Genomic DNA, 72,089 nt, shown 5'->3' with positions numbered 1-72,089 from the left:
ATATAAATATTTTGGAATAGCTCAACACTGTATCGAGTGAAATAATGGAATAAGTTGATACTGAGACGAAGGTCAACCAGCAAGACGTTTAGTGTGGGGACATACGAGCAACAGTATAACATTGCACGTAGAAAATGTCGCACCTTAGGTAAACAGACTCTTCCTATTGTATTAGTCCTATTATAATGCTTTCGGTGGCTGCCGAAAAACGTAAAGGAAAATGGAGCTTCCGCGAATAAGTGATGATGATGATGATGATGATAATGAGCTCTATTAAGTGCTGTTTGATGACCCTCATATAATACAATGCGGCGGATTTTCAGGACCAAGTATAAATGTCGACAATTGTCGCTGGAACTATGGGACGAAACATCTGTTCAATATTATACGTTAAGATGTAGAAGAACAAAGCGCTGTAGAAATAATAGCGAAAATCGTTGATGGTGTGCTCTCCACGTAAATAAAGTCAAACTACATACCTTTGATGTTATCAGAACTACCTTGTTGTGTTACTACCTCAAAACTTCCAAATGGTATACTGAATATTGTATAATCTGGCCAACTACTCTTAGAAAAAAAGAGACGACGCTGCAATAAGGAATTATCCGAATTTGATTGGAGGGGGTAGATATGATGCACGTGTACACACAAAGAAATAATTACAATTTCAGAAAGAGTTGATCAGAAAGGGGTTTACAAGTTGAGAAAATAACGCGCTGGTCCACCTCCTGTCCTAATGCAAGCAGTTGTTCGGTTTGGCACTGACACAGTTGTTCGATGTCCTGCTGAGAGATTTCGTGCCAGATTCTATCCAACTGGTGCGTTGGACCGTAAAAATCCCGAGATGGTTGTAGAGCCCTGACCATAATGCTCCAGACGTTCTCGATTGAGGAGGAATCCGACGGCCTTGCTGCCCAAGGTAGGGTTCGGTAAGTATGAAGAGAAGCAGTAGAACTTTCAACTATTGCGGGCGGACGCTACCTTGCTGAAATGTATGCCCAGGATGGCTTGCCATGAAGTGGTCACAAAACGGGGAGTATAATATCGTCGACGTACCTAATCGTTGTAAGTGTGCCGTGAATGACAGCCAAAGGGCCCTGCTATCAAAAAATTGTCACTCTTGGTTGACGGTCCGTATGGCGGGCAACAGTCACGTTGGTATCCCACCGCTTTCCAGGACATCTCCAGACACATCTTCGCTGGTGAGTCAGATTCCAGGCTAAAGATATGTCTGGAGACGCTCCAGATAGCGATCAGGTAGCAACGTGACTGTCGCCCACCATGTGATCCAACCAGGAGCGATGGTCTGGGGTCCCATTTTTTTCATACCAAGATCCCTTTAGTTGTTATCCGCGGCACTTCACAACGCACCGGTACGTCGACGTTATTCTACCTCCCACCATGTGATCCGACCAGGAGCGATGGTCTGGGGTCCCATTTTTTTCATACCAAGATCCCTTTAGTTGTTATCAGCGGCACTTCACAACACACGGGTACGTCGACGATATTCTACCTCCTTTTTTGTCGCCCTTCACGGCAAGGCATCCTGGGCTTACATTTCAGCAAGATAACGTCCGTCCGCACTCGGCGAGAGTTTCTACTGCTTGTTTTCGTGCTTTTCAGACCCTACCTCAGCCAGAAGTTTCGGCCGGTCTGTCCCTAACTAAGAACGTCTGGAGCATCATGAAGAGGTCCCTCCAACCAACTCGGGATTTTGACGATCTAACGCGATAGTTGGACAGTATACAATAGCCATCCAAAGGAGATCCAACAACTATACAATTCAATGCCAAGCCGAATAATTGCTTGCATAAGGGCCGAAGGCGGACCAACGGGTTATTGCCTAGTTAAATTTGTCAAACTCTTTCTCTTGAACGTACCGTCCAATTTTTCTGAAGTTGTAGTTAGGTGTTTGTATTTGTATATCGTGTCTACGGGTTTCCGTCCCATCGGAATATTCCTTCGCGATGCATAGCCCGCTTTCTTTTTCTTTTTTTTTTAGAGTGTACGTCTGTTTGATGCTGAAAAGTTATGCATAATATAACTTCACGGGCATTTAACAAGTAGAAGTAAGAGTAACTGGCGAAAGGTACGAGTCCGAGGATTTTCTGGAAGGCTATGCTTGTACGATATAAGGCGTTGGCACGTCCTATTATAATATAAAGTTCTCACACTGTGTGATCAAAAGTATCCTGACAAGCCAAAAAACATACGTTTTTTATATTTCGTGCATTGTGCTGCCACCTACTGCCAGGTACTCCATATCAGTGATCTCAGTAGTTATTAGACATCGTGATAGAGCAGAATGGGACGTTCCGCAGAACTAACGAACCTCGAACGCGATCAGGTGACAGGGTGTCACTTGTGTCATACGTCTGTATACGAGATTTCAACACTCCTGAATATCCCTAGATCCACTCTTTCCGATGTGATAGTGAAGTCAAAACGAAGGGACACGTACACCACAAAAGCCTACAGGCCGAACACGTCTGTTGACTGACAGAGACCGCCGACAGTTGAAGAGGGTCGTAATGTGTAACAAGCAGACCATCACACAGGAATTCCAAACTGCATCAGGATCAACTGCAGGTACTATGACAGTTAGGCGGGAGGTGAAAAAACTTGGGTTTCATGGTCGAGCCGTTGTTCATAAGACACACAACACGCCAGTAAATGCCAAAGGCATCGCTTGGTGTAAAGAGCGTACACATTGGACGACTGAACAGTGGAAAAACGTTGTGTGGAGTGACGAATCACGGTACACAATATGTCGATCCAATGGCAGGGTGTGGGTATGGCGAATGCCCGGTGAACGTCATCTGCCAGTGTGTTTAGTGCCAACAGTAAAATTCGGAGGCGGTGGTGTTATGTTGCGGTCGTGTATTTCGTGGAGGGTGTTTGCACCCCTTGTTGCTTTGCGTGGCACTATTACTGCACAGGCCTGCATTGATGTTTCAAGAACCTTCTTGCTTCCCACTGTTGAAGAGAAATTCGGGGATGGCGATTTTATCTTTCAACACGATCGGACACCTGTTCATAAAGCACGACCTGTGGCTGAGTGGTTACACGACAATAATATCCCTGAAATGGAGTGGCCTGCACAGAGTTCTGACCTGAATAATACAAAACACCTCTGGGATATTTTGGAACCGACGGCGATGCCTCTCCTCAGTGCAGCATTCTGTGAGGAATGGGCTGCCATTCCCCAAGAAACCTTCCAGCCCCTGATTGAACGTATGCCTGCGAGAGAGGAAGCTGTCATCAATTGAATTCCAGCATTATCGATGGAGGGCGCCACGAACTTGTAAGCCATTTTCAGCCAGGTGTCTGGATACTTTTGATCACATAGTATGTAATGTAATACAATATAATATAATATTACTCCTTTAACATGATAAACCTGGGAAAAAGTAAGTAGTTCTATGATCAGGTCATGAAGAGCACGCGATGTCATCCAGCCGCCGTATCGTCCTTTGCCACTTGCCATCAGGATGTGGTATGGTGAGGCTTGGGGTCAGCATACCGCACTCCCGGCCGTTGTCGGGTTTACCTTGGAACACTACTTCTCATTCAAGCATCTCCTCAGTCGGCCTTACAAGGCTAAATGCAGCCCTTACAAGTCCTCCTGTGAAGGGAAAATCACTGACAGTCAGCCACGCTGTTTACTCAGGTGCATTACAGATAGCTGAACTTTTCGGTGCCATTACCATTCAATTATGGTAGTACTTAGTCGGTAGCCTATCGTACTCGGACAAAGTATACTGCAATGCACAGATAAGGAGTGATCCCTAGCTATGGGAACGACTTTTTGAAACTATCTATTTGGTGATGTAAGTTAAGATACCAGGAATCACACGCTGCAGCCATTCACCCTGGCAGGCCCTCGTTTAGGAGTAATCGAAGAAAAACAATTTGGAATTTTACGAGATGCTCAATACCATTACACAAATTTTTACGTTACAGGCTGGTCGTGTGGTGTAATGAAGAGGAGCTGCACGTTCAAATTTCATTGGGTGGTTTTACACACTTATTTTGAGATCTTCAACGAAATGACTTTCATCATTGTTTTTATTCAATTAATTGGTTTAAACGTAATTTTTATTTCTCTCCTTTTGACATATCATTTTAATCATCGAATCAGTTTCTTCCTTGATACTCATTTTTTTCTTTATATTACGCTATTTACACTGGGAATTTTTGTCAATGTGATTTTAAATATATTTACCAATTATAATATTTAAATATTTGGAATTTCCGCCCTGTTGATTAAAAAACAAAAGACGAAATAATCTATTTATAATGACAGTATAAATGTGGCAAAGTATTTTTCGTTACAAGATGTGCAAATATTTTTACGGTAATAGTCATACAAACATTTAAAACGTAGCCTAAATTCCTGTAGCGCTATGGGCCAAATAATGCCGATGAAGATTTAAACGAAACAACGGATTATAAGTAAAACGAAAGTCAAACAAAATCAGGAACAGAAATAATGAGTGCAATAACATGGACGGAAAAGTAAGATGATAAAAACGAAAGAAATTAAATCGAAATTAACACATAAATTTAATTAGAATCCCATGAACAAAAATTTCAAGTGGAAAGGGAATGACACAGTAGGAAGAAAAACGATAGCAAGTGAAAAGGTAAGTATAGTGAGTAAAATGATGTGATAATGGAATAAAAAAAATGCCTTTAAACCAATTAATTGAATAGAAATAATGATTGAAATCATTTCTACAGAAAGTTACGAATAGAAGAATTACAACAGCTGTCTAATCCGAGCCCATGAGCTTATGTACGTGAAGGCTTTACCCTATATCTATATATACACTGAAGAACCAAATAAACTGATACACCTGTCTAATATCGAGTAGGTCCCCCGCGAGCACGCAGAAGTGCGCAACACGACGTGACATGGACTCGACTAATGTCTGAAGTAGTGTTGGAGGGAATTGACACCATGAATCCTGCAGGGTTGTCCACAAATCCGAAAGAGTACGAGGGGTTTCTCTTCTGAACAGAACGTTGCAAGGCATCCCAGATATGCCCAATAATGTTGATGTCTGGGGAGTTTGGTGGCCGGTGGAAGTGCTTAAGCTTAGAAGAGTGTTCCTGGAGCCACTCTGTAGCAGTTGTGTACTTGAGGGGTGTCGCATTGTCCTGTTGGTATTACTCAAGTCCGTCGGAATGCACAATGGACGTGAAAGGATGCAGATGATCAGACATGATGCGTATGCACGTGTCACCTGTCAGAGTCTATCTACACGTATCAGGGGTCCCATATCACTCCAGCTGCACACACCACACACCGTTAAAGAGTCTCCACCAGCTTGAACAATCCCCTGCCGACACTCAGGGTCCGTGGATTCATGAGGTTGTCTCCATACCCGTACATGTCCATCACCCCGATAGAATTTGAAACGAGAGTCGTCCTACCAGGCAACATGTTTCCAGTCATCAACTGTCCAAAATCGGTGTTGACGGTCCCAGGCGAGGCTAAAGCTTCGTGTCGTGCAGTGACCAAGGGTACACGAGTAGGCCTTCGGCTCCGAAAGCCCATATCGATGATGTTTCGTTGAATGGGTGCACGGTGACACTTGTTGATGACCCAGCGTTGAAGTCTGCTGCAATTTCTGGAAGGGTTGCACTTCTGTCACGTTGAACGATTCTCTTCAGTCGTCGTTGGTCCCGTTCTTGCAGAATCATTTTCCGGCCCAGCGATGTCGGAGACTTGATGCTTTACCGGATTCCTGATATTCACGGTACACTCGCGAAATGACCGTACCGGAAAATCCCTACAGCATCGCTCGTGCGCCGACTGTAACACCACGACCAAACTCACTTAAATCTTGATAACGTGTCATTGTAGCAGCAGAAACCGATCTAACAACTGCGCCAGACACTTGTTTTCTTATATAGACGATGCAGACCTCAACGCCGTATTCTGCATGTTTGCACATCTGAATACGGATGACTATACCAGTTTCTTTGGCGCTTCATTGTATGTTATTACTATTCCACAAAAACAGTAACGAAAATGACGAGCATACAATGAAATGACGTAAATACGTTGACAGCTAGTTGCATCAACAACACCACGCAACCTTTTAATATTATACAGTTATTTTAAGACTATTGAACGTCACGCACAATTCTGAAACATTTGCTGTAAATTGCTCGCAAATAAGGGCCCACCAAGGTGAACGGATGCAGAGTGTGATACCTGAGGTCTTAACCTACTTCATTATACAGATGGTATCAAAATGTTGATTCCGCTGCTGGGGATCTCTCCTTGTGAGAAACAGTAAAGCTTATAATACTAGTAACTGAGTTCTTCTATGTATTTCTCCTTAAGAGCGTATCAGTGTGGTGATATATGCTGACATTGGAAGCTAGAAGGATCTAAAGAACACTCCGTGTCAACAACAATGACAACAAGGGTTACGTAAGCTACGGAGGTAACGTCTCCGTTACCATGACTTTATTGCTCTAGTGAGGGTCCACTTCGAAATACTGCAGGCAACAGCGTTTAGTGTTTAAAACGGAGCCCCAGGGATGAGTAATTCCTTCGTAGATGGCGCGGCGCTGGCGAAACTGCGCCTCGGGCCCGACATTCTTGAACGGCTAGACAAAGGACGGTAGGGAGCAGCGGCCAAGCGTTTTGGCGGGCGGCCATTGGCGCTCGGGGCGGCCTAGATACTCAGGAGCTGCCCCACGACCGCGGACTCTTGCTTTCTGCCGCCAGCAGCCGCAGTCAGCAGGCGCCGCCTGAGGGGGCGCTTGTGCCGTGACACAGCAGCAGGACTACCCTCACAAGACGGAGAGCTGCTTCCCTTTGTCGAGTACGTTGCTTACAGGGATGAAACTTTTGCATTCATTGTCGCGGGTTTATTATTTAGTTCCAGAACTATTACTCATAGCTGAAAAAAAAGCAGGACAGGCGAGAATTACAACAAAATCAAGGGATGCATAAGACTGACAGATTTCCACATTCGTAGGTTTTCCATAACCTACGAATTAATTATTTAATGTCCTCTATAAAATTCAAGAAAATAAGAGAAACTGCAATGAACATTTTGAAAGAATGAGTGAAGAATCATTACTTCTCCAGATAAGAAAATTTAATCCAACTGGGAGAAGACAAAAATGGTTCAAATGCCTCTGAGCACAATGGGACTTAACAACTGACGTCATCAGGCCCCTAGAACTTAGAACTGCTTAAACCTAATTGACCTAAGGACATCACACACATCCATCCGAACCCGCGACCGTAGCAGTCGTGCGGTTCCAGACTGAAGCGCCTAGAACCGCTCGGCCACACCGGCCGGCGAGAAGACAAGGAATACCTACAAAGCGATGGTTACCGCAATATTAAAAATAGAAAAAAAGGCCTAATTCTAGTTGTCATTTAAATTCAGTATTATGATTTACTTATTCTCACTTTCTCTGCATTTATTCGCATTGTACTATTAATAAATCCCCGCCCCCTTCTAAATGACTTCTATTGCTATAATAAACATGTATTTCATTTCTTATTTGATATCTAATATAGTAAACAAGTTTCATCATCAGGCTCCAAGTCAAGTTGTGATTCATGAAAACTGAACCGTTTTCTCGGGGTTAATACCGGGTAGTTATAATTAAAGTGCAGCTACTCACAGACGTTCGGAGTGCGGTGTAATTATAGTATGACAATGAAAGTTGATAGATGTTCTGACGTGTTAATGCGGAGCGATTTACGATGGTAAAAAATTAGTTCCAACTATGGACACCAGGTGCGTCTATGGCGCTGTGAATGCAACAAAGGTTTATAGAAATGTTTTTATTTGTAATGGATTAAAAACGGGATGTGGGCAAAAAAGTTGCTCGTAGTAGTTCCGGTGTAATCTGAACAACGTGTTCATGTATGCTGGCCTTCAGATCAGATAGAGACCGAACATTCCCTGCTAAATGCGTACTTTTCGATATATCCAGGGCCAAAAGTCACATGGACTCAGATCAAGTGTATGAAGATGGTATTTGTTCTTTAGGACATGTCCGAAAGAACAGATACTATTTTCCTATAGCTAAGGCTAACCGGATATTGACCTTCATCTGTGCACACGTATTGCCCGAACTCTTACGGGACTTGGTAAGATTGACAGCCGCGAGTAATCAGTGTAATGGGCAGGGCACTACAAATGTAGTGTGTGGACATTAAGTTGGGAATGTGGGTCTCACGGGGAGCATGCAAGGGATAAATCCCTACAGTCGCACTGTCTTCTGTGCCATCGGTGACTCAGATGGATAGAGCGCCTGCCAGGTAAGCAGGAGATCCCGGATTCGAGTCCCGGTCGGGGCACACATTTTCAACTGTCCCCGTTGATGTATAGCAACTCCTGTCGACAGCGTAGGGTCTTGATTTAATTATTATTTCAGATCAGGTGATCTTGCAGGCCATAAATCTGGAAAATCTCAGAAGAAAACGGTTTCGTGGACGGTTGCATTAAGCAGATCTTTTACTGGGTGAGCAACGTGAGGTGTTGGCCCATCTCTCATGAAAACAGTGGTTTTCCCACAGCTTCCAAAGCGGGAATGAAATGTTGTACAAGGAGGTCTCGACAACGTGCAGACGACATGTTACACTGTGTGTGCATTTTTCAGTGGAGAAGGGATCGAGGATAAAGGGGTTTTGAATCCATACCTCAGACTCACCTATGGCGAATGCAATGGCTATTCGAGCACAGCACGCTACTTAACAGTTCTGCAATTTCGGCACTTCTGTGTATTCGCTGCACCCTTGTGGTGTAAAATTTGCTTCGTCACTCCACAGAATACTGTCCACCCACATGTCATAACCTCCCTCCTTGCCAGAAACTGAAGAACAAATTCAGAACATTACTGCGGATGATGAGGTTTCAATAGCTGCACCGTCGTAATATTGTACGGGTACCAGTGTAAAAATAGACAGCAAAACTTTCCGTAGCCTATCATCTTCTTTAAACCATTTAATGACACCGGACCTCTCCTCGCACCTTTCAGTCTGCGATATTTCCTCAGTGCAGCACCGTAATTGGAGACGTTCACATAAAACAGATTCTCTTCTCGATAGCCATACTGTTGATTCACATTACGGTTGCCAGATGACAGCGTGGATGTCATACCGTCATATGTACTGTGCACAGCGCCATATTTGCAGCTGCTTGCCAAATTTAGAACTAGTCCTTTTCCACCATAAATCTGTCCCGCAGTAGCGCATTGAAATATCTATCAAGTTTCGCTGTCAGACGGTAATTACAGCCCGCACTGGACCTGAGCGAGTAGCTGCATTGTATTTATAACCTCAGAGTATTTTATCATGTCTCTCATATTCCCACCAGACAGTATAACAGCCACACTTGTAAAGAGCACGTGGGTTCTTTTTGGAGCGCAGTAGGTAGTGTAGAACTGCTAGCAGGTTGTCGTGTTGTCAGTTAACTTGCATTGCGCTCTCATCTAAGTATATGGCCGAAAGAGTCAGCCTTCAGGAATTGTGAAACGAATCCTGTCTTCCAGGACCGGATGCCAACCCGTTAGAGGGCTTTTGTGTATGTTAAATATGGCGGACCTAAGATCTGCCATAAAGGGAAACATTTATAAATACTATTTAATACTTTAGTAATGCAGGGAATCAAGCCACAGTAATTTTAATCTGCATCCTCCACAAACTTTCGTGGTCATCCCAATAAAACTTGAATATTGATCATATCTATAATAGTTCAGGATTTACTGTTAAAGTGAAATTAACAAGTTTTGTAATAAAGACCTGAATGCTAAAATCTGAACGCTTTGGTCGATCTTAACGATCGACATTTCATGTAGAAGCGAATCATTAAAATAACTAATGTTGTAGATATCAACTCCGTAACTTTATTTGTTGAACGATGACAGCACGACACCTTGTTGAATCACTAGGTGATAGAATATTTCTTCTAAAGTTTAGTGCTGTTCGGCTGGAGACACCAAACCGTACAGTGGGATGTTACCTCGCAGTGTTACAGTCCACCACTGACGTTGCTCGTAGCTGAGAGGTGGTGTACATGTGGCGGTCCGCAGTACCAAACTGGCACAGTAAGATGATTTGACAGAAAGAGAATATCGTGTTTGATGTGCCCATGACTTCTCCGTGTATGAAGCTGCCCAATTTTTCAGAGTATCAATACGGGCTGTCCAACCTGTCTGCAATAAATGAACCACTTGCAGCCCTGCGACGTGGCGCAAAAAAGAAAGCGTTAAAAATCCGAATTTCGGGAACTGCAGACGACTTTCGCACTTCGTAAATAACAATCAATTTGAAACACAACAGGAACTGCTGCTGTCGATGAATGCAGGTCCATCCCAATCAGTTTTCAGTGAACTTAATCACTTGGGTTCTCGATGGCTGGGGAATGACCCCAAGAAAGTCATCGTGATCTGCGGCCAATAGTGTACGTCTCTCACCTCATCAGTTACCGAAAGGTGGTGTTTCAGGTGAAAGAAGGTTTACAGGGAGAAGCTGTAGAGTCTGGTGACTTGAGAGGTTAGTCTTGACAAACCAGTGCACGATATGCTGAAGCGTTGAGTACTGTGTTGTAGCACCGGCTATCCCTATCGTTCTTATGGATCAGTTTTGCACAGCATCAGGGGCAGACGAGTTTATTTGGAAGCAGACCTCTGCCCTACTGACAAACACTGGGTTGCGACTCACAGGCAGGTGTGAGAACTCGTTGGCGTTAAAATGTTTCACTGATAACTTGTAGTGAATATTTTAGTAGTAGCTACCAAGTAGCAAGGCTCAACCTTACAGATGCTGCGCTGCACACTCTGGTAGCCTACTGTGCAGCCCTAATATTGCCACAAACGGCTTATGATCAATTATTCAGTGGAAGAATGCTCCTTAGAGATAGGGTGTGGACTTCCATGACGCAATACATAATCCTTAACACCTCTTATTCTACCTCTGTTAATTACTCTGGATAAGGGTGAGCGATTTTGAAGCACATGCAGTCGGTTGTTCAACTCCTTCAGTATTCATTCCAGGCAGGTACACCCCTGAGCCAAAGTGCGAAGCACTGGCTGACAAGATCAAAGAACGACGATTAAAAAATGTGTGTTCAGTTTTTTGTAGACGCTCTCGCAGGCTGTTGTCCACTTGAACTGTACCCCTTTCCTCCACGGCTGATGGGAGAGGTGGGCAGTGGTAGCTGCATCTGGAATAAATTTTACCTAATACTCTATTTTTCCCTTGAAAGTCTGTTGGCAGCTAGTCATTGGGTTCTAAATGGTGCTCTGTAGGACAGTATGTGACCCAGATATTCCGTTTCTGCCTGGAAGAATTTGCTTTTGCTCAAATTGCAGTGTATCTACCCGCCTGTATTATCTTGAAGAAGACGCGTACATTTCATTAGTTCCCATGATTATGATGTAATCAAAATGGTGTGTGCATGATGGTATGTCTCTCGTCAATTCTTTTAAATATAGTTGTAATAGTACTGGTGCAGTAGTTATCCCGAAAAGCAGGTTCTGCTGTGTTAACTACAGTCATGTTTTGAGAGACTTCATCCAGGAGGATTGCAAGTGTGCATCTGCCAAGTCACCCTTGGCCGCTGGAGAGTTTGGCTAAGAGTTCTTCGGAGTGTGGAATTTGATACACGTAAATAATGACCTGCAAGTTGACTGTTGCTATGAATTCGCCGCAAAGGCATAGTTTCTCATTTGGCTCGACGATTACTAGTTGTGTTACCTACTGACTGAAAGGGATTTGTTTGAAAACGCCCTGCTGCTCTAATCTATCCAGCTCTGCCTTAACTGCCTCTTTTAATGCGAACGAAATGCGTCGAGGCAGAAGGAAATGGAGACAGCCGATGGCTTCAAAGTTATACGGTCCTCGTCGTCAATTGCACAAAACAATCAAAGGAAAATATGGTAGACAATGTTTTACACTGTACATATAGCAACTGAAATGAAATCGTGACTGAAACTAGGTTTCCTGTATTTGTGACTGTAAACTCAGTAGCTGAAGAGGTATCTCACACAAATACACTCGCAAAAAAAGACGCAATGCGAAGGATTAACCATCCGAATGGAACCGAGATCGGAACGATATGGTGTACATGTACCGACAAACAAATGATTACAGTTTCAGAGAAATTGTGCTATTTATGTAAGAGAAAGAGCTTCATAAATAGTGTAAGTCAGTAACGTATTTGTTCGCATCTGGCCCTTCTGCAAACAGTTATTCAGCTTGGCGCTGATTGACAGAGTTATTAGATGTCTTCTGGGAGCTACGGAGATCTTCCTGGCCACCAACTCTAACAGTGCCAAGCCGAATAACTGTTTGCAAAAGGGCAGGAGGTGGACCAACACATTGCCGACTTTCTCAATTTGTCAACCTCTTTCTCTAGAATAAATCATACAGTCTTTCGGAAATTGTAATTATTTGTTTGTCGGTACATGTACATAACGTCTACCCCCTAGCAGTACAACTGGATAATTCCTTCGGGGTGTGTCCTTTTTTTATTTTTTGTTCCATTATAATGTATGTTCGAAGCAAAGGAGCAGAAGACGATCGAAGCAAGGAGCACATGAAAAGCAAACCAACACAGTAAAGAAAGCATTCCTCACGAAATGAAGGCTGCTAGCGTCAATAATCGACCCTAATTTTAGAAAGAAATTTCTGAGAATCTACATTATTATTATTATTATTATTATTATTACCGTTATTAATCACAAGGCAATTACACATCACTTTATGAATACACACACATCAAAAACGTTTTGCACCACCTCGGTTCCCAGAACTCCTGAAGATAGACCTTGACTGTGGATATTCTATTGCAGACTGTAATACGATATGGTGTACATGTACAGACAAACAAGTGATTACAGTTTTAGAGAAATTGTATTATTTGTGTAAGAGAAAGAGTTTCACAAATTGAGCACGTTAGTAACGCGTTTGTTCACCTGTGGCCCTTCTGCAAACAGTTATTCGGCTTGGCGCTGATTGACAGAGTTATTAGATGTCTTCTGGGGGCTACGGCGATCTTGCTGGACGAGGTAGTGTTCGACAGAGATGTCACTAAATCCGCCCAAAGATGTAAATAACCACGCATGAGCAGCGCCTATTAGACGGAGGGGTTCCAACAGCCGATCAGTTCCAGTCATTTCACCAGGAATCTACATCTACATCTACATTTATACTCCGCAAGCCACCCAACGGTGTGTGGCGGAGGGCACTTTACGTGCCACTGTCATTACCTCCCTTTTCTGTTCCAGTCGCGTATGGTTCGCGGGAAGAACGACTGTCTGAAAGACTCCGTGCGCACTCGAATCTCTAATTTTACATTCGTGATCTCCTCGGGAGGTATAAGTAGGGAGAAGCAATATATTCGATACCTCATCCAGAAACGCACGCTCTCGAAACCTGGCGAGCAAGCTACACCGCGATGCAGAGCGCCTCTCTTGCAGAGTATGCCACTTGAGTTTGCTAAACATCTCCGTAACGCTATCACGGTTACCAAATAACCCTGTGACTAAACGCGCCGCTCTTCTTTGGATCTTCACTATCTCCTCAGTCAACCCGATCTGGTACGGATCCCACACTGATGAGCAATACTCAAGTATAGGTCGAACGAGTGTTTTGTAAACCACCTCCTTTGTTGATGGACTACATTTTCTAAGGACTCTCCCAATGAATCTCAACCTGGTACCCGCCTTACCAACAATTAATTTTATATGATCATTCCACTTCAAATCGTTCTGCACGCATACTCCCAGATATTTCACAGAAGTAACTGCTACCAGTGTTTGTTCCGCTATCATATAATAATACAATAAAGGATCCTGCTTTCTATGTATTCGCAATACATTACATTTGTCTATGTTAAGGGTCAGTTGCCACTCCCTGCACCAAGTGCCTATCCGCTGCAGATCTTCCTGCATTTCACTACAATTTTCTAATGCTGCAACTTCTCTGTATACTACAGCATCATCCGCGAAAAGCTGCATGGAACTTCCGACTCTATCTACTAGGTCGTTTATATATATTGTGAAAAGCAGTGGTCCCATAACACTCCCCTGTGGGACGCCAGAGGTTACTTACTCTCCATTGATAACAACATGCTGTGTTCTGTTTGCTAAAAACTCTTCAATCCAGCCACACAGCTGGTCTGATATTCCGTAGGCTCTTACTTTGTTTATCTAGGCGACAGTGCGGAACTGTATTGAACGCCTTCCGGAAGTCAAGGAAAATAGCATCTACCTGGGAGCCTGTATCTAATATTTTCTGGGTCTCATGAACAAATAAAGCGAGTTGGGTCTCACACGATCGCTGTTTCCGGAATCCATGTTGATTCTACAGAGTAGATTCTGGGTTTCCAAAAACGACATGATACTCGAGCAAAAAACATGTTCTAAAATTCTACGACAGATCGACGTCAGAGATATAGGTCTATAGCTATGCGCATCTGCTCGACGACTCTTCTTGAAGACTGAGACTACCTGTGCTCTTTTCCAATCATTTGGAATCTTCCGTTCCTCTAGAGAGTTGCGGTACACGGCTGTTAGAAGGGGGGCAAGTTCTTTCGCGTACTCTGTTTAGAAACGAATTGGTATCCCGTCAGGTCCAGTGGGCTTTCCTCTGTTGAGTGATTCCAGTTGCTTTTCTATTCGTTGGACACTTATTTCGATGTCAGCCATTTTTTCGTTTGTGCGAGGATTTAGAGAAGGAACTGCAGTGCGGTCTTCCTCTGCGATACAGCTTTGGAAAAAGGTGTTTAGTATTTCAGCTTTACGCGTGTCATCCTCTGTTTCAATGCCATCATCATTCCGGAGTGTCTGGATATGCTGTTTCGAGCCACTTACTGATTTAAGGTAAGACCACAACTTCCTAGGATTTTCTGTCAAGTCGGTACATAGAATTTTACTTTCGAATTCACTGAACGCTTCACACATAGCCCTCCTTACGCTAACTTTGACATCGTTTAGCTTCTGTGTGTCTGAGAGGTTTTGGCTGCGTTTAAACGTGCAGTGAAGCTCTCTTTGCTTTCGCAGTAGTTTCCTAACTTTGTTGTTGAACCACGGAGGGTTTTTCCCGTCCCTCACAGTTTTACTCGGCACGTACCTGTCTAAAACGCATTTTACGATTGCCTTGAACTTTTTCCATAAACACTCAACATTATCAGTGCCGGAACAGAAATTTTCGTTTTGATCTGTTAGGTAGTCTGCCTTCTATTACTCTTGCTAAACAGATTAACCTTCCTCCCTTTTTTTATATTCCTATTAACTTCCATATTCAGGGATGCTGCAACGGCCATATGATCACTGATTCCCTGTTCTGCACTTACAGGGTCGAAAAGTTCGGGTCTGTTATTAGTAGGCCTAATAGGTTATTTCCACGAGTTGGTTCTCTGTCTAATTGCTGGAGGTAATTTTCGGATAGTGCACTCAGTATAATGTCACTCGATGCTCTGTCCCTACCACCCGTCCTAAACATCTGAGTGTCCCAGTCTATGTCTGGTAAATTGAAATCTCCACCTAAGACTAAAACATGCTGAGAAAATTTATGTGTAATGTATTCCAAATTTTCTCTCAGTTTTTCTGCCACTAATGCTGCTGAGTCGGGAGGTCGGTAAAAGGAGCCAATTATTAACCTAGGTCGGTTGTTAAGTGTAACCTCCACCCATAATAATTCACAGGAACTATCCACTTCTACTTCACTACAGGATAAACTACTACTAACAGCGACAAACACGCCACCACCGGTTGCATGCAATCTATCCTTTCTAAACACCGTCTGTGCCTTTGTAAAAATTTCGGCAGAATTTATCTCTGGATTCAGCCAGCTTTCTGTACCTGTAACGATTTCAGCTTCGGTGCTTTCTATCAGCGCTTGAAGTTCCGGTACTTTACCAATGCAGCTTCGACAGTTTACAATTACAATACCGATTGCTGCTTGGTCCCCACATGTCCTGACTTTGCCCCGCACCCTTTGAGGCTGTTGTCCTTTCTGTACTTGCCTAAGGCCATATAACCTAAAAACCCCCCAGTCCACGCCACACAACCCCTGCTACCCGTGTAGCCGCTTGTTGCGTGTAGTGGACTCTTGACCTATCCAGCGGAACCCGAAATCCCACCAACCTATGGCGCAAGTCGAGGAATATGCAGCCCACACGGTCGCAGAACCGTCTCAGCCTCTGATTCAGACCCTCCACTCGGCTCTGTACCAAAGGTCCGCAGTCAGTCCTGTCGACGATGCTGCAGATGGTGAGCTCTGCTTTCATCCCGCTAGAGAGACTGGCAGTCTTCACCAAATCAGATAGCCGCCGGAAGCCAGAGAGGATTTCCTCCGATCCATAGCGACACACATCATTAGTGTCGACATGAGCGACAACCTGCAGATGGGTGCACCCTGTACCCTTCATGGCATCCGGAAGGACCCTTTCCACATCTGGAATGACTCCCCCCGGTATGCACACGGAGTGCACATTGGTTTTCTTCCCCTCTCTTGCTGCCATATCCCTAAGGGGCCCCATTACGCGCCTGACGTTGGAGCTCCAAACTACCAGTAAGCCCACCCTCTGCGACCGCCCGGATCTTGCAGACTGAGGGGCAACGTCTGGAACAGGACAAGCAGCCATGTCCGGCCGAAGATCAGTATCAGCCTGAGACAGAGCCTGAAACCGGTTCGTCAGACAAACTGGAGAGGCCTTCCGTTCAGCCCTCCGGAATGTCTTTCGCCCCCTGCCACACCTCGAGACGACCTCCCACTCTACCACAGGTGAGGGATCAGCCTCAATGTGGGCAGTATCCCGGGCAGCCACAGCCGTAGTCCGATTGGGGGATGCGTGGGACGAGCTGGCCTTCCCCGACAAACCCCCATCCGGACCCCCACAGTGATGCCCATTGGCAACAGCCTCAAGCTGTGTGACCGAAGCCAACACTGCCTGAAGCTGGGAGTGAAGGGATGCCAACTCAGCCTGCATCCGAACACAGCAGTTGCAGTCCCTATCCATACTAAAAACTGTTGTGCAAAGAACGTCTGAACTAATCTACAGAGAGAACAATCAATTCGACACAAAATTTAAACCGTTATTAAAATACAAGATTGCCTAGTAAATGCAGTAATGCTGCTACTTGCGCACAGCTGACACACTGCTCGGCGGCGGAAGGAGACTACGCGATTTTACACTATTCAGGTACTAAAACGCGATGCTACAACTCTCAAATACTATAATACGCCCGAAATTTATGAATTAAACGATGCAAGTACCAAAAAGACGCAAAGAAATTAAGAATTGAACTATGTAACAAATGAGTTAGCTAGGAGTATACGACTTTCTGCTGGCAGCTGCTTATCCAATGGCGGCAGGAATGAGGTACACGGCTCGTGTTGTCAGTAGTTCAACCATGCCTAGACAGTCATCACCGCGGCTCGATCACGTCCGCATTGTTACTTTGTGCCAGGAAGGACTCTCAACAAGGGAAGAGTCCAGGCATCTCGGAGTGAACCAAAGCAATGTTGTTTGGGCAGGGAGGAGATACAGAGAGACAGAAACTGTCAATGACATTCCTCGCTCAGGCCGCCCAATGGGTACTACTGCGGTAGATGACAGCTAAATACAGATTGTGGCTCCGAGGAACACTGACAGCAACACCACCATGTTGAATAATGCTTTTTGTGCAGCCACAGGACGTCGTGTCACGACTCAAACAGTGCGCAATAGGCTGATGATGCGCCACTTCACTCCAGACGTCCATGGCGAGGTCCATCTATGTAACCACGAGTGTCGCATATGCCTTCAACGAGACAATCGTTGGAGACGTGTTTGGAGGCAACCCAGTCAGGATGACCGCCTTAGACACAATGTCCAGCGAGTGCAGCAAGGTGGAGCTTCCCTGCTGTTTTGGGGTGGCATTATGTGGGGCCGACGTACGCCGCCGGTGGTCATGGAAATCGCCGCAACAGCTGTACGACAAGTGATTGCCATCCTCCGACCGATAGTGCAACCATATCGGCAGCATATTGACGAGGCATTCGTCTTCATGGACGACAATTCGACCCCCATCGTGCACATCTTGTGAATGACTTCCTTCAGGATAACGACATCGCTCGACTGGAGTGCCCAGCATGTTATCCAGATATGAACCCTATAGAACATGCCTGGGATCGATTGGAAAGTGTTGTTTATGGACGAAGTGACCCATCAACCACTCTGAGGGATCTACGCCATATCGTCGTTGAGGAATGGGACAATCTGGACCAACAGTGGCTTGATGTACTTGTGGATACTATGCCACGTCGAATACAGGCTTGCATCAATGCAAGAGGATGTCCTACTGAGTATTAGAGGTACCGGTGTGTACAGCAATCTGGACAACCACCTCTGAAGGTCTCACTGTCTGGTGGTACAACAAGCAATGTGTGGTTTTCACGAGCAATAAAAAGGGCGGAAATGATTTTTATGTTGATCGCTATTGCAATTTTCTCTACAGGTTACGGAACTCTGATTTACAAATTACAGGCATATAATTTTTATAACTAATCACATCGATTTTCAACGGCCTTGACGCATTGGTAACGGAGGTCCCCGTCAGATCACCGAAGTTAAGTGTTGTGGGACTAGGCTGGCACTTGGATGGGTCACCGTCTGGTTCTGTCGAGTGCTGTTAGAATGCGGTGTGCGCTCCCAGCCCTTGTGAGGCCAGTTGAGGAGCTCTCCACTAAGTAGCGGCACTCGTCACGAAAACTGACAAAAGCCAGAAGAGCGCTGTGCTGACCACATGCCCCTCTTTATCCGTATCTGGTGACTCCTATGGTCTGAGGATGACCTGGCGGCCAGTCGGTACCGTTGGGTCTTAACGGCCTGTTCGGATGGAGTTTGTGTTTTATGACATCAGCACTAGTGTCCAAGAAGTCACAGGGATTTCCAGATTAGGAATTTTGTGGACACTCTCCAGCAAAGCATCTGCGTTTGAATGCCACAGATTCAGTCCGCATTGGTAGGCTTTCTCCAAGTGTATAGGAGGTCACTGCATATCCTATGGCTAGTCCTCATCCTGGTAAGTGTATCCCATGCTGTCTGTAGACAGGTCATGTTCCTATAGTTTGTTGTCAGCTTGGAGAACACTATGGAGTTCTGGCGCAGAGTTATCATATCATTCTTACGTCAGAGTTTCGTTGAAAATGGTTAAAAAGCTTGGTAGCTGTTCAGAGTGGGGAATGCCCAGAGCGGGGTCTATTGACTCGGGTAGCAGGTAAGAACTGACCACTGGTGGTTGATGCAGATTTTGTTATATTGCTTCAGAAGTGTATTGTTTCTTCTCAGTCTAGATGGTGGAACGTGGCTCAGGGCAGATAGCCATGAAACTGGAGTTGATTATGCCATTAAGAATCAGCATTATTTGGTTTAGGTGCTTATCTACCAACTTCGTGTGGCTGCCGTTTATTTAGACAGGACAGCAACATTGCGCCGCCGAGAAGACAAGGCCAAGGCAGTTGATCGTTGAGTCGAAACTGCAGAATCCCACACTCTGCATAATTTTTGCGGTATATCATAAAGTGCGACGACGAACGATCCGTTCTCTCAGTGCAGAAGCACACCTACCCCAGGAACGCGAACTGGCGAGGGGTGACGCTTCGCTAGTAATATGTAACAGGCTGGGAATTTGGGTCGTATGGGAAGTGTGCTCGATGCCTAAATGTGTATAGTGTGATTGGAATCCTTTGGATGGTATTTTCTTTCTCTACAGGCTATCAGTGTAGCTGTAGTCTTTGTTAGATGCTGCATAAATGACAGCATTCTGATATGTATAACTCCTAGGTGCCATAGCTATGTGTTATGAGTCAGGCGATTACCCTCGAAAAATACGTGCAGGTCACGTTTCACTAGGATATTACTCAGATGAAAGGAAGTGGACTCAGTTTGGCGCACAGAATTGAATGCTAGCGGACCAGAGCCTGTGGGAAAACCGGAAAAGAAGAGACTCGATCTGTTTGATATTTGGTGCTAGAGAGGAATGCTGAAAATTCGGTGGTCTGATAACAAAACGTGGAAAACAATGGCAAGAAGAAGGGAGATAATGATAAGGTATCTGTTAATTCGTCAAGGAATAACTTCCATTATGAGATTTTCACTCTGCAGCGGAGTGTGCGCTGATATGAAACTTCCTGGCAGATTAAAACTGTGTGCCAGACCGAGACTCGAACTCGGGACTTTTGCTTTACGCGAACAAGTGCTCTACTATCTGAGCTACCCAAGCACGACTCATACCCCGTCCTCACAGCTTTGCTTCTGCCAGTACCTCGTCTTCTACCTTCCAAACTTTACAGGAGCTCTCCTGCGAACCAGCCAGGAAGTTTCATATAGCGCACATTTCGCTGCAGAGTGAAAATATTCTGGAAACATCCCTCAGGCTGTTGCTAAGGCATGTCTCCGCAATATCCTTTCTTTCAGGAGTGCTAGTTCTGCAAGGTTCGCATGAGGGCTTCTGTAAAGTTTGGAAGGTAGGAGACGAGGTACTGGCAGAAGTAAAGCTGTGAGGACGGGGCGTGAGTCGTGCTTGGGTAGCTCAGTTCGTAGAGCACTTGCCCGCGAAAGACAAAGGTCCCGAGTTCGAGTCTCGGTCTGGCACACAGTTTTAATCTGCCAGGAAGTTTCGACTTCCATGATGCGCGTGGGAACTGTAGACGGTAGAAATGTTGCAGAACACAGAGCTTGGGGTACATCCAAGAAATAATTGAGGACTTAGGTGAAAGTGCTACACTGAGATGAAGAGCTTGGCATAGGAGAGGAAGTCATTGGGGTTTGCAGCTAGCTGTTAAGAAGACTGATGAAATAACAAAAATAATAACATTAGTAATAATAGTGCACATTCGGCGTCCTCCGCCTTTGCTTTCTTCGGGCAGTGGTAAACGAAACTTGCTAGATATTTTGACAGTCGTAGCCGGCTCATATTTTCTTGCGATTGAGCGTCACCTACGTATTCTGTTTCCATCGACGAGTAACAAATGGGACTCAACTTCTGAGATCATAAGTCCCCTAGAACTAAGAACTAATTAAACCTAACTAACCTAAGGACATCACACACGTCCATGCCCGAGGCAGGATTCGAACCTGCGACCGTAGCGGTCGCGTGGTTCCGGACTACGAAACCCATCAAAATGAAAGTGAGCTTCATCGCTGAACCTAACCATATTCACATTCTAATTCCCAAAGCATTTGAGTGAGACTGCTCCAGGTGTTAGTGAGTTGTCTTTCAATGTCACTCCCTCCACTCCTCTGTCATTCCCGTTCCTAAAGGATGTTGGTGGACCTTAACTTCACAGTGCTTCTTCCCAGATAGTATGCAATCAGAAATACTCGTTCTTTAAATAATTGAACCGCTATGTACAAAACTGTTTCAGACTTCTGATTAATGAGTTAGTGGTGCTAAATATTTTGTATAAACGTGTAGGTTCAAATGGCTCTGAGCACTATGGGACTTAACATCTGAGGTCTTCAGTCCCCTAGAACTTAGAACTACTTAAACCTAACTAACGTAAGGACATCACACACATCCATGCCCAAGGCAGGATTCGAACCTGCGACCGCAGTGGTCTCGCGGTTCCAGACTGTAGCGCCTAGAACCTCACGGCCACTTCGGCCGGCCAGCTGTTACAAACGCGGTGATTAACAAAAGAGCGCCACATCGAAAGAGTTTAATTGGGCCGCGAGCACATGACATTCGTGGAAGACACTGATAGCCGCCACTGTTTTAAGGCTGTTGGCTCATGCAGCAGCATCAGCAGCTTTACAGAAAGCGGTTCCGGTTTCGGCGCTCCTGTCCCGCCCTGCAGGCCAGCTGGCTGACGCACGCGGCGCTGCGCCGGCCGGCTCTTCCAGCGCGCTGAGTGACGCCTGGTGCGCATGCGCCGCCGCCGCCGCCGCCGCCGCCGCCGTCGCTGTTGTCGCGAGCGCCGCCGGCCGCTGGCCGCGGTCCAGCCCAGCCTGGCGCTGCCCGGGCCCTGATTAGCTCTGGCCGGGACAGCTACGCCTCGCCTGCCTCTACAATGAATTACAAGCCCGCCGTCCTGCTGGGCTGCTCAGCGCCCGAAAAAATAAATAGGACGCCAGCGCGTGGCCGCAGCGCAGCGCGTTAATGGCGCGATTCGTTTGTGTGGCGCAGAGGTCGGCAGCGGAGCCGCCTTCTCCACCGAGGTTGCGCTAGCCCGTCATCCGTGGCTTGTTTAACTCAATTAATTCTCCTCGTATATCTATAATCAACTGCCAACAAAAAACCCGTCGTCAGGACCGTCTGTGAAACGTGCACAATTCTTGCGTCACGTCGTTAAGTTCTCCGCGATATTGCGACAGACTCGATACCATCTACATAGAAAGAAGGATCCTTTATTGTATGGTTATATGATAGCGGAAGAAACACTGGTAGCAGTTACTTCTGTAAAATATCTGGGAGTATGCGTGCGGAACGATTTGAAGTGGAATGATCATATAAAATTAATTGTTGGTAAGGCGGGTACCAGGTTGGGATTCATTGGGAGAGTCCTTAGAAAATGTAGTCCATCAACAAAGGAGGTGGCTAACAAAACACTCGTTCGACCTATACTTGAGTATTGCTCATCAGTGCGGTATCCGTACTATGTCGGGTTGACGAAGGAGATAGAGAAGATCCAAAGAAGGGCGGTGCGTTTCGTCACAGGGTTATTTGGTGAGCGTGATAGCGTTACGGAGATGTTTAGCAAACTCAAGTGGCAGACTCTGCAAGTAAGGTGCTCTGCATCGCGGTGTAGCTTGCTGTCCAAGTTTCGAAAGGCTGCGTTTCTGGATGAGGTATCGAATGTATTGCCTCCCCCTACTTATACCTCCCGAGGAGATCACGAATGCAAAATTAGAGAGATTCGAGCGCGAACGGAGGCTTTCCGGAGTCGTTCTTCCCGCGAACCATACGCGACTGGAACAGAAAAGGGAGGTAATAACAGTGGCACGTAAAGTGCCCTCCGCCACACACCGTTGGGTGGCTTGCGGAGTATAAATGTAGATGTAGATATAGATGGTTTCTGATCACTGCTGCTTTTTGACAGTCGACACTGAATGGCGGACCTATCCTTGGAATTCAGACTCTTGCTTGTCGATCCTCCTGTTCCTTTGTCGTGTACGGTGGATGGCATCTCTTGCTGTACTGTCTTGATGTTTTCCGGAAAAATGCAAAAATTCATAGTTACTAGTAATCTAGTTTAGTACAATGTGCTGGGGATCTTGGCAAGCTGGTTATGCGGGCCAGCCTCGAAACTCTGTATCGTCTTCTTCTTCAATGGTTTACTGGGCAGTTGCTCCAGAGTGGCACTCCGTTTGGACTCCTTTTCGCGGATTGCCTCTGCCATATTATAGTTGGGCTTGTCCGCACTTATTGTCTCTATGACATCCACTGGTTGGGAGTGACAACGGGATGTTTCTTGAGATTCTGTTGTATAGCGCCTCGAGATGTGCTAAGGTGTACAGCTTGTGGGGAAGGGAAGGTTTTTCTTGGACATAATGCTAAAACGGGTAGAATCTGAGCTCTTTGTGGCCGGTACCTTCGTAGGTCAAGCTCTCGATGAATTCAAACAACGGTATCTCACACTCCCTCTTTCGAAGTATGAAGTGATGACCATGAGGTCCTGTCATTCTTCCCCTGGGCAGCGACAATGAACAGAGGGCCCTGCGAGGGGCCGTGTTTGATGGTGCTGACTACTGACAGCGGTCGGTGTCGGGAGCCGCATGCTGCTTGGCCACAAATCCGCCTGATGGGGGAGCAACCGGAGCAGACGGGTGTTCGTCTTCTTCTGGATTCACCTCCATCTTTTCCAGCATTTCTGGATCTTGGATCGAGATGGCCACCCCCATCGGCAGGCGTGACGTCTTCTTGCGTCAGACGAGGCTGGCCGGCCAGGGCTTCACGCTGGTGTTGCGACTGCAGGCGCGCCTCGTCAAACTCTGCCATAAGGGCCGCCATATCCGCCGCCAGGGTGCGGATAGGAGAGCAACAACTGCGTCGTGGTTGATTTTCCGCAACACTGCGCGGAAGTCTTCGTTCTCGTTCTTCATGGCAGCGCAGTCCACTTTCCCATCTTCGGCCAGCGGCAACGTGCTGGTTTGGGAGAGGGAATGGAAAGGGGGAGGGGAAGGTGGTAGGAGCAGGGGGCGGGGATGGAAGCGACTACTTGCGCCTCTCCCTCTGCGTTGCAGAGAAACCGCAACCTTTCTTTTGCACCCTTGCGGGATGGTTTGCTGCATGTGCGCCACCGCAGTTGACACACAACGCGGTTTCGCCGTGTGTGTTTGTGCAGTTGCGTATGTCATGTCCTTTCCCACACTTCAACCGCGCAACCGCATTTCTGCGGCTCTTGGTAAAGTGGCAAAGCTGTTGACAGAGGTAGCACTGCTCTGCTTTCGTCTTCTTCCTCTTGCCGTCGGTCCGCAGCTCGTGGTCTCGCGGTAGCGTTCTCGCTTCCCGATCACGGGGTCCCGGGTTCGTTTCCCGGCGAGGTCCTGGATTTTCACCTGCCTCGAGGTGACTAAATGGCTCTGAGCACTATGCGACTTAACTTCTGAGGTCATTAATCGCCTAGAACTTAGAACTAAGTAAACCTAACTAACCTAAGGACATCACACACATCCATGCCCGTGGCAGGATTCGAACCTGCGACCGTAGCGGTCGCTCGGCTCCAGACTGTAGCGCCTAGAACCGCACGGCCACTCCGGCCGACCGTGTCGTCTTCATCATCGTAATTCATCCCCATTACTGTTGGAAGAAGGCAATGGCAAAGCACCTTCATTAGCACCTTGCCTAGTACAGCGCTGCGGGTCCCCCGCATCGTCCCCTTCGCTCTGTCAAGGAGTATGGGACTTCATCATCATCTTGCCGTCGCGGTCGTTTCCGGACAACTTGTGCAGGAGCTCAGCCACGGCACGACGCTGCCTCCCTTTCGGCGTCGAGACATGTCGGTATGTGTAGGCGAACGAGACGCGCTGCTCCACACTCCTGTCGACCTAGACACGTTCGCCGACGCCCCCTCCATCACTGCATTCTCCAGTGTCTGTACTATCGATGTCGCGTAAGGACCTTACTCTACGAGAACACTTTTCTTTTTTAGATTCCGTGCAGGATTCCACGCCTGAATCAAGTTGTAGGCCGCTTTCTTTGTTGATTAGATGCTCTCGTTAATCCAGTAACGCTAGAAGGAAGGAGAATGCCTAAGTATTTTGATTCAGTTGTAATCTATGGTATGGCAGTTTTCACTGCATTTTTATTAGGTCGCTTTCTTTTCTGTCTGACTGTTCAACACAAATTTTGCAACTGCTCAATTGGAGAGAGATCTGTTGATCGAGCAGGCCAAGGCAACGTTTCGACACTCTGTGTAGCATGTTGGGTTACAACAACAGTATGTGAGCAAGCTTTATCCTGTTGGAAAACACCTCCTGGAATGCTGGTCATGAATGGCAGCAGAATAGGTCGAATCACCAGACTGATGTACAGTTTCGTAGTCAGGGTGCGTGGGGATACCGACGAGTGTGCTCCTGCTATCATACACAATGGCACCGAGGACCATAACTCCCGGTGTAGCTCTTGTGTGTCTAGCATGGAGACAGGTTGGTTGCGGGCTCTCAACTGGCCTCATCCTAACCAACACACGGCTATCACTGGCACCCAGCCAGAGCCAACTTTCATCGGAAAACACAGCAGACCTTCTCATGCTGCCTTCCAATGGGCTCTCGCTTGACGCCACTGAAGTTGCAAACGGTCATGGTTTGGTATCAGTGGAGAACACGCTACAGGGCGTCTGGTTCGGAGCTGTCCTTGAAGTAGCTAATATGTAACAGTTCGTTGTGCCACTGTGACGCCGACTGCTGCTCACACTGCCTCTGCAGATGCGGTACGATGCGCCAGAGCTACCTTTCGGTAGTGCCATGTGGCCACGTGGCCGTCTGGAGCCCGACTGTGCATTCTCTGACCACTGCTACCAGCAGTCATGTATTGTAGCTACATTCCTGAGAAGTCTTTCAGTAATATTGCAGAAAGAACAATCAGCTTCTTGTAGCCCCATTATACGATATTGTTCAAACACAGTGAGTTGTTGATAATGGCATCTTTGTTGACTTAAAGGTATTCTTGAGTAAATCAACTCAGCCAGTCCACTCTCAAAGGTAGATAACGCTCACGACCGTCACAGCGTATAATTAACGAAAATCAGATTTCCATCAACACATTCACACTAGTAGTGCCATTCTTAAGGGGCTGGAGTTAAATTTGAAGAGACATCTCTTCCAGATGTAGAACCACGCCTGCCAGCTTTCGTTTATGTCGCACAATTCCTTCTTCGTGTTGAATTTTTTTTCCGTCGGTGTAATTCAGACAATATGACGTCATAAACATTGCGATTTTTTTCTGTCAGTGTAAGTCAGGAAGTATGACGTCACAAGCATCGAGATGCGTGGAAAGCTAGCTCCTTTTAAAAGCGGAGCACCAGCTACCCAGAATATACTCATCCAGTGTTTAATAACCAGAACACTTAACGACTGCCAACAAACTTTAAACATTATTTCAAGCCTTTAAGAAACTTCTCTGGCCTACACGTTTAGCCGGCCGCGATGGTCTAGCGGTTCTAGGCGCTCAGTCCGGGACCGCGCGACTGCTACGGTCGCAGTTTCGAATCCTGCCTCGGGCATGGATGTGTGTGATGTCCTTAGGCTAGTTAGGTTTAAGTAGTTCTAAGTTCTAGGGGACTGATGACCACAGATGTTAAGTCCCATAGTGCTCAGAGCCATTTGAACCTACACGTTTATACAAAATATTTAGCACCACTAACTCATTAATCAGAAGTCTGAAACAGTTTTGTACATAGCGGTTCAATTATTTAAAGAACGAGTATTTGATTGTATACTATCTGGGAAGAAGCACTGTGAATTTAAGTTCCACCAACATCCTTTAGGAACGGGAATGACAGAGGAGTGGAGGGAGTGACATTGAAAGACAACTCACCAACACCTGGAGCAGTCTCACTCAAATGCTTTAGGTACATGGCTTCTTATTTGTATACAAATACTATGGGAGAAAGACTAGCCATCATCATGAGGGACTTGGGAGTGGATCAGAAATAGTGATGTAAATTATTTTCGAAAACGACATGTTGGTTTTTATTTCCTGCATTTAGTTGACTTGGAATACTTTTAAAAGTATGAAGTGCAATTTTGTCTCTTATTTGTGATGTTCAGCATGGCAACCTTGTAGCAAGAATGAGCACCGAAGTGAGAAAGTAATTTTGTCAATATGTCTGGGGACCTAAGATCAAGCTATACGGTTCAATACTGCAGATAAATTTCACTTCCTATCTGGAGTCCCACGGTGTAAAACAGCAGAGAATCAGACATGTACACTGTATGAACAAAATCATTCGGACATCCCCAAAAACATATGCTTTTCATATTAGGTGTATTGTTCTGCCACCTAATGCCAGGTGGAGAGATTCGAGCGCGCACGGAGGCTTTCCGGCAGTCGTTCTTCCCGCGAGCCATACGCGACTGGAACAGGAAAGGGAGATAATGACAGTGGCAGGTAAAGTGCCCTCCACCACACACCGCTAGGTGGCTTGCGCAGTATAAATGCAGATGTAGATGTAGATGTAATCCATATCAGCGACCTCAGTACTCATTAGACATCGTGAGAGAGCAGAATGGGGCGCTCTGCGGAACTGAAGGTCTTCGAACATGGTTAGATGATTGGGTGTCACTTGTGTCATACGTCTGTGCGCGAGATTTCCACACTCCAAAACATCCCTAGGTCCACTGCCTTCGATGTGATAGTGAAGTGGAACCGTGAAGTGACACGTACAGCACAAAAGCGTTCAGGCCGACCTCGTCTGTTGACTGACAGAGACTTGAAGAGGGTCGTAATGCGTAGTAGGCAGACATCTATCCAGCCCATTACACAGTAATTCCACACTGCATCAGAATCCACTGTAAGTACTGTAACAGTTAGGCAGGAGGTGAGAAAAATTGCATTTCGTGTTCGAGCGGCTGCTCATAAGCCATACATCACACCGGTAAGTGCAAAACGACGCCTCGCTTCAACGGTTGAACAGTAGAAAATCGTTGTGTGGAGTGACGAATCATGCTACACAATGTGACAGTCCGATGGGTAGGGTGTGGGTATGGCGAATGCCCGGTGAACGTCGTTTGCCAGCTTGTACTCTGCCAACGGTAAAATTTGGAGGCGGTGGTGTTATGGTGTGGTCATGTTTTTCATGGAGGGGGCTTGCACCCATTGTTGTTTTGCGTGGCACTATCACAGCACAGGCCTACATTGATGTTTTAAGCACCTTCTTGCTTCTCACTGTTGATGAACAATTCGGGGATGGTGATTGCATCTCTCAACACGATCCAGCACCCGTTCATAATCCACGGCCTGTGGCGGAGTGGTTAACGACAATAACATCCCTGTAATGGACTGGCTTGCACAGAGTCCTGACCTGAATCCTATAGAACAACTTCGGAATGTTTTGGAACGCCAACATCGTGCCGACCGACATCGATACCTCCCCTCAGTGCAGCACTCCGTGAAGAATGGACTGCCATTCCTCAAGAAACCTTCCAGCACCTGGTTGACTGTATGCCTGCGAGAGTGGACGCTGTCATAAATGCTAAGGGTGGGCCAACACCGTACTGAATTCCAGCATTACCGATGAAGGGCGCCACGAACTTGTAAGCCATTTTAAGCCAGGTGTCCGGATACTTTTGATCACATAGTGCATGTGTGAAATATCTGAACATACTCAACTGGTTATCGTTTCCTCATAAGGCCCGGGATCGCTTTCAGACAAACTTGGTACACAAATTACCTACTGTCTGGAAAGACAAACTGTGCGGGGGAAAGTTCCCATTGGGTTGGGGTAGTGGTAATATCGAAATGATAAATGAAGATCGGAGGAAGGACGAGGTCGAAAGAGAGAATGGAAGAAGAAGATGGACGAGAGAGCGGGAGGAGGACAGAGAAAGGGACGGGAGCAGAAGATGGGCAGAGACAGACGTTGTGGATAGAGAAACGGGGACGGAGGGGATGGACAGAGAGAGGGGTGGGGGGAGAAGGGGATGGACGGACAGAGGAGGGGGCAGAAGATGAACCAATAGAAGAATAGAATAAATAAATGCCTGGGGAACGCAGTGTTTCGCAGCTACTAAATCATGTAAATTAATAGGCTAAAGAGTCTAAAGAGTTAAACTTCGCCTAGGAACATCACGAGAGAGAGAGAGAGAGAGAGAGAGAGAGAGAGAGATTTATCAGTCGTCGCTTTATCATTATAAGAAACGAGATTACGTGTTTTAAATAACGGTGTGTAACTGTTGATAGTGATGTTAATTTGAAAAATTCCTGAATTACACGGCGTTATACTAGTTGTCCAGTCAGTAATTACAAACGAAAATGAGCAACGTTCAACTGCAAAGGACCATCATAGCAGAAATGGAACGCTATGCGAAACAGCGCGGTGGAGCTCATTACAAACGTGTACATTGGCATGTGTGTGATGTTTGCACGCGTTTGTAACTAATTGCTTCACAAACACGTTTCTAACCTCTCTGCCCCTGGAACGAACACAAACTCTGACAATTTCTGTGCATGCCTCTGGTAATGAGTAATGAGAAGTAGTGCAGTCCTTTGTGCCAGCGAAGAAACTTCATTTCAGTAAATTTTGTTTTCGTTTGAATGATTTCACGATTATTGACATGTCAATGGTTCCACTACTTTGTACTTCTTCGTTTGCTTGACAGTGTGAGTGTTATACACTCGTGGGCTATATCATAATGTCATGAAGTCCGCAGGCCTTTCTTCAGCTAGAGTCCGTCGAAATAATAGAATTTACAGGCTCCTCTTGTGAGTCCTAAAGCATAAAATGCGTTCGTTCTTACGTTTCTAGATCCGAAGTTATCCCAAATTTGTGATTAATTTCTTGAAGTTCTGTGATTTTCGTTCTCCACGTGATGTAAAATTTATGCATAATAATGGCAGTGAATCCCATTAGTATTCAAAACTTTCTGGGTTCGAACCCAACCACTGTTTGAATTTTGAATATAAATCATCGGTAATGGCGGCCGCAGACGCCCGGTACAAAGAGTAACTATCTGTCTGCCAAAGGCTTTATCAAAGAGAGCGGAGTAGCAGACATAGTTTCTAGGCAACTTCTTTCCCTTGGTATGGTAAACTGCTCCTGAAAGACAAAAGAATTAGAAATAATCAATGGAACGAGATTGCAGAAGGCAATAGAAACCACTGCATTAAATACATTATTATGTATCGAATGAGCATATGTGGCCTGTAATAGAAAATATGTGTTGATGACCTCTCCATTGGCAAAATATTTAGTTTTAGACCCGCATTCGGATCACCTGGAGGGACTGCCAAGGGGGAGGTGACAGCAAGAAAAATATGGAGTAACCAACGAGAGGATAACATTCTAAGAGTAGGAGAGTGGAAAGTTAGAAGTTAGAACGTGGCAGTCAAGCTATAAACTCTGAAACGGGTTGAAAAGGATCCGTCTATACATAGTAGCAATCAGTGGAGTGAAACGGAAAGATGTTGTAGATTTTTGGTCAGATGGATATAGAATAACATTAGCAGCAGCAGAAGATGGTGTAACGAGGGTAAGATTCGTTATGAATACGAAAGTATGGAAGAGACTGAGTTACTGCGAACAGTTCAGCGGTAGAGTAGTTCTCACCAGAATCGACTGCAAACCAACGCGGACACCTATAATTTAGGTATACATATCGACGTCACAAGCAGAACACGAAAATATAGAGAAAGTATCGGGGGATATTGAAGGATAAATCAGTACGTAAGAGAAGGTGCTAATCTCTTAATAATTCGGAGTAGAACGTGGTAGTGAGCGAAGGAATAAAGGAAAGAGTTACAGGAGAATATTGGACTGATAGTAGGAACAAGAGAGGAGAAACACTAACTGGGCTCTACAGTAAATTTCAACTATTAATAGCGAATACACTGGCTCCAAAATCACAGGAGGAGGAGATATACTTGGAAAAGGCGGGAACATACGGATAGATCTCAGATTACATCATTGTCAGACAGAGATTCCGAAATCAGATACTTGTTTGTAAGGCATACTCAGGAGCAGATGTAGTCTCAGATCACAATGTAGTAGTGATGATGATGATGATGATGAGCGTTTGGCGTCATTGGCCGGGAGGCCCCTCGCGGGGCAGGTCCGGCCGCCTTGGCGCAGGTCTTATTACATTCGGCGCCACATTGGGCGACCTGCATGATGAACACAACACAACACCCAGTCCCTGAGCGGAGAAAATCTCCGACCCAGCCGGGAATCGAACCCGGGCCCGGAGGACGGCAATCCGTCACGCTGACCACTCAGCTACTGGGGCGGACGTAGTAGTGATGAACATTATGCAGAAGTTTAAGAGACTCTTCCGGAAGAATCAATGAGCAAAAAGGTGGGAAGTGAAGTACTGGTAAGTGATGATGTGCGTTACAAATTCTCTAAAGCTGTATATACTACAATAATTAATACCACAGAAGGTGGTTCGGTTTAAGAGGGATGGAAGTCCTGAAAAAGGTAATCACAGATGTTGAAAAGACAAATATAGGTTCAATGTGGGAACAGTAGATACCAGAGGTGCCCCAGGCAAGTGTGATAGGACCGCTGTTATTTACTGTGTACATACATGATCTGGCGGACAGATTGGGCAGCGTTGTGTGGTTGTTTGCTGATGATGCAGTGGTGTACAGAAAAGTGTGGAAGTTGAGTGAATGTAGGAGGGCTCAAGACGACTTAGATAAAATTTCTAGTTGGTGTGATGATTGGCAGCTAGCTCTAAGTATACAAACATTTAAGTTAATGCGGATGAGTACGTAAAACATTCCCCTAACGTTCGGATTCAAAATAGTAGTATACTGCTTCACACAGTCATGTCGTTTAAATATCTGGGCGTAACGTCGCAAAGCGATATGAAATGGAACGAGCAAGTGTGGACTGTGATAGGGAAGGCTAATGGTCGACTTCGGTTTATTGGGAAAATTTTGGGAAAGTACGGACATCTGTAAAGGAGACCGTATACAGAATGTTAGTGAGATCTTTCCTTGGGTACTGTTCGTGTTGTTGTGATGCGTAGCACGCTGGAGTAAAGAAAAACGTCGAAGTTTGAGAGACGGACTGTTTGATTTGTTATCGATACATTCGAAAAGAATGCAAGGGATAAGGAGATGCTTCGGGAACGCAAATGGGAATTCTTAGAAGGAAGGCGATGTTCTTTTGGACGAATACTATTGAGAAAATTTAGAGAACCGGCATCTGAGACTTATTACAGAACGATTCTACTGCTGCCAACACACATTTCGCGCAAGGATAAAAAATATTCTAGAAATTAAGGCCCATACGTAAGCATATAGATAGTCGTTTTTTCCTCGCTCTGGTGGCGAGTGGAACAGGAAAAGAAATGACTTGTAGTGGTACTCCGCCACGCGTTTTACGCTGGCTAGTGGAGTATGTACGTACATGTCGAAGAACTACTTAATCTGACCCACGAAAGAAAAGAGACAGAACAGTATTCATGGAACGCAGGAACACTGCAATATAGGTCACTTAGGAATTAAATGAATGAGAAGTACAGGGAAATTAATGTCAAACAGATTCAGGAGAAATCGGTAGAAATCGAAAAAGAAGAGGTCGTCGAAGGTCGGATTCAGCATATATACAGGGTGTCCCATTGATCGTGACCGGGCCAAATATCTCACGAAATAAGCGTCAAACGAAAAAACTACAAAGAACGAAACTTGTCCAGCTTGAAGGGGAAAACCAGATGGCACTAGGCTGGCCCGCTAGATGGCGCTGCCATACTTCAAACGGATATCAACTGCGTTTTTTCCAATCCTGCCTCGGGCATGGATGTGTGTGTCGTCCTTAGGTTAGTTAGGTTTAAGTAGTTCTAAGTCCTAGGGGACTGATGGCCTCAGACGTTAAGTCCCATAGTACTCAGAGCCATTTGAACCATTTGAACCTATGGCAGCGCCATCTAGCGGGCCAACCATAGCGCCATCTGGTTTCCCCCTTCAAGGTAGACGAGTATCGTTCTTTGTAGTTTATTCGTTTGATGCTTATTTCGCGAGATATTTAGCCCGGTCACTATCGATGGATTACCCTGTAGAAGACGAAACAACCTTCGGTGAAAGTAAAAGCAAATGCTTCCCCATTGAGAATGAAAAAGGAATTTCCATTGTTAAACCTAGAAAAAAGAGCAGATGGTTGGAAAGAATACATTGAGGTGTTATACGAGGGCTAGAAACTGTCTGATGAGTGATTCAGCAAGAAGTAGGCGTCTATTTGGAAGACATAGGGTATCCAGTATTATAGTCAGAATTTAATAGAGGTTTGGACTGATATCATCCTTTCGCAATCCCTGAAACCATTTGAGGGAAGAAAAAGCAAGTGACTGTTGAAGTCGGTGCGTAATATCTGTGACTCAAGACATACCATTAGATATTTAGAAAGATATCACCTATACAATCCCGAAGATACCAAGGGTAGATAAGTGAGAGAAGCATCGCACAATCAGCTCAACGGATCATACATCCCAGTTGCTGACAAGAATAATATACAGGCCAAGAGAAAAGGAAACGGGAGATCTGTTACATGACGAGGAGCTTGTGTATCGGAAAGGTAAGAACGGCAGAGAGGTAATTTTGACTTTGGGATTGTCATGGAAGGCCGGCCGGGGTGGCCGAGCGGTTCTAGGCGCTACAGTCTGGAATCACGTGACCGCTACGGTCGCAGGTTCGAATCCTGCCTCGGGCATGGATGTATGTGATGTCCCTAGGTTAGTAAGGTTTAAGTAGTTCTAAGTTCTAGGGGACTGATGACCTCAGAAGTTAAGTCCCATAGTGCTCAGAGCCATTTTTTTGTCATGGAAGGAAGACTTAAGGAAATTCAGGACACGTTCGTAGGATTTGAAAAAGTGGTCGACAATGTAAAATGGAGTAAGATATTTGGAATTCTGTGAAAAATAGGAGAAAACTGCAGGAAAGTGGACAATATACAATATGTACAAGAATCAAGAGGGAGCAATAAGTATGGAATATCACGAATAAATTTCGCTAAATAATAATAGTGTAAGACGTGGATGTAGACTTCGTCCCTAGTGTTCAGGAGCAATGAAGGAAATCAAGGTTTCAGGAGTGACATTAAAATCCTAGGCAAAAGAACATCAATGATGAAGGCATTACTATTCTCAGCGCAAGTAAGTAGTAATTGTAGGACCTGTAGAATGGGCTGAACAGTCGAATGAGCGGTACAATATGGACTGAGAGCAAATCAAAGAAAGAGAAATGAGGAGTAGCAGTAATGGTATTAGCGATAAACTTAACATCAAAGTTAGGCCCACGAAGTAGACGAGGTCAGATTATTCTGCTTGGTACTTTGAAAACAAAGTAACACACGACGGACGAAACAGGGAAACATGCAAAGCAGGTTAGCGCAGGCAGCAATGGCAGCCCTGGTAAAAAGACGTCTACTAGTATCAAACAAGGGGTTAATCGAGGAAGAATTTTCTGAGAATGTACATTTGGAGCACAGCTTTATACGTGGTGAATCATCGACTGTAGGAAAATCGGAAAAGAAGAGAATCGACGCGACTGACATGAGGTGCTACAAAGGAGGTCAGGTGAGTTGATAAGATAAGGAATGAGAACGTTCTCCACATAATCGACGAAAGAAAGAAAATATGGGAAACACTGACAAAATGTAGGGACAGGACGATAGGAGTACGTGTGGAGTGCACATGGGGGTTTTTTAGGTTAGAGAATCCCCTCCCTAGGCCCGACAAGACGCCTCCTGAGACGCGGCAAGATAGGAGTAGGCAAAATGCAACAGGGAATAACAATATTAATGTGCTAATAGTAAACTGCAGGAGCGTCTATAGAAAGGTCCCAGAACTGCTCTCATTAATAAACGATCACAACGCCCATATAGTACTAGCGACAGAAAGTTGGCTGAAACCAGACGTAAACAGTAACGAAATCCTAAACTCAGATTGGAATGTATACCGCAGAGACAGGCTGAACAGTGAAGGGGGAGGCGTGTTTATAGCGGTAAGAAATGCAATAGTATCGAAGGAAATTGACGGAGATCCGAAATGTGAAATGATTTGGGTGAAGGTCGCGGTTAAAGCAGGCTCAGACATGGTAATTGGATGTCTCTATAGGCCCCTTGGCTCAGCAGCTGTTGTGGCTGAGCACCTGAAGGATAATTTGGAAAATATTTCGAGTAGATTTCCCCACCATGTTATAGTTCTGGGTGGAGATTTTAATTTGCCGGATATAGACTGGGAGACTCAGACGTTCATAACGGGTGGCAGGGACAAAGAATCCAGTGAAATTTTTTTAAGTGCTTTATCGGAAAACTACCTTGAGCAGTTAAACAGAGAACCGACTCGTGGCGATAACATATTAGACCTTCTGGTGACAAACAGACCCGAACTATTTGAAAAAGTTAACGCAGAACAGGGAATCAGTGATCATAAAGCGGTTACGGCATCGATGATTTCAGCCGTAAATAGGAATATTAAAAAGGGTAGGAAGATTTTTCTGTTTAGAAAAAGTGACAAAAAGCAGATTTCAGAGTACCTGTTGGCTCAACACAAAAGTTTTGTCTCAAGTACTGATAGTGTTGAGGATCAGTGGACAAAGTTCAAAACCATCGTACAATATGCGTTAGATGAGTATGTGCCAAGCAAGATCGTAAGAGATGGAAAAGAGCCACCGTGGTTCAACAACCGAGTTAGAAAACTGCTGCGGAAGCAAAGGGAACTTCACAGCAAACATAAACATAGCCAAAGCCTTGCAGACAAACAAAAATTACGCGAAGCGAAATGTAGTGTGAAGAGAGCTATGCGAGAGGCGTTCAATGAATTCGAAAGTAAAGTTCTATGTACTGACTTGGCAGAAAATCCTAAGAAATTTTGGTCTTATGTCAAAGCGGTAGGTGGATCAAAACAAAATGTCCAGACACTCTGTGACCAAAATGGTACTGAAACAGAGGATGACAGACTAAAGGCCGAGATACTAAATGTCTTTTTCCAAAGTTGTTTCACAGAGGAAGATTGCACTGTAGTTCCTTCTCTAGATTGTCGCACAGATGACAAAATGGTAGATATCGAAATAGACGACAGAGGGATAGAGAAGCAATTAAAATCGCTCAAAAGAGGAAAGGCCTCTGGACCTGATGGGATGCCAGTTCAATTTTACACAGAGTACGCGAAGGAACTTGCCCCCCTTCTTGCAGCGGTGTACCGTAGGTCTCTAGAAGAGCGTAGCGTTCCAAAGGATTGGAAAAGGGCACAGGTCATCCCCGTTTTCAAGAAGGGACGTCGAACAGATGTGCAGAACTATAGACCTATATCTCTAACGTCGATCAGTTGTAGAATTTTGGAACACGTATTGTGTTCGAGTATAATGACTTTTCTGGAGACTAGAAATCTACTCTGTAGGAATCAGCATGGGTTTCGAAAAAGACGGTCATGTGAAACCCAGCTCGCGCTATTCGTCCACGAGACTCAGAGGGCCATAGACACGGGTTCACAGGTAGATGCCGTGTTTCTTGACTTCCGCAAGGCGTTCGATACAGTTCCCCACAGTCGTTTATTGAACAAAGTAAGAGCATATGGACTATCAGACCAATTGTGTGATTGGATTGAGGAGTTCCTAGATAACAGGACGCAGCATGTTATTCTCAATGGAGAGAAGTCTTCCGAAGTAAGAGTAATTTCAGGTGTGCCGCATGGGAGTGTCATAGGACCGTTGCTGTTCACAATATACATAAATGACCTGGGGGATGACATCGGAAGTTCACTGAGGCTTTTTGCAGATGATGCTGTGGTGTATCGAGAGGTTGTAACAATGGAAAATTGTACTGAAATGCAGGAGGATCTGCAGCGAATTGACGCATGGTGCAGGGAATGGCAACTGAATCTCAATGTAGACAAGTGTAATGTGCTGCGGATACACAGAAAGATAGATCCTTTATCATTTAGCTACAAAATAGCAGGTCAGCAACTGGAAGCAGTTAATACCATAAACTATCTGGGAGTACGCATTAGGAGTGATTTAAAATGGAATGATCATATAATGTTGATTGTCGGTAAAGCAGATGCCAGACTGAGATTCATTGGAAGAGTCCTAAGGAAATGCAATCCGAAAACAAAGGAAGTAGGTTACAGTACGCTTGTTCGCCCACTGCTTGAATACTGCTCAGCAGTGTGGGATCCGTACCAGATAGGGTTGATACAAGACAGAGAGAAGATCCAACGGAGAGCAGCGCGCTTCGTTACAGGATCATTTAGTAATCGCGAAAGCGTTACGGAGATGATAGATAAACTCCAGTGGAAGACTCTGCAGGAGAGACGCTCAGTAGCTCGGTACGGGCTTTTGTCAAAGTTTCGAGAACATACCTTCACCGAAGAGTCAAGCAGTATATTGCTCCCTCCTACGTATATCTCGCGAAGAGACCATGAGGATAAAATCAGAGAGATTAGAGCCCACACAGAGGCATACCGACAATCCTTCTTTCCACGAACAATACGAGACTGGAATAGAAGGGAGAACCGATAGAGGTACTGAAGGTACCCTCCGCCACACACCGTCAGGTGGCTTGCGGAGTATGGATGTAGATGTAGATAGATGTAGACATATGATAAGACATCAGAGAATACTTCATTGGCGCTAGAGGGAGCTGTAGAGGCTGAAGGCTGTTGTGGAGGAGAGAGGCGAAATATATCCAGCAAATAATCCACGACGTAGGAAGCAAGTGCTGCTCAGATACGCAGAGAGGAAATCTTGGACGCCACACTGAAGCAGTCAGAATACAGATGATCCCAGGAAAAGTAGATATTTAAATAAATCTTATTTTAAATGATCAGTCTGGGTAATCGTCAGTCTCCTAAGTGATTTGATTCTGCTATAACTTCTTGTCTTGCATCAAAAACTTAATCACAGAGTAGCACTTACCCAACGACTACAATTGTTGTTTGGATCTATCACAATTCCTGCTTTCGCTACAGATTTTGCCTTCTACAGCTCACTCTAACACCAAAGAAGTTTCCCTGATGAGCCAAATCATTATAATCAATGCTCACCTCGAGGCTGAATGCCACCTGGTGGCGTTGGGGGCACGTGACGCTGTAAGTAAAGTGTGTAATCGGACCAGAGATGGGAATCATTCGCGATACTATACGGGTAGAAAATGTAGTAATTCACCGATATAAGTGACTCTGATAAAAGGGCAGATTGTTATGATTTGGAACCTGGGAACGAGAACCACGAAAAGAAAAAAACTGGACGACTGTCCGCGTGCTACTATCGTGTGGATTTGTAGAAAGTAGTTGAAGGACAGTGAAACCATGACTATGTGGTCAGCTGTTGGACGTCCACGCCTCGTCAAACAACTTGGAGGTCGGAGACGAAACCACTCTGTGGAGAAGCACAGGCAGCGATCTGTGACAGATCTGGCGACGGATTATTACGATGGTGCAGACGCAAGTGTTTCGGAGCACACCGTTCAACGTACACTGTTCAATATGGGTCTAAGCAAGAGGCGACCTCTATGACTTCCTGCATTGGCCTAACGACATGTTCAGTTATGCCTGAAATTAGCACGGAATAATGGGGACTGGACCGTGGATTAATGGAAGCACGTCGTCTGGTACCATGAATCACGTTCCTTGTTACACCAGATCGATGGTTGTGTCCGGGTACGCCAGCATCCAATTGACGGCGCCACCGTCGCAGGCGGGTGTGTGTGTGTGTGTGTGTGTGTGTGTGTGTGTGTGTGTGTGTGTGTGGAGGGGGTGGGGCGAGGGGGTGCTGCGATGTTCTGTGCTACGGGAGACATTACCTTGTCTTCCATGCTACCTGTGGTAGTAATCAAAGGCATCATGACAGCTGTGATAGCTTGAACTTTACTGTAGCTCACCTACATCCCTTCGCGCTTGACATCTCCAACGGCGATGGCATCTTCCAACACGATAACTGTAACAGGACCAGAAAATACTATTGTGGTTTGAGGAGCACGATGTCTTGGCCACAAAATTCGCCTGACACGATGGTGGCGGAACACATCTGGGTCGCTATCTGGCTCCTGTTCCGTGCCCATAAACCACCGGCCCGTAATTTACGATAGTTGCATGATCTTGGTGTAGACATATGGTGCCACTCACTTCCAGAAACCTGTATTGCGTTGGAAAGATAGACCAACACTCTAATAAGCCCATAGTAATAATGTTTAGTCCATCAGTGTAATCAGTGCATTCCTTGATGTCTTAATGCATGTCCTATCATCATGTCCCTTCAGAGCCGGCCTCTGTGACCGAGCGGTTCTAGGCGCATCAGTTCCAAACCGCGCTGTTGCTACGGTCGCAGGTTCGAATCCTGTCTCGGGAATGGATGTGTGTGATGTCCTTAGCTTAGTTAGGTTTAAGTAGTTTTAAGTCTAGGGTACTGACGACCTCAGATGTTAAGTTTCATACTGCTTGGAGCCATTTGATTTGTCCCTTCAGAAGTCAGTATTTTCCGCATATAGATTCTTCGCCACTTTTGCGGATAACCTACTTATTTCCTATTTAATCAACAAACATAAATTTTAACAGCCTTCCATGATCTTATATTTCCAGCTAACGGCGATTTCTCACAGATTTCTTCTACTGATACGTAAAACAATAAAGTGATCAAACTTCGTATCATTTCTGACGATATGACTGCTAGAGCTGTGCGAAGCTCAGTTATGGTCTTCACATTTGCTATCTCCTGTTTCATTTTGACATGCTTTGCCCAGATGTACTGCCATCTGTGTTTATGCCAGACAATTTAGAAAACATGAAAATATGTTTGTCAGTTCTTGCACGTTAGACGGGACGGGGGACGTGTTTATTTCGAGTCTGCTGATCGGCCTCCACAGGTAGGCATAGTTGGAGACAGCGCACTGAAACTGCTACTTGGGGTACAGATTACTATACTTTCTGGAAGAGGAGGCTGTATAGAGAGAGACAAGTGGGGCATGAAGAGGATTGACAAGTCCGACTTGATAGTATTTAATTTTTGTTAACATTTTGTATGAAGATCTTGAACATATTCTGAGGATGACAACTTGTTTCTCGAAACGTGTCGTTTGATAAGTAATTCATCACTGTTTATAAGTAATTGGGCCGAAGTTTAAAATTCCATTAATTACTTAATAATCACGACCTTACCTACAGTTACAATTAAAAAACTTAATTAGTGGAATGGTGTCTATGTGAGTGAAATTACTTTTCCTCGTTCTAGAGCTTTACCTCTCAAGATGGGGGTCGGAAACCCCAAAGGGGTTGCGAAATAGCCTAATCAATAATGAAATCATTTACTACAAACATTTTAGATACAATAAGTATACATGTAAAGAAAAGAAATTAATGTGATGGTCGCATTTGTTTTTCATTTAAAACGTTAGAAACAAACAAAGGCAAATTGTTTTCGCGTAATAAAAGACAATTCGTGTATTTAGTTTCGTGTATTTACCACGTCTTTATGAATTCACATTTAAGTCTTTAAAATGTGAAAAATGCATGAGCCAAGTAAAACGACAACATACAGCCGCTATTCTGTAAAAACATTAAGAACGGCGTTTGTTTATCCTAGAAAAATATTATTAATTCCTCTTGCAGTGCCAAACCCGGGGTTAACACTATCCCTCGTGATAACTATCTAACTTCTCTGTATGGAAAAAGAGATAATTTTCATTTTCGTCCAACAGGTTCACAAAGGATTTGAGGTTTCATGACTTTTTTGTCGAGTATATGTCTGTGAAGGAAGTTATGCGTCCATTGCACCTTTGGTACAAGACGATCTTTTAATAGTTTCATTAATCAACTATTCCTTCCTGTCATCGCCATTTGCACCATCAGCGCTTACTGCAATACATTTTGTCCAGTCTACGTTTGCCACTAGCTTCACAAAAAACATCAAAAAGACATTTTCCTGTTGCATGAGCAGTTACTGTTTTGCCAAACGACATATTTTATTTGACTGATGTGTCCCTATCACATTTAATCTCATAAATCGAAGAACTGAGACATGTTTGCTACATCTGTTTATTCGTCAAACTCAATACTAAGAAATTCACTTGAACTCATAGTATAATCTGACAGAGAACATCGTCAACCACGTCATCGATTTGGCCCTCATACTGTTCCGTTAGAAAGCGGAATTTTTCTTTTTTTAATTTTTTCGTTTCTTTTCTGACCATATCAGCTATAGAAGCAATATAAAGTTTTCGGCCACTGTATTGGGTTTAGACATCTTAGCTACTCTTAATGTTAGGAGAAAAGATGCTTCAACTACGCTTTTATCAGTATTGCTTGACCTACAAACTGAAGTTTGTTGATTTCTCAAGGTGTGTAATCTTCTTTCTAAAACTTCCAGTGATATATTTTTACGAGCCGAACGTTTACTTTCCAAGTGTCGAACTAAATGGTTCAAATGGCTCTGAGCACTATGGGACTCAACATCTTAGGTCATAAGTCCCCTAGAACTTAGAACTACTTAAACCTAACTAACCTAAGGACATCACACACACCCATGCCCGAGGCAGGATTCGAACCTGCGACCGTAGCAGCCTCGCGATTCCGGACTGCAGCGCCAGAACCAAACGGCCACCGCGGCCGGCAGTATCGAACTAGTTTCGACAGCTTTATGCTTCACTGGAGAGAACTTGAAAGCAAACAACGCACTGTGGATTTCCATTCAGTGAGGTGAAACCATAATTTAAATAACCATCATAGTACAACTTTGTCTTCTTACCAATCACTTCACTGGATGTAAATGGCTCATTTCGTTTTTTCTCATCAGTTTCACGGTTGAACGCACACTGCAATAACGGGTCCTGACGCAAGTTTCGCGTTCGAAACTTACTGAAATTGGGCAATCGCAAGTGGCTCTTTTGCTCTAGTACAGCATGACTTGTTCAAATGCATCCATATGCATGTTCAAACGTGCTCTCACAGCGAGTATTACCTATAGAAGGACACCAAATTACAAGGAGCACGTATATATCAATTTGAAACATTGCTAGTTTATGTACATGTCATATACGCATATTTTTATGCTGTGAACACAGCAGCATAAAGTAATAGGAATAGTCATGTTAATTTTTTTTACTAATGCTATTTTCTTAATGTACAAAGTTACTGCTATGTAAAGGTATAACGTTAAGTAAGGGGTGTCGGTTGGTGGGGGGACAGGTCGCTGACTGTTAGTTTTATTTATATTTACTATTGGGAGGAGGTGGGGTCGCCGAGCTTAAGAGGTTGAGAAGCGCTGTCCTAGAGTAATAATGAACAGCTGCAGATCAAGTTGCCCTAAACACAAAATTGTACCCAGGTTACCTTGAAGTACATTGACTTGGGTATTGTTGTGGTCGGTACAACTGTAATCGCGACCCCTGACGGAAGAGTGAGTTCCTTTCACAGGCGCCCCCGTTGGCTGGAGGGCTTTGACCGCGGGAGTCCACTTCGCTGCCCCGCGCCGCGGAGCTGCAGCCGCCTCGGTGGCAATGTCGGTGCTTCACGCGATCCTGCGCGGCAAATTGCTCGCTTCCTGACGCAGTCCACTTCCAATCCCTCTCTGGCCGCGCCGCAGCGCTGCCGCCTCCTCCTGTCTTGAGAGCTTCTTCGCCACACCGGTGTAGTACCACCGTCACTCAGAGTATCGGTACCGTTCTAAAGGGAAAGTTTACCTTGACTGTCATATTTGAGATGTGCCAAAAAATTTTCCAATGTGCTGAAGTCATCGGTTCCTAGACTTACACACTACTTAAACTAACTTATGCTTCTACTTAGACTTCTAAATTAAGTACTGTTTTGTAGCTTTAAAAGTACACTACTGTTTGTTACAAGCCCCAACAAGGGATACTCGATGACAGCGCCCTTTTCTCATAAAGAGGGTGATTTAGTTGCCCCTACGTACAGGTTTTATGCAACCTGCAACGTCTTCAGAAACCACACCCAAAATTTTCATATTCTCTCGCTCACAATGCACAAATTATTACTGTTACAGAAAAAATGAACAGGTCTTTTTTATATGAAATTTAATGAAGTTAAATTTTCCACTGGGATACGCTTTTGCTGGAAACCTTGGTTCTTGAGTCATCCAAGAAAAACGCTTTCCAAGGTCACTTTTGTACGTTATTTTTTTTTTAATAATTCTAAAACTAAGGCCTTCACGAATCCGAGAACCAAATTTAACTACATTAAATTTCGTAAAAAATCTTTCTGTTAATTTACTCTGTAGGCCATATAATTTGCGTTTGACGAGCAAGAGAACATGGAAATATTGCAAGTGATTTTTGAAGACGTTCTGCGTTGCGTAAAACCCATAGGTATGGGTAGCTAAATCGCCCTGTATACGCAAGATGAACCAGAACTTCACTGACGAACTGAGAGAGGTGGTAGTATGCACCACAAAAAAAGATCCAGTAAACATGGGCTCAAAAATGCATACCTAAACGGTTATGAGCTCTTGTTAGATAGAGGATGTTTGTTTCACAGTAAAGAAGATGAACAAGTGCTCATATCTCTTGATGTATGCATTTTGGAGCCAATATTTACTAAACATCCTTTTCCTATTTTGGCCCACGTATGCATGCATATGTATTTCTATTGATGACAGGACGGTGTACTGAACCATGTTGCGTCAGTATTTAAATCATTTTCAGACTAATGACTACAGCCATTGGTAGTAGTATATTGTAGGTTATTTACCACCTCCAAATATGTGTGGCAACAGTAAGGCACTAATGCTTATTTTGCCTTGAGCAGCAGGTCAGGTGCTGAATAGTGAACACTTGGATGCAAAACGGTGATCATAAACGGACAGGCGTGGTCCACTTACAGTGCAGTTACGGCTATACAGAAAACATCAGCTCGTTAAGTTTCTGACATGTTCGTGGGATGACTCTTAGACGCAGACAAAGAGCAACCAACACACTGACTGTCCTTATACAGTTACATCCTGCATATATACACTGAAGGGGACCAAATCGCAAAACTAAAAAGGAGTCGTACGACAAACGAAAGTTAGAAGGCGTGTTTGTACATCTGAAATATGATGTCTACTCAAATTTCGCTCCAGTCGAATAACAGTGGAGCTAGTGGCGCCACTATGATGACGCAAGTCAGGTTTGATTAAACACACGCTGTAGCGGTCGTGAGCGTTAGTTAGCTGCGAGAATGCACGTGGTGAGTTGATAATAGTCAAAAACGCCTTTAAGCCGATAAACATGCCGTTATCAACACCTCGCTGAGTTTGAACAAGGTTGGGTAATAGGGCTACGAGAAGCAGGTTATTCCTTCTGCGATACTGCAGAAAGACTCGGCAGGAATGTAGCCACTATTCGTGACGGTTGGCAGCGGTGGTCACGTGAATGTACGGTCGTTAGAAGACACGGCTCCAGACGGTCCCGTGGTATTACCTAGGGGGATGAACACAGCGTTCGGCATATGGCTCTGTCGCATCGTACTGCATCAGCAGCAGCAATATTAGCAGCAGCAGTCGGCGCCACAGCGACACAGCGAACTGTTACAAATCGGTTACTTCAAGGACAGATCCAAGCTAGACGCCCTGTAGCGTGCATTCCACTGACGGCAAACCGCCGCTATTTGCGACTCGAGTGTTGTCAGGCGAGAGCTCATTAGAGGGAAGGGTAGAGATCTGCTGTGTTGTCCGATAATAGCTGCTTCTGCCTCTGCGCCAGTGAGGGACGTGTGGTGCTTAGGAGGCCAGTCGAGAGCCTGCAAGCAAACTACACTCCTGGAAATTGAAATAAGAACACCGTGAATTCATTGTCCCAGGAAGGGGAAACTTTATTGACACATTCCTGGGGTCAGATACATCACATGATCACACTGACAGAACCACAGGCACATAGACACAGGCAACAGAGCATGCACAATGTCGGCACTAGTACAGTGTATATCCACCTTTCGCAGCAATGCAGGCTGCTATTCTCCCATGGAGACGATCGTAGAGATGCTGGATGTAGTCCTGTGGAACGGCTTGCCATGCCATTTCCACCTGGCGCCTCAGTTGGACCAGCGTTCGTGCTGGACGTGCAGACCGCGTGAGACGACGCTTCATCCAGTCCCAAACATGCTCAATGGGGGACAGATCCGGAGATCTTGCTGGCCAGGGTAGTTGACTTACACCTTCTAGAGCACGTTGGGTGGCACGGGATACTTGCGGACGTGCATTGTCCTGTTGTAACAGCACGTTCCCTTGCCGGTCTAGGAATGGTAGAACGATGGGTTCGATGACGGTTTGGATGTACCGTGCACTATTCAGTGTCCCCTCGACAATCACCAGTGGTGTACGGCCAGTGTAGGAGATCGCTCCCCACACCATGATGCCGGGTGTTGGCCCTGTGTGCCTCGGTCGTATGCAGTCCTGATTGTGGCGCTCACCTGCACGGCGCCAAACACGCATACGACCATCATTGGCACCAAGGCAGAAGCGACTCTCATCGCTGAAGACGACACGTCTCCATTCGTCCCTCCATTCACGCCTGTCGCGACACCACTGGAGGCGGGCTGCACAATGTTGGGGCGTGAGCGGAAGACGGCCTAACGGTGTGCGGGACCGTAGCCCAGCTTCATGGAGACGGTTGCGAATGGTCCTCGCCGATACCCCAGGAGCAACAGTGTCCCTAATTTGCTGGGAAGTGGCGGTGCGGTCCCCTACGGCACTGCGTAGGATCCTACGGTCTTGGCGTGCATCCGTGCGTCGCTGCGGTCCGGTCCCAGGTTGACGGGCACGTGCACCTTCCGCCGACCACTGGCGACAACATCGATGTACTGTGGAGACCTCACGCCCCACGTGTTGAGCAATTCGGCGGTACGTCCACCCGGCCTCCCGCATGCCCACTATACGCCCTCGCTCAAAGTCCGTCAACTGCACATACGGTTCACGTCCACGCTGTCGCGGCATGCTACCAGTGTTAAAGACTGCGATGGAGCTCCGTATGCCACGGCAAACTGGCAGACACTGACGGCGGCGGTGCACAAATGCTGCGCAGCTAGCGCCATTCGACGGCCAACACCGCGGTTCCTGGTGTGTCCGCTGTGCCGTGCGTGTGATCATTGCTTGTACAGCCCTCTCGCAGTGTCCGGAGCAAGTATGGTGGGTCTGACACACCGGTGTCAATGTGTTCTTTTTTCCATTTCCAGGAGTGTATTTGTGTCACAGACACACTGGACCTACACCTGGAGTTATGGTATGGAGTGCGATTTCATACGACAACAGGAGCACTCTCGTGGTTATCCCGCAAGCCCCGACTGCAAATTTGTGCGTTGATCTGGTAATTCGACCTGTTGTGTTGCTAACACGAACAGCATTCCACGGGTTGTTTTCCTACAGTATAATGCTCGCCCACGTACTGCTGTTGTAACCAAACGTGCTCTATAGACCGTCCAAATGTTGCCATCACCCGCTCTATTTCCAGATCTGTCTCCAATCGAAGGCATTAGGGACTTCGACAACTCCAGCGTCATCCACAAACGGCATGAACCGTCGCTGTATTAACCTACCAAGTGCAACAGGCACGCACTCCAGCCCAAAACTCACATCCGGCACCTGCGCAACACAGTACAAGCACGTTTCCAAGCTTGCATTCTACATTCTGGCGGCCACACAGGTTGCTAATGTACCAGTATTTTACATTTGCAGTAGCGTATCTCGCGCTTACATTAATCTGAAATCTTGTAATGTTAATCACCAAACTATCTTATCTAGACAAATGTGTTCCCAAAATTTCATTTTCTGCATTAATTATTTTTTGGTTTTGTGACCTTTTTCCGTCAATATACATATACAGGGTGGTCCATAGATAGTGACCGGGCCAAATATCTCACGAAATAAGCATTAAACGAAAAAACTACAAAGAACGAAACTCGTCTAGTTTGAACGCGAAAGCAGATGGCGCTACGGTTGGCCCGTTAGATGGCGCTGCCATAGGTCAAACGGATATCAACTGCGTTGTTTTAAATAGGAACCCCCATTTTTATTACATATTCGTGTAACCGTAAAGAAATATGAATGTTTTAGTTGGACCACTTTTTTCGCTTTGTCATAGATGGCGCTGTAATAGTCACAAACGTATAAGTCCGTGGTATCACGTAACATTCCACCAGTGCGAACGGTATTTGCTTCGTGATACATTACCCGTGTTAAAATCGACCGTTTAGCAATTTCGGAAAAGGTCGATATCGTGTTGATGTATGGCTATTGTGACCAAAATGCTCAACGGGCGTGTGCTATGTATGCTGTTCGGTGTCCTGGACGACATCATCCAATGTCCGGACCGTTCACCGGGTAGTTACGTTATTTAAGAAAACAGGAAGTGTTCAGCCACAGGTGAAACAACAACCACGATCTGCAACAAATCATGATGCCGAAGTAGGTGTTGTAGCTGCTGTCGCGGCTAATCCGCAAATCAGTAGCAGAAAAATTGCCCGAGAATCGGGAATCTCAAAAACGTCAGTGTTGAGAATGCCACATGAACATCAATTCCACCCGTACCATATTTCTATGCAATAGGAATTGCATGGCAACGACTTTGAACGTCGTGTACAGTTCTGCCTCTGTGCACAACAGAAATTGCGGGACGATGACAGATTTTTTGCACGCGTTCTATTTAGCGACGAAGCGTCATTCACCAACAGCGGTAACATAAACCGACATAATATGCAGTATTAGGCAACGGAAAATCCACGATGGCTGCGACAAGTAGAACATCAGCGACCTTGGTGGTTCAAAATGGCTCTGAGCACTATGGGACTTAACTGCAGTGGTCATCAGTCCCCTAGAACTTAGAACTACTTAAAGCTAACTAACCTAAGGACATCACACACATCCATGCCCGAGGCAGGATTCGAACCTGCGACCGTATCAGTCGCGCGGTTCCAGACTGTAGCGCCTAGAACCGCTCGGCCACTCCGGCCGGCCGACCTTGGTGGGTTAATGTATGATGCGTCATTATGGGAGGAAGGATGATTGGCCCCCATTTTATCGATGGCAGTCTAAATGGTGCAATGTATGCTGATTTCCTACGTAATGTTCTACAGATGTTACTACAAGATGTATCACTGCATGACAGAATGGCGATGTATTTCCAACACGATGGATTCCGGCACATAGCTCGCGTGCTGTTGAAGCGGTATTGATTAGCATATTTCATGACACGTGGATTGGTCGTCGAAGCACCATACTATGGCCCACACGTTCACCGGATCTGACGTCCCCGGATTTCTTTCTGTGGGGAAAGTTGAAGGATATTCGCTATTGTGATCCACCGAAAACGCCTGAGCCGGCCGAAGTGGCCGTGCGGTTAAAGGCGCTGCTGTCTGGAACCGCAAGGCCGCTACGGTCGCAGGTTCGAATCCTGCCTCGGGCATGGATGTTCGTGATGTCCTTAGGTTAGTTAGGTTTAACTAGTTCTAAGTTCTAGGGGACTAATGACCTCAGCAGTTGAGTCCCATAGTGCTCAGAGCCATTTGAACCATTTGAAAACGCCTGACAACATGCGTCAGCGCATTGTCAATGCATGTACGAACATTACGGAAGGCGAACTACTCGCTGTTGAGAGGAATGTCGTTACACGTGTTGCCAAATGCATTGAGGTTGACGGACATCAGTTTGAGCATTTATTGCATTAATGTGGTATTTACAGGTAATCACGCTGTAACAGCATGCGTTCTCAGAAGTAACAAGTTCACAAAGATACATGTATCACATAGGAAGAACCGAAATAAAATGTTCAGACGTACCTACGTTCCGTATTTTAATTTATAACACCTGCCTGTTACCAACTGTGCGTCTAAAATTGTGAGCCATATGTTTGTGACTATTACAGCGCCATCTATCACAAAGCGAAAAAAGCGTTCCAAATAAAACATTCGTATTTCTTTACGTACTACAAGAATATCTAATAAAAATGGGGGTTCCTGTTTAAAAAAACGCAGTTGACATCCGTTTGACCTATGGCAGCGCCATCTAGAGGGCCAACCATAGCACCATCTGATTTCCGCCTTCAAGCTAAAGAAGTTTCGTTCTTTGTAGTTTTTTCGTTTGACTGTTATTTCGTGAGTAATTTGGCCCGGTCACGATCAGTGGACCACCCTGTATAAACAGTCTCTACTTGACTCTGCCTGAGGTGTCGCTGGTCGGCGGTCGCAGAAACTCTCGGGCCTCCGCCAACGAAAGCTGAGTGCGGCACTTAGTGCCCACCAGAGCTGCTGGTTGCCGCATTACAGCCAAAGCGCTGTCCAGCATGCGATCGGCGGCCGCAAGCCGGAAGACCCGGTAACTTCTCATAACGCTGCCTCCCCGATCTAATCTGCGGCGGCACGCGAGGGAGTCGTGCCGTGCCCCAGAAAATAAAGGCAACTGCGGGATTAAAATTAACGATAGACGAGCTGCCAAGCTACAGAAACGCCGCCCAAACAGTTCGCAGGGAAACTCTCGCCAATCGGGACTATATTTGGCTACTTTAATTATATTGGACACAGTGGCAAATTTCAAAAGACTGCACTCGCTGTTAAGCTCATTGATCTACAATATTTACGCTTTGGACTTTGGTATCACTATAGCTTCTTTCGATACTGAACGGAATCCAACAAAATCTAACACACGTAAATACTCTGTCCTGTTTTAGTGTTCTGTTGTAGTGATTCGTAGAAACGACTAAAGCTTCGTGCCTTGGAATTGGCACTGTGTGTGTGTGTGTGTGTGTGTGTGTGTGTGTGTGTGTGTGTGTGTTGTGTGTGTTTGTGTGTTTGTGCGCATGGACGCTAACCCGGTGGCAAGTTTCCAATGAATGTGTGCGACAGCATGCATTCTCTGCATCGCTAGTCCAGTTAAAAGCAGTCGGAAATCTCTGCTGTATGTTCTGTACTCATCAGTATGTTACAGAATTACGAGTGGAATCTGATGTTGCTGTGAGGCAGTAAACAGACATGCAGCACCTACTGACGACGGCCAGTCATATAACTATGTAGGATGCTTAATCTGTAAGTTATTGACGCAGAGAGGAAAGATTGATCTGTATTTATCAGCATATCGAAATTGTCACAAAATAAGACCTCCTTACATGGGTTTTAAAATGGAGATGTGAGTGCTGCATTCTGTGCCCTTGGAAACATCAATTAATTATTCGGTATGAATGGGTACGATTGAGAAGTCTTTTCTTCAGTCGGGGATGGCAAACATGCCTTTATCAAGGGCCAATCAAACTCTCTACTGTACGGGTCACATTCTTCCCACAGTGCAAAGCTGAAAAAACTAGCGTGTCTGGATCTGGAAAGCTGCAGATGGAGTAGAGTCAGTAAGTGAAGTTTTAACCGGGATGGTTCTTCAGATCTGTTCAGTATTCTGAATGACTGCTTTTTCAAATGTTTTTGTTCACCATAAACACTGACTTTCATGTATTACACGGTAGATAACAGAAACTGTGGCAAAAATAGTAAGAGCAAATGTCGACTTTATTGCGTGGTTGGTAAAATAAACCTCGCCATGAACAAATTTTGTGTGCTTCATTAATAAACTGCAGTACTAAGTCCCCACTTTATTCTTTGCACCTTGTCAAACTAGGATCTTCTCAAATAACTTCCCCAACAATTTTGCCACGTGACTGGGTCTATGTAGTAGAAATTTCATAACGTTTCTGCTGTGTCGAGACATAATCTTTTCGAAAAATCGCCTGAGGATCGTTGAAACTGGCTATACATCAGAGAAAATTATCGATCTTTTAAATATATCGGCTTTTCGATTTGTCAAAAATGTGATTATCTCTAAAGAAAAAACTGTATTCGAGACACGAAAGTTTTATTATCTACATTTTTCGTGTGAGAGCCCTGTCAATGTTTAACACAAAGATTTTGTCAAGAAATTTGTTTAATTTTTATAGCTACAAATTTGATTATATTCGTTTCTTTTACAGTATTGAAAACTTACAGACGTGAGTAACGATCTACAGGGTGATCACAAACAGTCTGAAAAGCCTGTAAGGGTGTTGCAGAATAGGTTTCGCCCAGAAATTATTGTTAAGAAAAGAAATCGAGTCATAGTTAATTAGCATTGAAATTAGGCAATAATGCCGTTGTAAGCGCAAAGGTTGTTGCACTTTGACTAGAGACGCAGTCAGATTAAATTAATCACTTTTGTTTTATTTGCGAACGGGACACTAGAAATCATGCAATGTCATTGTACCAAAACTGACGGGTCCACAAAAGATTCACTGCAACCAGGTGAGACTATTACACTACGTGATCAAAAGTATCCAGTCACCTGGCTAAAAATGGCTTACAAGTTCGTGGCGCCCTCCATCGGTAATGCTGGAATTCGATATGGTTTAGGCCCGCCCTTAGCCTTGATGACAGATTCCACTCTCGCAGGTATACATTCAATCAGGTACTGGAAGGTTTCTTGGAGAATGGCAGCCAATTCTTCACGGGGTGCTGCACTGAGGAGAGGTATCGATGTCGGTCGGTGAGGCCTGGCACGGAGTCGGCGTTCCAAAACACCCCAAACGTGTTCTATGGGATTCAAGTCATGACTCTGTACAGGCCAGTCCATTGCAGGGATGTTACCGTCAGATAATCACTCAGCCAAAGGCCCTGCATTATGAACAGGTGCTCGATCGTGTTGAAAGATGCAATCGCCATACCCTAATTGCTCGTCAACAGTGGGAAGCAAGAAGGTGCTTTAAACATCAATGTAGGTCTGTGGTGTGATAGTTCCACGCAAATCAACAAGGGGAGCAAAGGTCCCTCCATGAGAAAAATGGTCACACCAAAACACCACCGCCTCTGAATTTTACTGTCGGCACTACACACGCTGGCAGATGACGTTAACCGGGCATTCGCCATTCTCACACCCTGCCATCGGAACGCCACATTGTGTACTGTGATTCGTCACCTCACAACGTTTTCCCATGTTCAATCGTCCAATGTTTACGCTCCTTACACCAAGCGAAGCGTCGTTTGGCATTTACCGCCGTGATGTGTGGCTTATGAGCAGCCGCTCGACCATGAAATCCTAGTTTTCTCACCTCCCGCTTAAGTGTCGTAGTACTTGCAGTGGATCCTGATGGAGTTCGGAATTCCTGTGTGATGGTCTGGACAGACGTCTGCCTATCACACATTACGACCCTCCTCAACTGTCAGGAGTCTCTGTCAGTCAACAGACGAGGTCGGCCTGGACGCTTCTGTGCTGTACGTGTCCCTTCACGTTTCCACTTCACTATCACATAGGAAACAGTGGACCTATGGATGTTAAGGAGTGTGGAAATCTCGCTCACAGACGTATGACACAAATGACACCCAACCGCCTGACCACGTTCCAAGTCCCTGAGTTCCGCGGAATGCCCCATTCTTCTCTCTCATAATGTCTAATGACTACTGAGGCCGCTGATTTGGAGTACCTGGCAGCACAATACACCTAATATGAAAAACGTATGTTTTTGGGGGTGTCCAGATACTTTCGTTCACATAGTGTATGTTACATAAGCCAACAGTTGAGCCCACGATCGTATTAATCGAAACTTTTTATATAAAATTAGGCCTCGTGGAAAATATCGCGAAGAAAATGAACCACAAAGACGGTAACTATAGGTACTTGAGTGAAAAACTACCACAATATAGTGAATAGAAAGTCAAAGAGGGTATCTGCCTTGGCTCACATATTCGAGAGCTATACAAAGATAAACATGACAGTGGGAATCTGAAGGGTTGTTGTTGTTATGGTCTTCAGTCCTGAGACTGGTTTGATGCAGCTCTCCATGCTACTCTATCCTGTGCAAGCTTCTTCACCTCCCAGTACCCATCTAAAGGGTAAAGTGTTGAAATGCTTCCATGGTTCTCGGCTGTACGGCCTGATCCGACCGTTGAAAGGCCACGATACTTCAGCGGACAGGCGTACCGCCATCGTCAGGTGGTGCTGATGGGGGTAAGCGTCTGCTGTAGGCCCGCGGTATGTATACCCACCAGTCCACGAGCTCAGGCCTCACCGACCCCGCGCCGTGCTCGGTGGCATGGGTGCGTCAGACTGCGACGGTTGAGTGGGGAGTCTCATTTGGCTCCCACCCGCCGTCCCTTTCGCATCTCGCGTGTTGGTGTCACGTTCTCCTTTGATGGAGCATAGTGATGGCTTCCACGCCTTGCTCAGTTAGAAGCTAGCGTCGCTGTAGTACACAGTACAGCCGAGAATAATGGAAACACTGTATACTCCAGGAAAGCCTCAGATCACATAGTTGCGAAGCGGTCTCTGACCGACATGGCGAGCGATTTCATCAGGATGTTGGCAGCCATGGGGAAAAGAGATGTAAACTAGTCTGCTCCTAGTGTTTTAGCAGACTACTGCTAGATATCGTTAGGGAAGCTCCAGGTGTAAAGATGTGGGTGACAATCCAAGAGAAAAAGCGCAGTCCGCTTTTAAATAGTTCAATCAAAAGTTATTCAGAATATCAGAACATTGACAATGAAAGTGTGTATAGAGCTGAGTAAATTGTATTCTAGCGGCATGTATTCTTGACTTCTTTACTCGTTACGAACTAATCAGTTGTCTGTATTTAATAATTCTGTGAGAGTCTATGAAACACACTGAAAATTCTGAATTTCTTTTGGGTTAATTTAATACATTTTTCAGCTAATGTTAGTTGGACTTTGTCAGCGCAAGTAATTTCGCATTATTCGGTCGATTTATCCCCTCAGGGATTCACAATCATTAACAAATTTCTTATACTAAAAGGTTACAGGATATATTACTACTTAAATAAATACATATATGTATGTTAGTGGTATAAAACAGGACATGTGTTTTTGAAGCTGGACCTAAATATATCTTTTACTGGCTATTTTTTATATATTGTGTCGAAATAAATGCAGAAACACCAAATTTAAGTAATCTACTAATCTCAAATAAAAATTTGGTCCAGAGTTTTACTATAGGCAAAAATAGTAGCGCAATATTCGTACGGTTGACGTGCTATGTTCCTTCTATCGTGTTCTCCTCAATTCCCTCCAGTTGCGAATGCGTTGTTCACAGTTGCATGCGAATAGTAGTGCTGTGCTTCAACACGACTCGAACTGTTCGAAGAGTTAACACCAGAGCTCCAGAAATCTCAGGCTTTCTTCGAGTGGGAGAGTCTAGGTTCATGCTCGCCCTGTAGGGAAGTGAACTTACAGCGACGCACCTCTCGATGTGACAGACGCCATATTGATTTCGTCTTATTTCCCTGTTTTTGTAGCGAGTGGTTATAATTAAAGTGCAACTACTCGCAGAGACTGAGCGTGGGCTGTAATTATCGTATGGCAGCAAAACTTCGTACATATGCTAATGCATTAAGGTGTAATCAATTTAAGCTGGGAAAAATTAGTCGTTATTTAGGCCACTAGGTGCAAATTTGGGTCTGTGAACGCAAGAAAGGCGTACAGAAGCATTTCCATAAGTAATGGACTAAGAATGAAACGTGGGAAGAATAGATCAAACAAGTGACAAAAGTCATAATGTAATAGCTTGTCAAATGACATGATGGATGTCATACCGTCATACAAATAGTGTACAGAGCCGAATTTGCACCTGGTGGACAAAATTGGAATTAATTTCTATTTAGCGCAAATCGGTTCCTCATTAGCACGTTAACATATCTACCAAGTTTCGCTGCCATACGATAATTACAGCCCATTCCTGACCTCCAAGAGCAGCTGTACCTTAATTTTAACCACCTGGTTTATAACTTGTAGTATGCCATTTCAAGGCAACGGCGCTTTGTATATTTATCACGAACAGGTCACCCTTGGTACAGTGTCTCATAATTAAATGTCAGTGTTGCATCGGCGATAAAAGCTCTCAGGACAACGATGAACAACACTGAAGCCGAAAGCTGCACCTCTTCGGCATACTGTAGTGACTGAGGACGTGGATGGCGGATTTGAAGGAAGTAAGTTCCCATCTTCCTTCATACTAATTTCTTCTTTCTTTTTTCATCCTTGCGTTTTAACACGTTCTGGGACTTTGTTATGAATGTAATACAAGAAGGTTCTGCAATATCTTATGTTATTTACATGTAAGAACGCGCTCTCTCAGGAATGAGTTGCTTCGATTTTGGGACTTCTGCCTTACCAGAAAACGAAGGATGAAACTGCTGCGACTGAAACGAGCAGCAATGACATTTATAGCCCCTACTCGCCACAACTGTTGACTGGCTTTTTTCTCTAGAATATTTCGCGGTTGCCAAGGGTGTTGTTATACAGAAACCTAAAATGACAGCTCAAATTGCTGTGGCAGAAATATTTAGCTGTTTTATCTGCAATATACGAGTTTATACAAGGGTTTACTCATTCGTGAGAGACGATGTTGTCAGGAACACGTTCGGCGAACTTTAAATGTGCTGTTGGCCACAAACACATCATTTTGACGTCACTTCCGAGTAAGCCGACCGTGTGAATACCTCCTGCCTGTTCGAGCTTTCAATCGCCGCAGGATCTAGCGACGTCTGTTAGTACTATCTCTATGACGTGTGGTAGCGTTATAAATATAATATGAATTTAAATTATGCAAATAACCGTGGAACACGTAATGCAGTATCTTACAGAAGGCAGGTCAAAAGTAAACACAGCCATTGACTAATATATAAATGATACCAATCTAATCCTCGATCTTTAGCGCGACCTGTGATTTGTTAGTACTACACGGTCAAGTCACATTAATGTCACAGCCTACCCCTGTTCCACGTCAACGCGCAATAAACACAAACGGCAGGTGGCAGCACTAGCAGTGGAGGGAATATAAAGCTTGTCGGGGGCAGGCGGAAAACAGTGCAGTCATGGTTGTAATGCGGAAACGGAGCGATTTATCTGTCGTCGAAATAGGCATGATCATTGGCTTTTGGTCAAGGTTAGAAACATTTATGAAGCGACTAAGTTGGTGAACGCTAAGTTTGTAAACCGCTCACCTCCCGCCGTGCTTCAACTACGCCTCGAGTGACAAAATAGTGCAATCAAAGACCGGCGTTATTTATCCTGGCGATGGCAATTAATTTAATGTGCTTTATTTAATTTACTGGGCATCCTACTTTCATCTAATCGTTATCTTCCTCTTTTTGAGGAAATGGCTCTGAGCACTATGGGACTTAACTTCTGAGGTCATCAGTCCCCTAGAACTTAGAACTACTTAAACCTAACTAACCTAAGGACATCACACACATCCATGCACTAGGCAGGATTCGAACCTGCGACCGTAGCGGTCGCGCGGTTCCACACTGAAGCGCCTTGAACCGCTCGTCCACACCGGCCGGCGGAGATGATTAAATATTGGTAATTTATACACATTATTCTAATATGTGAAGAGTAATCGGAATGCTCATTTGCACCTCATTTGGTACACTATGTAATCAAAAGTCTCCGGACACCTGGCTGAAAATGATTTACAAGTTCGTGACCCCCTCCATCGGTAATGTTGGAATTCAATATGGTGTTGGCGCATCCTAGTCTTGATGACAGCTTCCACTGTAGCAGGCATACGTCCAACCAGGTACTGGAAGGTTTCGTGGAAAATGGCAGCCCATTCTTCACGGAGAGCTGCACTGAGGAGAGGTATCGACGTCGAGGTATCGACGTCGGCGTTTAGGATTCAAGTGAGGACTCTGTACAGGCCAGTCCTTTACAGGGATGTTATTGTCGGGTAACCACTCCGCCACAGGCCGTGTATTATGAACAGGTGCCCAATCATGTTGAAAGATGCAATCGCCATCCAGGAGTTGCTCTTCAACAGTGGGAAGCAAGGAGTTATCAATGTAGGCCTGTGCTGTGATAGTGCCACGCAAATCAAGGTGTGGAAGCCCCCTCCATAAAAAACACGACCACACCATAACACAATCGCCTCCGAATTTTGCTGTCGGCAGTGCACACTCTGACAGATGACGTTCACCGGGCATTCGCCATACCCACATCCTGCCATCGAATTGCCACATTGTGTGCCGTCAGTCGTCACTCCGCATAACGTTTTTCCAGCGTTCAATCATCCAATGTTTACTTTCCTTACACCAAGCGAGGCGTCGTTTGGCATTTACTTGCGTGATGTAGGGCTTATGAGCAGCTGCTCGACCATGAAATGCAAGTTTTCTCACCTCCCGCCTAACTGTTATAGTACTTGCAGTGGATGCTGATGCAGTTAGGAATTCCTGTGTGATGATCTGGATAGACGTCTGCCTATTACACATTACGATCCTCTTCAAGTCCCTTTCACTCAACAGACTAGGTCGGCCTCTATACTTTTGTGCTGCATGTGTCTATTCATGTTTCTACTTCACTGTCACTTCGGAAACAGTGGAGCTAGGGATGTTTAGGAGTGTGTAAATCTTGCGTACATTTGTGTGACACAAGTGACACCCAACCACCTGACCACTTTACAAGATCGTGAGTTCCGCGGAGCGCCCCATCTGCTCTCTCAGGATGTGTAATGACTAGTGAGGTTTCTGATATGGAGTACCTCACACAATGTACCTAATATAGAAAACATATGTTTCTGGGGTGTCCGGATACTTTTGGTCACATAGTGCATATCATTAAAGTCGCTAACAACAAATAAAAGAAACTACACTGTGCTGACAGTCGAATTCTGAAGGACAGTACTTTCATCTTTGACTGTTACCTTCACATAAAAATCACCATAAATGTTTATGTACAAGTACTGTATGAGAACACTTATTGTAAATTACTTTAAATCAACGTCAGTTTGTGCGGTGATAGAATTTATTACCATTTACAAAAGAATGTCACAAAACTGTCAAATTTCGAGCATTCAAGAAGAGCCATAGCTTCCACTCGCGCCACAAGATCAAAAGTCACGTGGTTGCTCGAGCACCACTCGGTTCTGTATCGAGATATGCAGTGTATGGGGAAATCTCGAGCTCGTTCGATCGCACGCATCGTTTGTGTAGCTCTTACAAATGGGTGAATGGTTTGCGAATGCTCTTTGTCTTGTGTCCGCTTTCATTTGCTCCGGTGTAAGCGAGTGTTAGGAGAGCAAGTGGCCGGCAGACGGAGCTGTGTACAGAGGGCGTGGTGGGAACTGCACGCTGGCCGGCGCGGCTCCTGGCGGCCTGGCTCGCAGCACAACCTGCCGCCCCGCACCTTGCGCGGCAATACCCGGAGCCTCTCAGCCGTCCCTGGGCGCACGCCGGTCTCCGGAATCCAGCCGTCTGGAACGCGACTCCGCCCGCCTGCAGTGTTGACTCGACGCCTGCACTCCTCTGACGTCCTCCCGTCAGCGCTGCTCCCTGTTGGCGCCCACCTTCTCTTCCTGGTCACGTTCTGTGCCTCCGAGCCGCTAACTCCTTCCACATGCGCACTGAGTTCGTAGTCGATTTCCCGGCACGTCGCACAACCCAAAGCTGAATCTCTGAGCACAGTGCCCTGGAATTGGTTCGTCAGTGCTGTCGAATGTGGTGTGTCTTTTTGCGGTCGGGGATGCGCGAAAAAATCTTCCACGAAAATACTCTTCATAGATTTTAGTCTTTGTTTGCGATTTGGTAGCAAACAAAAGACGCCATTCGCGTTTGAGGTTCAAATTTGGAACTTTCACAGAGTTGACGATACAACTCAGTTAGCATCCCAAACGAGCTACGAATATTTTTATTTTCTTTGTGCGATTATTGCCATGGCCAAAGGTCTCTCTGGTTAACACCGGATTCTGCCGGCATTTTCCTGACGGGTGCAGATGTTTTGTTCACTCAAGCAACAATGGCAGTCTCCAAGACTGCAATGCGAGTGGGTGGAGTATTGAGAAATCGTTTTAGCATTGTTACAGGATTCAGACAAGGAGACGCTCTCTCTATAATGCTGTTCAATCTGCTTCTTCAAGCAACCCTGTGGAAGCTTCAAATATCCCGTTACACATGCAAAACGGCAACTTAAATATGTGTATGTGCACATGATTCAGCAATTATTAGTAGAAGTGTTTCTTTAGAGAGAACAAATTGTGAGTTGAAAGTAGCCACACAACCTACGTACCTTGATATCAATAAAACAAAAACGTGGAACACGCATCACACCAGGAAGGGAAGTAACAACTTGGATAATCTATCAGCAACAGGCCTCAGTTTTGAACATTTGCAAAACTATGACTATATTGGCCTCTAATAATAAAAGGAAAGGTCCCATGTAATCTGAAATATAACTACACATCATATGCGGCAATAGATGCTTCCACGCGTTTAAGAAATTATTAGCCTCGAGTTTACTAAAACAAGTGACACTCCAAATATATAGGGTCATGCTCAAGTCGTTTGTAACCTAAAGACGTCAAAACAGACATTAATGAGTACTGGTGTCCAGCAAATCAGGACATTTGAGCACAAGGGTCCACACGAGATCTATGGGGCAATCAAGATAATGATGCTTTCCGGAAATCTATTTAGAACTCAAGTTTGGGATTTTCATACAATGAGCTGACAATATGAGATTAATAAAAAGTAGGAGATTAGGCTACGTTGGACGTATCCTTAGGCTGGAGTCCATCTGGCAGAAGAGAGGTCGCCGAGCGGTTCCAGGCGCTACAGTCTGGAACCGCGTGGCCGCTACGGTCGCAGGTTCGAATCCTGCCTCTGGCATGGATGTGTGCTATGTCCTTAGGTTAGTTCGGTTTAAGTAGTTCTAAGTTCTAGGGGACTGATGACCTCACCAGTTAAGTCCCATAGTGCTCAGAGCCATTTGAACCATTTTTTGAAGAAGGGGGGAAGGAATTTCACGTAAGTGATGAATAGACGATACGGAGGAATACGTAAAATCTCTTGGAGTTAGAGAACGGCGGAGAACCGCACTCCAGAGGGCATAACGAAAGAAACTTGTTGAAGAGGCTAAGACCCAAGCAGGATGTAATGTCCTAAGGTTACTGCTGACTGTTACGTAGCTGGAGAGTGTTACAGTGGAGGGTACGTCAAGGGAATTATCAGATAGTGTCACAGCTAGAACTATGTTCAGTCAGTAGTTTGGAAGCTGATCTTCTGATAGAATGTAACAAAATCTTAATGAACAGAAATGAGACACATTTACTTGTTCTGTTGTTAAAGCTGTGAATTCAGATAAATCCTTATCCTTTATGAATCCACAGCTTTAACACAAAAATCACTTATCTCAAATAATAAAAGTGTTGAGAGAGAACAATTCACTCTCTCACCTATTTTTCATATAAGGAAAATTATTAAAGATTTTGTTACAACCTTACGTGCATTGAGCGTGACTCTAGAAAGTTAACGGCCAGAGCAGATGTTGATGGAGTCTGGCAGGGCGCTAAAAGAATGAGGTATTTTTATGGTTCTTAGTTCATAGAAATGGCAAGTTGGAAGCTGAAAGCAATTGGCAGCGAGCCCATCTCTCAGTAAGTCTTGCCAAATAGACCCACAGCCCTACAGGGCAGACAGAACAGCCCCTAGTCCAGACAGGTCTCCAGGAGGACAATGCCACTATACCTGCATTGAAGGGATGGACTGAAGGGGCGCATCTACACGTGGAGTCGTAAACCAGGCATTGTGTGCAAAGCCACACGTAATAAAAATTCACAAGTTTTCTTGTTCGCCGATAGTGCAAATAGGCCTGTGACTCACTTCCATCGGCAACGTCGGTCATATAAGAAACTCTGGCGTCTCAGAAACGTTTAGAAATAGAATATTTATTACACCTCATAGCTAGGACTAACATGCTCCAAGGCACAGGCAATTTAGATAAAGATCGTTAAAATTTTATCTGTCGGTTGTTGCCGCGGGAAGCTGAGCGATTTCCGAGAAAAACATCTTCTCCCTCCACGAAAACTTTTTCCAGAACGCAGGTTTCTTAACTCTTGCGCTCGTTCGACACGAGCTTGTGCTGTGTAGGAGGGGAGATTTAGCGCCTCTAAAGCCCTGTGATTGGCTCAAGACTGGGTGACGGCGAGGTCGCTCGTGCACTTTGCGGAAAAACGGAATTTTTATAACTGGAGAGGTGCGAGGCTCTCCGGTTCTGGACTTCAGTGTGGAAGCAACTTCTGGTCGAAGCTCTGGCATTCGTGATTGGTGATTGGGACCTGTCCTGAGACTGACTTCACTTGCAAGTAGTTAGACTGGAGAGTCTGTGGTGAAGTTCTTACTGTACAGACAGTGTGACTTGAAACGGCTTGGACTACTCGTTTCCCGAGGGCACACCTATTTAGCAGTCTTGACATTTGGTATCCTTGTGCGCTCTGTCATATAAGTGAGCCAAATTGGTCTTTGTTACGACCAGTGAACGGGTGACACACACTGAAATCTACCGTGATTTCAGAACTCTGATAGAGAGTAAATTGCGATCTGTCTGCCTGATCGCTAGACCGTGAGATTTTGCATTTCTTTCATGGCCACGATCGATTCAAAGGTGCAGCCTTAAGCCTCGCCTCCGCCGCACACTTCTCGCCAGCTGCAAGTTACATCGCCGCACGAAGCAAACCGGTTAACGTACTGCTACTCCTGCCTTGTCAGGGCGTACAGATCTCAATCGCCACTTGATCTTAGCTGCACCTATATAAATGTCTGCAGATTTGAACGATCAAAGTCTGATCAGCATCAGATCAATTCAGATTGCGTTATCCACATTTTAGGTTCAAATGGTTCAAATGGCTCTGAGCACTATGGGACTTAACAGCTCAGGTCATCAGTCCCCTAGAACTTAGAACTACTTAAACCTAACTAACCTAAGGACGTCACACACATCCATGCCCGAGGCAGGATTCGAACCTCCGACCGTAGCGGTCGCGCGGTTCCAGACTGAAGCGCCTAGAACCGCTCGGCCACCACGGCCGGCACATTTTTAGGGCCAGAGTACTTGACTCACTTCTGCCATCCAGAATCCTTGTCCATTGTTCTCTTAACCCAACTGTTTGTTGTTTACTGTATTCAATCAATAACCATAATTTATGTCTGTTTTTCTTTTAAAAAATAAATATTGTTAGTAAATTTTACTACATTCTCAATCATTTTTTATAGTCAGCACCACAGGTTAACTTCCATTGTGCCAGGATAACTTCCATTGTGGCGATTCTGCCAGGTTAACTTTCAGTGTTACGCTGTATTTTCTAACCCAAAGTTCTGTGATTGATAATTTTTAGTTGGTGTATAAACTGACACCACTTTGAATGGTCAGAAAACTTGTTATTTTAACAAATATTTTTAAAAATTCCTACTGTTGCTCATTTTAATATAATACGTGCTACTTACGAAAACTATTTTTCTCTATATCTGTATTTATATAGATGTATCTTGGTCTTTCGACGGTCGGATCCTGCAGTACACCCGAAAATCTCACCGCCATGAAAAATTTCATCAAATTGTTTATCTCTGAAAAGCTCTCGAATGTGTGAGCCAATGAAGATACCCTCTGTGACTGTCTACTCACTATATTGTGGCATTTTTTATTCAAGTACTTACCTAACTTTGTATGAAAAGTGTAGATCAATACCTTTTGGGGTCAACTAGTGGCTTATGTAATACATTATTCTTACATGGTCACAGTGAATCTTTGCAGACCAGTCAGTTTTGGTACACAGTAATGCAGGATTCCTTCTGTCCCATTCATAAATGAAACAACAATATTTAATCTAATATGACCGGGTGTCTTGTCAAAGTGCAACTACATTAAGGTCATCACAAACCTGCCACTGATGTTCACTGTGCTTGATGAGTTCAGTTCAGCATTTCATGTTTTCATAAGACACTTACATGTGAACAGCATACGTAGTTAGTGTTGAATGAAGTTCACTATCATAATGGAGATATACGAACCTTGGGAATAAATTTTTTTCTATTATCCTTAACATACTGAAATCTTTCTAAAACAAAAACTTGAGCAAACTCTCTGTTTTTGCGATATTCGTTATGAGCACAATGGAATTGGTAAAAATTAGCTAATTTTACGCAATTTACATTTTCACTGTTGCCCGGTGTAATCGTCACACAGGATACAATACTGTACTGTTACAGGAACGATGAAAACTTTGAATTCAGAGATGACTATTTTGCTACGCCAGCTCACCGTTTTCGATTACGTAAGAAAAATGACTTAGGACAAGAAAAATTTAGATATTTGAAATTGTATATATGCGCGAAATACGTGACGGTAGTGCACTTAACACCGAATTGATTCCACTCTTTCTTAGCGTTATTACAAAACTTTGCACACATGTCGGTTTACGCTTTCCAATGGCTTCTCATTCCAACTGAGGAAGAAACTTTAAAGCAGAATACTAACTACGGAAACCAAAATAATTTGAAGAAAAGTTGTTTGTAACTGGAGTCATTTACGTTAGTAATTGTTTCACATTCCAATAGCTGATGTACATCTAATACTTCCTCATGTCTGCAGTAACATACGCGAAGTTTATTAAAGTATTTATAAACTTATCATTAAAGTATTTATAAGGAAGATAATCCCAATAAAATAATTTAATGAAACGTGAAATATACATTCAACCCGTCATATAGGCTGTTTGATAAATCCATTATGCATTTTGTTTAAGGCCGGATAGAGTAGCCGGAGAGTAAATGTTTTTATTTACCATTAAACATCTCTAACACGCTGACAGTGATACCTCACCCATGTTACTACAGACAGCATGAACATAAGGAAAGGTAGCGATCAAATCTTTCGTATATTTTAAATTTAAATCAACGTAGCAGACACATACTGCCATTTGTTTACTTTGAAGAAAATTAACTGCGCTGTTCCATTTTAATGAAAGGAAATACAAACCTTGTGCTTAATTACTCTGTTCACGTCCGACTTAGATATCTACGAATTTATCGTCTCTCACACATCCTCAAGACCACCTTTGAGTTCTTTGGCAGTTTTCTAGTGACTGCGCTTGTTTTCCTTCGGCATTTCGCCCTTAATCTCTTGAATCTCATAAGCGCCTTTGATGCCCGCCTCCACAGCTGAGTGGTAACCGGCACGGTAGCTCAGCGTGTTCGGTCAGAGAGCGGCCTGCTCTCTGTAATAAAAAAAACTGAGTGAAGGAATCAACTACGAACTTCAACGGATGTTATGTGACATCCGTTCCGACCAAATACAACGAACAATGATGAACTAAATGGAAAAAAAGGGTTCGGCGTGGCAGAATGCCATGCTCAATCCTCGGGTTCGATTCCCGGCTGGTTCGGACATTTTCTCCGCTCTAGAACTGGGTGTTGTGTTGTCCTCATCATCATATCATCTTCATCGACACGCAAGTCGCCGAAGTGATGTCAACTAAAAAGACTTGCACCAGGCGACCGGTCTATCAGACGGGAGGCCCTCGCCACACGACTTTTATTTCAGGACCTTTGATGTCTGTATTTTTATATCACCAACATTACTTTCTCTTCACACCACTCCATCGCTCATTCAACTCATGTGCACAACAGAAGTAAACAAGACAGCAGACGAATGCTTTCTGAACTGCTACCGCAAATTCCTTTGCTGGTTCACTGAAAGACCGACAATTAGCGGAACACGACGAAGGACCAGCAATACGACTGAATTTGAGCATCATAGAAAGCTCGATTCCAGTATGTGAGCGCGGTGTTATGGTCCATGTCTTCAAGTACGTGCGGAGAATGGGGAAACAGTTCACTTGAAATGATAATTAAATCGACACCCTAGAAGCAAACAGGCGTTGATATACATCATTGGGGACATGTTGAAAATGTGTACCCCGACCGCGACTCGAACCCGGGATCTCCTGCATACATGGTAGACGCACTATCCATCTTAGCCATCGAGGGCACAGCGGGTAGTGCACCTGCAGGGACTTATCCGTTGCACCCTCCCCGTGAGACCCACATTCCCAACATGTCCACACCACTACATTCGTAGTGCGTCTAAGAGATGTTTGCCCATCAGACTCGTTACTCGTGGCAGATTAATCTACCAGGTCCCGTACCAGTTGGGGCATAGTTTGTGCGTTCGCACTAGAGGGTCAATATCCGGGTAGCCATATTTTTAACTATATATGAAGGTAGTATCTGTTCCCGAAAGAACAGATACCATTGATGCATCAACAGATACTACCTTCATATATAGTTAAAATATGACGACCCGGCCATTGACCTTTGTGTGCGAACGCACACGCTATGCCCCAACTTGTACGGGACTTGGTAGATTAATCTGTCACGAGTGATGAGTGCGATGGACAAATATCTATTAGGCGCACTACGAATGTAGTGGTGTGGACATGTTGGGAATGTGGGTGTAAGGAATAAGTCCCTGCAAGCGCATTGCCCTATGTGCCCTCGGTGGCTCAGATGAACAGAGCGTCTGCCGTGTATGCAGGAGATCCCGGTTGGGGCACCCATTTTCAAAATGTCCCCAACGATGTATATCAATGCCTGTTTGCAGCTAGGGTATCGATTAAATTATCACGTCATTCTAGAGAAGCTGCACGGTCATCAGTGGTATCTGTTCTTTCGGGAACAGATACTGCCTTCATATATAGTTAAAACAGTTCACTTCCTTGACGGGGTGCGGAGAGAAGTATCTTCGGCTCTGGATCAGCGATGACAACACACACACGTTACTTACTGTTCACTGTCTACAACAACGGCAGCAGAGAGCAATTCAGTTTTCATTTTATCTACTAGGAGCGTGGCTGTCGCGCCACTTGACGAAGCGGTATACGAGCTTAAATGTGTGAATCAGGCCCGAGGATCACTAAGGGTTGTTGGTGCGTGCGTTAGAGCCTCTAATTCAACTCACGTGATCTTAAGAAATTACCCTTTTTCGTAGCTGTTTGATCGACTTGATCAGAAACTACAAACCTGGCGTTCGGTTAGCTCTAGGTGGAGAGTAGCCCTGAGCGGCTGTGGGCTTTCCCCTCTTCGGAGCACCAGCAGCGCCCCTTACCCTTGTCTAGTACCACGGTGCAGCGCTTGAGATCGGGAGCGTGGTACCTGCCACTGCGGCGGATTCCGTTATCTGTTAGCGGCGAGTGTGTTGACAGCGCGTAATGAGCAGCGCTGTGATATCCGGCGGGTGTGTTGATCTTGTTTACACGCGCCCCGTGGACCGCGCGCTGCCAGCAGTTAGGTGTTCGCCAGCACGCAGCCGATAATCACTAAGCGCGCATTAGCCGCGGTCGCGTCGCCGACGCCCGCTTAATCGGCTCGGGGCGAGTGCGGCGCGCGTATTTTTACCCCGGGCGCCGCCTCTAATGGAGCCGGCGGCCGGGCCACCAGCTGACGCCCGGCCCCGGGGCACGCCACCGGCCACCGGCTGCGGGCAGAGCCCCTCAAACCGTTGTAATCGGCCGGAAGACACCGGAAACCGCGCCGTCGGCCGCCACCGGCGCCAAATAAAAAGCGACAAAATCGCGGCGTACTGTCGATTTTCATTTCGACACGACATTTCCATTCAGAAAATTAAAACCCCCCGTTAACGTCCCTCGCAGCACATCAGACTGTGACTGGCAATGAACGGAATCTGGCGTACGGTTTTACGCCGCCGACTGCCGACCGTGTCGCTTTTATTAATTCCTGTTCCGTTTCCTGCTCGTTCGATCACGAAGTGGATTACAATTTTCAGTCAGTGAAAAAGCGAAGTCCCAACAGTAAAACACGTACTGTCTCTATTTCCGTTCCAAAAATAACGCAATAAAGACACCTTTCTACACTCATGCTCATAAATTAAGGATAACTGCAGAATGTGGTGCCACACAACGTGGCACTAAAAAAAAAAACTGGCGCTAATAGCATAGGCACATAGGGAACACACGCGACACAGATCTGTAAGTCCACGGTAATTTTGATACGTCGAGGAAACCGTCCCGAAACACATGAGCTACGACCGCATCTCGTGGTCGTGCGGTAGCGTTCTCGCTTCCCACGCCCGGGTTCCCGGGTTCGATTCCCGGCGGGGTCAGGGATTTTCTCTGCCTCGTGATGGCTGGGTGTTGTGTGCTGTCCTTAGGTTAGTTAGGTTTAAGTAGTTCTAAGTTCTAGGGGACTGATGACCACAGCAGTTGAGTCCCATAGTGCTCAGAGCCATTTTGAACCACATGAGCTACAAAACGCCACTGTCTCCTGCGCATGTACCCCGACATCAATATGGGATATGATCACCATGCAGACGTACACAGGCCGCACAATGGGTTGGCATACTCTTGATTAGGTGATAGAGCAGCTGCTGGGGTATAGCCTCCCATTCTTGCACCAGTGCCTGTCGGAGCCCTTGAAGTGCTGTAGGGGTTTGAAACGTGCAGCGATACGTCGACCGAGAGCCTCCCAGACGTGCTCGATGGGAATGGAGAACAGGCAGGCCATTCCATTCGCCTGATATCTTCTGTTTCAAGGCACTCCTCCACGATGGCAGCTCGGTGGGGCCGTGCGTTATCGTCCATCAGGAGAAAGGTGGGACCTACTGCACCCCTGAAAAGGCGGACATAATGGTGCAAAATGACGTCCCGATGCACCTCACCTGTTGCAGTTCTTCTGCCATGCAGGGGTGTACGTGCACCAATCACAATCCCACCCCACACTATCAAACCACGACCTCCATACAGGTCCCTTTCAAGGACATTAAGGGGTTGGTATCTCGTTCCTGGTTCACGCCAGATGAAAACCCGTCGAGAATCACTGTTCAGACTATACCTCGACTTGTCCGTGAACATAACCTGCGACCACTGTTCCAATGACCATTTACTGTGTTCTTGACACCAGGCTTTACGGGCTCTCCTGTGACCAGGGGTCAGTGGAATGCACTTTGCAGGTCTCCGGGCGAATAAACCATGTCTGTTCAGTCCTCTGTGCACTGTGTGTCTGAAAACAACTGTTCCAGTGGCTGCGGTAAGGTCCCGAGCATGGCTACCTGCAGTACTCCGTGGCCGTCTGCTGCCACTGATAGTGAGATATCGGTCTTCTTGTGGTGTTGTACACTGTGGACGTAACGTACTGCAGCGCCTGGACACGTTTCCTGTCTGCTGGAATCGTTCCAATGATCTTGAGATCACACTTTCTGGAACACGGAGGGGCCGTGCTACGACATGCTGTGGTTGACCAGCCTCCAGTCGCCCTAGTATTCTAACCCTCATAACGTCATCAATAGGTGTTCTTTGAGACATTTTTAACACAGAGTCACCATTAGCGCATATGGAAACATCTGCATAGTTACTCGCTGCAACGTACTCTGACATGCACCAACACACCTCTGCGTATGTGGACTGCTGCCAGCGCCACCGTGCGATGAACGGGTCGCTCAAAAAGTTTTTTTCATACCTTTCCATAGGCGTTCAGTACGCCCCCGTGAGATGCACGGTATATGTCAATCGCTATTCAAATTGTTCCCACACTGTAGCGGGCATGCCTTGAGTCACTACTTCCACGGCTGCTGTTAATAATATCTCTCAGTTCATTAACTGTTGTTGGTAACGAAGGCGTATAAAGAGGGTCTTTTATAAACCCCCACAAGAAATAATCACATACAGTCAGGTCCGGTGACTTTCTAGTTAGATTCCAATTCCAGAAAGCAAAGTAACAGCTGTAATCGAGAATAGGCCGATGGTGGCTTCAGACTTTTCTTTTCTTTCTGACACACCATTCCCCAGCAAATACGTCGTATGACCCGGCGGGAGGACTGGCAGATGGTACCACGTTACTGAAGCGATTGACACATACCGTGCATCTCACGGGGGCGTACTGAACGCCTATGAAAAGGTATGAAAATAACCCGTAGTCATTAGACTGAATAAAAGTGTGACTAAGGCAAATCATTTTTTTTGTAGCAGTAAGTTAACATTGTACCTGGGTAATCCCAAAAGTAAGATCTCCTTTTTTTTTACAAGTACAGAACTCTGTTTGTGTGGCAGTTGGTCACACTGTTATGAAGAGTACTTCACGTGCTGTGTGTAAACATGCGCACGCCGCGCTGAGGCGCCCAGTATTGGCTTGACAGCCGTTGAGAATGGAGTTCCTGTTGGGTGTTACCACGAAGTGCGAATTGCGCTCAGTTATTCGGTTTTTGAACGCAAACGGCACTGCGCCGATTGAAATCCATCGCCAATTGACGGAAGTGTATGGTGAGTCATGCATGGATATGTTTGTAAGTGGTGTAGAGAGTCTGGACCTGGTCGGACCGAAATTCACGACGAACAAAGAAGCGGGAGACCGTCAATTTCCGAGGAGACAGTGTTGAAGGTTCAGCAAAGCATCCGTGAAGATCGGCGGATCACTCTGGATAATCTTTGCACGTTGCTTCCTGAGGTTACCCGAAGCACCGCTCACAGAATTTTAACGGAAACATTGATCTACCGGAAGGTGTCTCAAGATGGGTGCCACGCATGCTGACTGAGGACCACAAGCGGCAACGAGCTGATGCTTCCCGCGCATTTCTTTACCGCCTTGCAGCCGAACAGGACAACTTTCTGGACTCAGTTGTCACGGATGACGAAACCTGGGCATACAACTTTACACCTGAGCCAGGCAACAATCACGCCAGTGGCGGCATCCTCCTTGGGAGCATGGCGGTGAGCTGGTATGACACGGACATACAAAAACTGCCACAGCGTCTACAAAAATGCATCGACAGAAATGGTGATTATGTTGAAAAATAGGTAAATGTTCAAGCTGTAAACTGATGTAAACCATTGTAGAAATAAACAGATCTATCTACTTATAAAAAATAGGAGACTTTATTTTTTTGGATTACCCTCTTAGTTTCACGCAGCAGTATCAGGAGAGTGGAATCTAGTGTTTGATCCTGTAGGACGGAATCTCCAGACACTTTCCCTCGGTAAGAACTTTGCCTGTTGCAATGGTAGTAAGCTAGCCGGACAAAAAGTAGGTCACCCCAGAGCGCACACGCAGATGAATTATTAAGCATTTACCGATGGCGCAGCGATCAAGTCACGTCGTCAACCATCGGCGCAGTGGCTCTACGTGAGCACAAGGTATTGGTGATCAGCGACGCATTTATGTCTGAAGCGAACTATTCTATCGCTTGAGCCTTGTCCCGCAGTTACGCAGCGTCAGCCATCGTTAATCGGATTTGACATGTTAATGGTTGAGGGGTGGCCGGATGAACTTTCTGCCACCACCCCGTACTCCCACCCCCCACCCCCCTCTGGGACGGGATTAGTGTACCCCAACTGTCTGCGTCGAGCGTAATCCATGGAACAGTGCGTATGTGTTCAGATGTCTGTGAGCCGTGTAAATGAGAAGGGACATGGGGACCAGCCCGGTATTCACCTAGCGGGATGTGGAAAACCGCCTAAAAATCACATCCAGGCTGGCCGGCACATCGGCCCTCGTCGTTAATCCGCCGGGCGGATTCGGTCCGGGGCCGGCGCGCCTCCCCGAGTCCAGGAAGCAGCGGGTTAGCGCTCTCGGCTACCCTGGCGGGTCCTTATATCTGAAGCGAGCATTGGACGTAAATACGAGCAAATGTAAGGACATAGTAGAGTCGCAAAATGGGGCAATCGTGTCTGGCCGTGTCCATGGCGATGCAGTGTATGATGTTGCTGAATTTGCTGGTGTTCCGTGGCGCACTGTTCAGCGTGACTACAAGCAGTGGTGTAACACACGTGGAAACGAAACACGCCGTCAGAATTGTGGTCGGAAAAAGATTCTGACTAAGAGGGAGCTGAGTCGTGTTTCATGGCTTGTGAATCAAAATCGCTTCCAAAGCCGACACGACTGCTGCAGTTAGTGAATGAAGGACGATCCTAGCCCATTAGCTAGATAACATTGCGATGGGGAAGGCATGCAATGAACATTTGTAGCCAGTAATCTCGCAAGGAGCCGTTGCTTGCACAGGCACATAAAGACGACGACAGTAAAGTGCATGGGCCTGGAAGAACATGTGACTGGGTTACTGAACACTCCCGATTGACCTGCAAAGTCATCTAGCTGGAACCTCATGGGAAATCTGAGAGATATGGTGGAACAGCTGTTACAACGCCGACATCAACGACCTCGCACTTTGGTGGAACTGCGCGATCGTATCCTCAGCGAGTGGCTTAACGTAGATGTGACGCTCCTCTACGACTCTCTAACCGGGTCCAGGCGATTATCAAGTCCAGGGGTACTAGAGGTACTAGATGATGTTCTAACGATTTCTCTAGTCCGGTGAGCGTATGTGAGGAAATTGCGAGCGCCCACGTAAGACCGACTCACTGATGTTCCCCTCGTAGTAGGAAAACAATGAAGCGCACGCAGTTGAAAGTACGCAACGCGTGTTACGACCACTTGCCGGGTCGCGTGCGAATTTCAACCTCCCCGCTGGAATCGTCATATACGTCGCTGCATTCCTAGCCAGATGACAGCGCCATATGTGCGCCAGCCGTGCTTTAACGCCGGCGCTATAATTTATACCGTGTTGTGAATGGGCCGGCGTTCCTGCAGGCTGAGTGCGGCCTCCCTCGGCGGTAATTATCGGAAATAATGGGGCAGAGGGCGCTCCCCGAGTAATGGTCCGGACACGCGTTATCGACCCCTCCGCGCCCCACATCCACCCCCCATACCACCGAGCCACCCTGCCGACTCCTATAAACGCCACGAGACGAGCGCATCCTCGCTGGACCGCGTCCGCTCCTCCCTTGTTTCGCTGCGCGGCAGCCGCAGCTGCAGGAAGACAACACCGCTCGCCGAAAGCGCCTCGCCTGCTCAGGGCCCCGCATACTAGTTGTCAAGACATATGTGTCACTCACCTACACCTGTATACGTACTCCACAGGTCACCGTAAGATGCATGGCTCACGGTATCGTTTACCACTGCTGGTTTGTCTTGCAAAACTATCGTAGGCTACTCTAGTCTACGGTGCTTTTCCTAGAAGTTTTGGCCAGCTAAGATCGTAACCGCTTTACCTGTACTCTTGGGTGTGTTGCCTTACCGTCTTTCGGACGTTAACACACTTCGGTGGCTTTGTTTGCGTATCTTACTACATCTTTATCTGCGGTGACTAGTTTCGGACATGAAGTTCATTTCTAAATTATCACCTTCG

The sequence above is a fragment of the Schistocerca cancellata genome, chromosome 1 (genome assembly GCF_023864275.1).
Source record: "Schistocerca cancellata isolate TAMUIC-IGC-003103 chromosome 1, iqSchCanc2.1, whole genome shotgun sequence".
Taxonomy (NCBI): Eukaryota; Metazoa; Arthropoda; class Insecta; order Orthoptera; family Acrididae; genus Schistocerca; species Schistocerca cancellata.
The sequence above is the reverse complement of the archived record's forward strand: the minus strand, read 5'-3'. Positions refer to the sequence as shown.